General features: G+C 39.4%; 6 protein-coding genes across 12 annotated transcripts in view; 5 read left to right on the top strand and 1 right to left on the bottom strand.

Annotated features, from left to right (window-relative positions):
* The first annotated feature begins 473 nt into the window (after positions 1 to 473).
* On the top strand, positions 474 to 4653 carry LOC306985356 (E3 ubiquitin-protein ligase TRIM58). Its single transcript, XM_079587518.1, has 2 exons — positions 474 to 1324; positions 2344 to 4653. The coding sequence occupies exons 1-2, from the start codon at positions 581 to 583 to the stop codon at positions 3223 to 3225; spliced, it is 1626 nt and encodes a 541-aa protein (XP_079443644.1). The 5' UTR covers positions 474 to 580; the 3' UTR covers positions 3226 to 4653.
* Positions 4654 to 5125: 472 nt separating this feature from the next.
* LOC306985361 (PTB domain-containing engulfment adapter protein 1) lies at positions 5126 to 13823 on the top strand. The gene is made up of 9 exons (XM_079587529.1): positions 5126 to 5275; positions 6551 to 6617; positions 6735 to 6806; positions 6907 to 7002; positions 7094 to 7231; positions 8431 to 8535; positions 11813 to 11872; positions 12291 to 12363; positions 13451 to 13823. The coding sequence occupies exons 2-9, from the start codon at positions 6573 to 6575 to the stop codon at positions 13498 to 13500; spliced, it is 639 nt and encodes a 212-aa protein (XP_079443655.1). The 5' UTR covers positions 5126 to 5275; positions 6551 to 6572; the 3' UTR covers positions 13501 to 13823.
* Positions 13824 to 18880: 5057 nt separating this feature from the next.
* tmem106c (transmembrane protein 106C) lies at positions 18881 to 29107 on the top strand. Of its 2 annotated transcripts, XM_079587527.1 has the most exons (9): positions 18881 to 19147; positions 19276 to 19428; positions 19823 to 20062; positions 20483 to 20546; positions 21638 to 21797; positions 22024 to 22164; positions 23543 to 23592; positions 25916 to 25969; positions 27934 to 29107. In XM_079587527.1, the coding sequence occupies exons 3-9, from the start codon at positions 19849 to 19851 to the stop codon at positions 28079 to 28081; spliced, it is 831 nt and encodes a 276-aa protein (XP_079443653.1). In that variant the 5' UTR covers positions 18881 to 19147; positions 19276 to 19428; positions 19823 to 19848; the 3' UTR covers positions 28082 to 29107. The 2 variants fall into 2 exon arrangements, with proteins under 2 accessions (XP_079443653.1, XP_079443654.1); XM_079587528.1 differs by lacking the exon at positions 18881 to 19147 and having other exon boundaries at positions 19905 to 20062; positions 27934 to 29011.
* Positions 29108 to 29497: 390 nt separating this feature from the next.
* Positions 29498 to 38653, top strand: LOC306985364 (myoD family inhibitor domain-containing protein 2-like). The gene is made up of 4 exons (XM_079587532.1): positions 29498 to 29600; positions 31335 to 31380; positions 31496 to 31692; positions 38094 to 38653. The coding sequence occupies exons 3-4, from the start codon at positions 31497 to 31499 to the stop codon at positions 38351 to 38353; spliced, it is 456 nt and encodes a 151-aa protein (XP_079443658.1). The 5' UTR covers positions 29498 to 29600; positions 31335 to 31380; position 31496; the 3' UTR covers positions 38354 to 38653.
* Positions 38654 to 43648: 4995 nt separating this feature from the next.
* LOC306985359 (2-epi-5-epi-valiolone synthase) lies at positions 43649 to 63410 on the top strand. Of its 3 annotated transcripts, none has more exons than XM_079587525.1 (5): positions 43649 to 43867; positions 45156 to 45789; positions 47402 to 47635; positions 47721 to 47973; positions 63279 to 63410. In XM_079587525.1, exons 1-5 carry the CDS (start codon positions 43728 to 43730, stop codon positions 63347 to 63349), a joined length of 1332 nt encoding a protein of 443 aa, XP_079443651.1. In that variant the 5' UTR covers positions 43649 to 43727; the 3' UTR covers positions 63350 to 63410. The 3 variants fall into 3 exon arrangements, with proteins under 3 accessions (XP_079443651.1, XP_079443650.1, XP_079443652.1); XM_079587524.1 differs by lacking the exon at positions 63279 to 63410 and adding an exon at positions 49350 to 49943; XM_079587526.1 differs by lacking the exon at positions 63279 to 63410 and adding an exon at positions 48166 to 48278.
* Positions 51343 to 64962, bottom strand: part of mitfb (melanocyte inducing transcription factor b) — an 81432-nt gene continuing 67812 nt past the window's right edge. For all 4 annotated transcript variants that reach the window (XM_079587520.1, XM_079587522.1, XM_079587521.1 and 1 more), the window contains 7 exons: positions 64724 to 64822; positions 63538 to 63655; positions 63324 to 63416; positions 59861 to 59917; positions 59612 to 59687; positions 59326 to 59473; positions 51343 to 54017 (listed from right to left, as the gene is read on the bottom strand). In XM_079587520.1, coding sequence (XP_079443646.1) covers positions 53595 to 54017; positions 59326 to 59473; positions 59612 to 59687; positions 59861 to 59917; positions 63324 to 63416; positions 63538 to 63655; positions 64724 to 64822 — 1014 coding nt within the window. In that variant the 3' untranslated portion in view covers positions 51343 to 53594. The remainder of the gene's footprint in view (positions 54018 to 59325; positions 59474 to 59611; positions 59688 to 59860; positions 59918 to 63323; positions 63417 to 63537; positions 63656 to 64723; positions 64823 to 64962) is intronic.

Consider the following 64962-nt stretch of genomic DNA (forward strand, 5'->3'; position numbering starts at 1 on the left):
TCTAATGCAAGACATTTAAGTGGTAAAAGTAAAGCATTATGTCCTAATCTATTTCAGCAATCTATTTCGATTCGCTCTCAAAGGGGCCATAGCGTGACTGTCAGTTTCAGACAGTCAGATCCTTTTCTTGACACAACAACCAAACGTTTCTGGTTTGCGCAACAGGATGAAGCACTCTCAAGGTTTTCAGATGTGGCACAAAAGGAGCCTCACACGGAGGAATTAGTGTTTACCAAAAACATCAAGAAGCATGGCACATGTTCTTTGTAAAAACGTTGCTTTCATTATTATTTTGTTCCTCCGGTTTCCTTGGTTCTAATCAACATGCACGGATACCCACAGCGCTTCATTTATCCATTTTTAATCTTCCATTAGATGTTGTTGTTTCACCCATAAACATATTGTAAGTTGCTATAAAGCATTCTCATGTTGCTGGTAGAACCAATTGCATTTCTCGGCAATGCCGTCCGTACCTGGAATGTTGCAGGACAGGCAGAACGAGCTATACCAGTAACCGCTCTGATATCCCTCAGTTCTCATAGTCAACACACAGAAGTGCCTTCGCTAAGATCCTGTAGACATGTCTCTAAGTAAACCTGAGGAGCGTCTTGCTTTGGAGTTGAGCTGTCCGATCTGTTTGCAGCTGTACCGTGATCCCGTAACCCTTCCTTGTGGACACAATTACTGCCTGGGTTGTATACAAAATGCTGTGCACGCAGAAGATCCCAAGTCCTCGAAACATTGTCCGGAGTGCAGGGAAGAGTACGGCAGCCCGGAGACTCTTCCCAAGAACTTCAAGCTCAGCGGTATCGTGGACGGGTTCCTGGCGGCCACTTCGGGCGGCGGACTGAGAGGAGGCGCGACGGTGGCATGCGACCATTGCCTGGACGAGCCGGTGGCTGCGGTGAAATTCTGCACACGCTGTGAAATGTCATTGTGCCCCAGCCACCTCAAGAGACACGAGGAACGGCACCGATCGCTACACGTCTTAGTGGAGCTGCCCGCAGAACGGGATGGGAAGAGGTGCCCGGTGCACTTGAAGGTCACGGAGTACCTGTGCGTGCAGGAGCGCCTGTTCCTCTGCTCCGAGTGCTTGATGGAGGGCACGCACCAGCACCACGAGGTGCAGACGTTCGAGGTGGCGAAGGGGGAAATGACGAGGATTATTGAGGAACTGGGGAAGTCGGTGTCTGACAAGCTACAGATGACAGAAGCTCTGGTGAAAAGCGCCAACGGAGGACCTCCGAACAAGGCCGAAGATAAGCTGGTGGCCAGGGCAAACATACTGCTGGACAACATGACTTCACTTATAACTACATACAAGGTAAGAATGATAAAAAGCAAGGTAAAATCATGCCACTTTAACTAGTTCAGTTTGATGTGTTTAGACAAAATGGGCTCTATTTTAACGATCTAAGTGCATGGGCTAAAGCGCACGGTGCAAGTGCATTTACGGTGTCTCCGAATCCCCTTTTTGCTAGTTTAACGACGGGACAAAAGGTCTGTGCGATCGGTGTATGTGTTTTGGGCGTAACGTGCAAAAAAAAACAATCAGTCTCATCTCCCATTCCCTTTAAAAGCCAGTTACGCTCGCGCCATGGCGGATTCGCTATTTACATAGCAGGATTTGTAAGCGGAAAGACTAAACGCTTCTCCAGAGCGCAAACGGATCTGCTCGTGCGCAAGGTTAAAGCTGTGTGTGTGTGTGTGTGTCTGTCTGAGAGGTTAAACCTCAAGCAGACCATCTACAGGACTAGCCTGATTTCCCAATATCTTTATGTACACTTTTACATTGTAATCCTTTTGTTTTTAACATTTGGCATGATTGTGTGCTGCTGCGCATGCCTGTGTGTGTGTAATTAGCAGAGTGTACGCGTGTTGTGGACCCGCCTATAGACGCACATTACTAACACGCTCATTCAAACAAAAACAAAAATAGTTGGTCAATGGTGCAGTCTATTTCAGTTTCCTCAAAATAGCAACACGCCAACAATGCGCCTAAACACACACCTCGTTTTTAGACCAGCAGCCCATGGGTGCACAGATGGGTACAAATGCATTCGCTATTTAAACAGTGTGGCGCAGGACGTGAAAATGAAAACTGCGTCAGGCTGAAACTAGCAAAAAACACTTGCGTCGAGCCTGGCGCCGCATTACGCCATGTGTATGATAGGGCCAAATGTGTGTGATGTGGTCTCTTACAAGTCTCTACTATTTTAGTAGTATTGCTAAATAAATGTCAGCCTCACTTATGTAGAGAGCAACAGATCTAGACCAGTGCTGACGACATACAGTCATGTTGAGGTAAAGCACATTAACACTGTTTATATGTGATGTTTTAAGAGTCGTATGAGCACCGAGATGGACGACAAGCTTCACACGCGGGACAAAAGCTGGCAGGCCAATCTATGCGATTTGGAGGGTTGTCTACACCAGCTGCAGGAAGCCCAGCAGTGCACCAGCGAGGTCCTCAATCAATCCTCAGAGTTTCTCTTCATCCAGAACTACCTCACCGTTGAAGCAAGGGTCCGCCAGGCTGCTAACGTCACCATTCCCGGTCTGCATTCCCAAGAGTCCTCCGATGCCAAGCACCTGCGCGCTCTCCTACGTACAGACGCCTTCCACGCCGAGATGAGTCTTCTGTTGGAGTGCCTCCATGGCATAATGAACCCTCTAGACCTGACCTTCAACCCAGTCACGGCCAACCCCAGCCTTCTGCTGTCCACCGATCTCAAAACAGTCAAGCAGTGTGCAGGAGTTAAGAGCAGTTGTGCCGGAGATCACAGCGAGCGCTTCTCCTCGGTCAGTCAGGTCGTGTGCTCGCAGGGTTTCTCCACCGGAGTTCACATGTGGGCGGTGGAGGTCGGCCCGGGGTGCGCGTGGTCTGTGGGACTGTGCTATAAAAGCATCCCACGTAAAGGTGATCACAGCAGGCTGGGGCATAACACCAGCTCTTGGAGGTTGCAGTGGAAGAGCAAGAAGCTGACGGCGTGCCATGACTCGGCTAATGTGGCCGTAGGTGACGGGCTGATCGTGCCGCCGAAGAAGGTCGAAGCGACCCTGGATTACGAAGGAGGAACTATTGCTTTCCACAGCTCAGGTCATGGAGGCCGAAAGCAGCATCTTCATACATTCAGTGCCATGTTCAAGGACGCAGTGTACCCTGCATTTGGACTGCACTCTACCTCAGGAGATTCATGGATAACTCTTCTGAGTGGAGTTTAACTGACACCAACATGCTTTCATTTTGTAACATTCTTGCTTCATTCTCTTTTTCATTCTCTTTGTCCCTTTATCATTGCTTATGCATTAGTATGCCTAAACCTATACCCCTGGAAAGAATAGCCTTGGAACGTCATGCACATTTTATTTACTAAAGATTTTTTTTTTTTTTTACAACTTAGTAGTACTTAGTGTGATGTGTGACATGTTAGTGAGATATTAAAGACTTAATTTACCAATTGAAAATAACATGATAATCAAGCAAGATACACATTTTTCTGGACGTGGCTTGATAATTCGAGAGGGCTCGTGTCCCCTCAGTTTGATTGTGCATGATGCTTCACAAACAACAGCTATAAGCAAACCAGACATTATTGACCCTTTACTGACGGACTTATTTTAAAGTTTGAATACAATGTCTTTACAACAGCTATACAACCCCTGAAAACAGAAGAAACTGAATGGGTTTTGTTTGAATATTACCCAGAAGTCTAGCTTCTTTGGCCAGAAATAGGAGTCTTTGAAGAAAAGAGATTGTAAATAAAGTAACACCAGCATAGACAGTGTGTTTCATCCAGAGCTCAACTCTTTCCCTGTCTGAGGAAAGAAAGAAAAAATCAAATTCAGATGCTCTTAAAGAAACAGAGCATGGGTATTATATTACCAGTGAGTTTGATAACATCTCTGGGGTATTTTTGCTTGTACTTCACTTAAACTAATGGGAATATGTAGTGACACCCAGAATGCGAGCTATGCATGCACACAAGGAAGGAACATTAACACACATGCTACAGAACAGCATTCTCCAGGGCCATATTAGACGATTTCCAGATTATAGATTATGTTTTATTAACATTTTATTTATTAAAATGCCTAGAGCAAAGCTCTTTATGTATGGTCTGTATGCTTTCACATAAAAAGAAATGCACATCACCTTGTTCTGTAAAACAAGAAATACATGTTCACACCTTCCCCGTCACACTACCGAAATAGTTTTGACTGGACATGTCAGTCTGTCACTGACACAATTTCCCATACAAATGATCTCTCTGCATTTATCTATATAAAATTTGACAATAAATCTCAATATATGTAGAAGCACTGATTATAATGTGCTGATTATACTTAAGACTCTCTCTCTATATATATATATATTTACATGCACCAATGCTACATTCTTCTATATGTCATAATAATTTGTTAACAAACAAGTATTCATTATCTCAATGAGCTCATTGTTTCTGCCTTAAATTATTACATTTTTAGCTAACTCTGATTTGCATATGTGCATTTCTGAAATGCATAACTTACAGTCAGCTCTGATAACAGAGATCAATAAACTGTAATGTAGACACTTGCATTTTCTGTAAAGCTGCTTTGAAACGATGTGTATTGTGAAAGGCGCTATACAAATAAATGTGAATTGAATTGAATTTAGACTCATTTCTGGATGATTGCGCCTTTACTGTTAGACGTTCATTGTTATTTAAACTACCAAGCCAGTTTTTTCTCTCTCTCTTTCTTCTTCTTTGTTTTTAGAAACAATTTCACTGGAACCAATCACTCACATTGTGTTTGGTTTTAGTTGAATACGTTTTATATCACTTGAATGGGTTAGTTTATTCTGTAAGATTTCGTTGTTGTTGTTGTTGTTGTTGTTGTTGTTTATTAAATTATAATGCATTGCATTATTTGATCTACAACAGCACCATCTACTGGTTAGAGACAACTTTTTGTTCTTGATACTCTAAATAAAATTGCAATAAATTCAGTTATCCTCACTTGCGCTGGTTGTAGTATAAATTATAAATAGTAAATTGAAGCAAGAATTGGTGTAAAGTGTTTCTTGAACTTGTCCGTATGGCTAAATGTTCATAAACAGCTATGACGTCACAATGTCAATACAACCGATGGTAATAGCTGCCTTGTTATCAGGCCTGATGTGCCATAAAGAAAATAAGTTTTATAGTTAACCATTAACATCACACAACTTCAACCCTGAAAGACCGCAGAAGAGGACATCATCTCAGCGATACAAAGTTCTCCCACAAACGTAAGTGCATTTACAGTTTCTCATGTGTGTGTGATCAAAATGTAAAGTTGTTTTGGATATGTGGTGGTTTCTGTGCCCTATGATTTGCATTACCGTATATACTAATAAAAGGGAAGTTAGTTCTGGGAAAAGCTTGCGCAGTAGCATTTGTTTGCTGATATCTATTGCCTTGATATTATATAATGAAACGCCGGCGGGCCCACAGCCATTACATATTTTAAACAGTAATATCCTGTCTAATCTTGACAAACTATATATCATTTGAAAGCTTACAATCTCCAATTTACGTATTTGGTGACTGATTTTCAAAATAAATTACAGAGGAGCCGTATATTATCAATTTGCAATAAGAATATTTTCATACTCCTAAGGCGTGTTCCGACCTTTATTTTGAAATAGTGATGAACATGAAAAATCATGAAAGAATGGTAGAAACCTCAGTTTGTTTTCATGCCAAGAGTTCAAAAGATAGCATCCATTCAATTCTTTTAGAAAAAAAGGTCTGACATTTTTTTAAATATGAAGAAAATAATAATAGATTCAGCATTAGTGATGTGGCAGTGATCTATAATGCACATACGGGATCTTTCTGTGTTTCTTAGAGGTTGAATTCATTTCAAAATCTGCCAAACTTCCAACACTACTTCTGAATAGGATAACTACTTCATAAATTGTATGAAAATTGTAAAAATAATGGTTCAGATCACTCAAACAACATATGGAAATAGAGGCGCTCTTATATGGGCAGTAATGTCAACTAGTGGAGAAGTTTGTTATTTATCTTGGTTTTAATCTCACAGAAAGCTTATTTTTTGAGATATCAACCTAAAATTTGAAACACAACTTGTTCTGATTTTTGGCTTTGATTTTTTGTGTGCATTTTTAGAGTTCACCATGTTTTGAAAAAAATATATTTTATATAAAATATGAATAATTTAATTTTTAACATTGTACATTTTCATAAACTCAAACTTCTACAACTTTTTTTCCCGTTGAACTTTCTTAATTTATTTCACTTCTAAAAAAATCTGCCAAATATCTTCTTTAAAACAAGACCAATCTTACATCTATATTCCAAAGCATTCTTGAATTACAACCATTTAAGTTCAGAATGTGCATTTTCATGTCTATTAAAAAAAGGGGGGTGCCGCTTAAGGGAAGTGCCAGAAGTGTCCAAATATTTTCAGGCCACTATATATGTCATTGTTTAAATAATGTTTGATAAATATTTCATCTTGTCTCCCTTACTATGTGTGTTTTGTCATTTTTAAACAGACGACAGAGTCCACATTTAAAAATGAGTGACATAGATGACGATAGTGAAATATTCTTCCCAGTTAAAGTGAGTATCAACTTGTCATAGATTTAGTCAATAGTTTTGTTGCATTTATGTACTAAATAATCTGAAATAATAATAATTGTTTTATTGCAACCACTCACGTCTGGGGTTTGCGTGTAGTTTTTGGGCCGTGTCCAGGTGGTCCGTCCAGGTGGGATGCAGATTCTGAGAGATGCCGTGGGAGCCCTGCAGGTGATAACCATACATGTCACTCTACTGTAGCCACTACTGTATTATATAACTCGATCCTGTGTCCCTGCGTCCTATTGTTATGACTCTCCTTCTCGTTTAGGATCCTAACATAGAGATGGCTGAGAAAATGAAGAAAACTAAAGTACATCTGTTTCTGACCAGAACTGCCATTGACATTCTAGAGCATAAAACCAAGGTGTGACTGAGGACTATGCACTCGAGCTCGGACGGTGAAGCGCATGTGTGCGACACCCTCGTTCACTCTCTCTCTCTCTCTCCTTTCTCAGTTCATGCTGTACTCCTGCGCTCTGCCCTCGGTTTCATTCTGTGCAGTTCATCCGTCTCAGCCCAACACACTGGGCTTCATAGCCAAACACCCAGCGGCAGACATGCACCACTGCTACATCTTCCAGAGCAAGAAGTTTGTGAGTTCTGGAAGTCTTAAATGCATGGACACATTATGCATTTACTTCAATATTTACTAGAATAAGCAGCAAAATTGGGATTTTGATGGTGCCTCTTTAATCTTATTTTGAATCAGCCTTACTGTAATATGCTATTTTTTGATTTTAAAGTTTTAACTGGTTTACAGTTGAGTAACTGCTTACACACGTTTTCAAAACTATGTCACCTTTTTTCAAAACTCTACACACAATTCCCAAAACTGCACACACAAAATGCAAAATGCCTCACATTCAAAATGCCATAAACACAAGTCAGAATGAAGCATTTGCATCAAATGGCAAACACTTCTTTCATAATAGTACATTTTTGGATATAGCATGTAAATACTGTTGTTCTAAATCTGAAGCTCTTTGGTCTTTCATACACTCTAAAAAATGCTGGGTTGTTTCAACCCAATTTTGGGTCAAATATGGACAAACCCAGCCATTGGGTTACATTTTTAAATGACATTTTTAACCCAACGTTTGGGTTTGTCCATATTTGACCCAAAATTGGGTTGAAACAACCCAGCATTTTTTAGTGTGTAGGCTTATATCTACATGTCAATACAATGTTTTCCAGTGAAAGTAATCTGCTGAAAGTACACTGTAAACACCAATGCAATGTGTGTGTGGAGTCTCTGTCCATTGTTGGCATCAATTGTTCAAAACAGGTAATCTGACCTTTGACCTATTTATAGGCCTATACTACAGTAAAGCAGTGAATGGTTAGTGATCAGTTACTGTAAGCGATTAATGTTTGCACATGTGAGGAGTGTGTGTGTGGCCTGGTGAATAAGTGTAGCATTTTGATTGGTTGTGTTTAGAAAAGGAAAGCAAGTCACTTCCTGTTAGATTTTTGTGTTTTATGTAGAGAATTGTGTGTAGTGTTTTGAAAAAAGTGTTTTATGCAATTGAAAACTGAGTCAAAGGCTGAGAAATATCTTATGGTTTTGGAGATTTGGTGTGTAGTTTTGCACTTTGAGTGAGATGTTTAAAAAATTGTGTGACATGAGAAGATTTTGTGTGTAAGCAGTTGGAAAAAACTGTAATAAGAATTTACTTTTTAATTTACGGTTATGTATACTAATAAATGTAGGATTAAAGTTTGGAAATTTGCCACTTAATGTTAAATCTTACCAGTAATTATTTTCGAGTTGGTCTGTTTCTCTCTTTCCCAGTCTCATCTGCTGGTGTCCCTCATTGGCGACTCTTTCCGCTCGTATAAGCAGAATGAAGGTCTACAGGGAGACCGAGACCTGGTGGTGGAGGCCCTGAGACACAAGGTACAGTGGCCAGTCAACATGCAGATCACATCAGAGAAACACTGGAGCTCAGCACAGCAGGCCAGTGCTAATATAAACATGGACATTTAACACGGCACTAAAAATAGCGGTTTCCAGAGAAAAATCACACTTTTTTTGTAAGGTGTGATACATTTCATGGCATAATATTCTCTGACAGACAGAGAGGTTGTATTTGCCTCTTTTAAAACAGACCATCTCTGACACACATTGGGTGCTTCTCAATATGAATGCCGCATCCAGGACCTACAATTAACACTCGCCAAGCACCAAATGCGTGTAAAAATCAGTGTTGGTGAGTTTATGAAATAGTGTCGATCGCCAGTTGGCCGGTCAATTTTTTTTATGAATTCTAAGAATGCAATATTGAGAGAACATAAACATGAACAAATATGAACTAAGCACTTAGGACGAGTTCTGCGTCGTCACGCAAGTTTAAAGGAACCGTATGTAAGAAATGTATTTCAATTAATCATAAAATGGCCCTGATATGTCAGTAGACATTAAGAAATCTTGTTCATTTCAAATACTTATATCCCTGACAACAGTAGTCCGACCAGGATATTGTCATTTAAAAGTGAAGTTGCAGCGCTCAACTGATGTTGATGTTGTCATGTTGTGTTTTGGCCTGATCCGCCACCGTCCACCTATCTACCAATCACGAAGTCAGTAGTGTTTCGGCATCACGGTTGCCAGCTCTGCTCTAGTCTTGCCATTGGACGCTCCTTGTAGCAGCCGATGTTCCTGCTGGATATCTGGCAACCGCGAGTCAGGGGGGAGGGGGAGGGGATACACCGCTCTACAGTAATTTGAAAGTGATTGCAGTATCAGTTTTGGCCACAATCTTACATACGGTTCCTTTAAGCCTTGCCAATTTAATAATCAAGCGCAAAAAGACGCGAAAGGGAACTCGATTCGTTACTTAACATCCGAAGCGTGAGTCTCAGACAGCTCTCTTTCACATCTTCTTGTCTTGAGCAGACATATTCAACCAAAACTGTCAAAATAAGTATCCTCGTAAACAGTCGGTTATGTCTTAAGTGAACGTAAACAGTTGAGAAAGTAAACATGTGTATAAGTATCAGTATATTAGATCCGTGCATTCGCTCTTAAAGTGACAGCAGCAATCATTCCTATTTTGCACCCGACTTTTCCCTCCACAGACGCACGCCGGTAAATTAGGGAATGAACTTGCGCTCGCGGGGCGGTTCAGCGAAAAGAGGAGCCGTGTTCCGGCACAAACGTTCCCTGGTGATATTTTGCAGATTCAGAAATCAGTTCCGTTGCACGTGTTATTTATGGTATTTTAAGGGCGCATGCTTGGCCATTATGTAGCGTGCGAACAACGCGCATACACTTTGATTCTCTAATCTACACAGACGCAGCAGTTTTCATTTTTGCAAATCATACATTATTACAAGGAAAAATATTACCACACGAGGGAAATCATTGTTGTGTCCATGAAGATGTGAAAAAATAGGCATAAATCTAGCTTACACATTTACCCAAATTATTATACGCCTGTTTAACCGAAGCTAATTTGTGTGGGTTTCTCCCATCATCCCCAATGTCACTTCTCTGTGTTTTACGGCCCTGACGAGAACGTCGGTCTTCGCGGCTGTGAATCGCTCCTGGCGTGCGCTGGCAAACCCGCCGTTATAATAGCAATCCGCCATGGAGGAACCGCGCCGGCTCTTAAAGGGAATGTTCACTTTAAAATGAAAATTCTGTCATCATATTCTCATCCTCATCATTGGGAGCAGTTATCTGTTTGGTTACTGACTTTCTTCAAAATATCTTTGTGTTCAGCAGAAGAAAGAAATTGATACAGGTTTGAAACAACTTGAGGGTGAGTATATGATGACAGAGTTTTCATTTTAAAGTAAACTATCCCTTAAAGGTTGTGTAGGTAAGAATTGTCTAAAGAACTTTTTTTCGAATTGGCTTAAACTGTCTTTATATACCAATACATAATTAAAATGTAAGTACTTTGAAAAAGAGAGTATAAAAATTGAGTGACTATGTATTTAATCTTCAAAAAACACAGCTCATTAATTCCATTCAGGACGAAACAAGTGATTGGCTTGCGCGACTGTCACTCTCCGTCGCCATGACTACCGCCGCTATTACTGGCTCTGTCCACGTGCGCACCCGTTTTTAGGTGGGAGTGAATGTAATTAATGAGCTGTGTTTATTGAAGATTCAATACACTAGAGTCACTCAGTTTTTTATACTCTCTATTTCAGAGTACTTGCATTTTAATTATGTATTGGTATATAAAGACAGTTTAAACAAATTTGAATACAATTTTTTTTTAGACAATTCTGACCTATACCTTTAAGGGAATGTGAGTTGACGCTCTGATTGGTTTATGCTAAATGAATAAATGTAAATGTAAATGTAGATTTGCGTCGGGTGCAAGAGTCATTTATCCCGCCGGTATAATAGCAACAGCGCCGGGATCCGCCCACAAAGTTATTTGCGTTTCGCGTTTGATACTTGCGTTTCAGATCGTTAAAATAGGGCCCTATTAAGTTTAAAGACTTAAAACAAACGACAAAAAAACTTTTGTATCTTTACAAAAGGATTCATCTATGTTTCATAACTGGTAAAAAAAAATATATATAATTGGTAGGTGTGGCAAAAAGTGAGTTCTAGGCCGTGGCTGCACCCTGCATATCTCTGCTGCCACGCCATCAAGCTCCGTCACAGGGCGTCTCAATTTGAAGGATCCTTGGAAAACAGCCTTCATTTCAGTCCTGCATTCAGCTCATTTTGAAGAAAGCATCTAGTGTATCCTTCGCATCCTTAAATCACCCACAATCCTTTGCACGCGCTCCAACTGAAAACGAGTCGACATTGAGCTTGTCTTGAGCTCATTATGAAATCAGAGACAAAAAGAATAATTTCAGAGATAAAGGTTTTGTTTTGTTGTAAAGTAATTACATAATGCTATTAACTGTGATAATGTAAACCACTGGGAGAACACCGATGGTTGTCATTACCTAAACTGCATTAAAAGAAAGGCAGTTAATCAAAAGTTTTTTAATATAAAGTATTACATTTGAGTATTTAGTACAAGCTTCCAAAGTACTGAGGTACGAAGCACACACCCTCATTGGGACACAGGCTTCTGTTGGAGAAGCACCCATATGTGTCACTGAAAACATGTCAAGTCGTGTGCGGTTGCTCGGTGGTTTTGATTGACTAGTGTCTGTTTGAATGCTTGAACTGTCTGAGATCTCCCTCTGCTGTTCAGAATAAGGTACTGGAGCGAGAAAATGCCGAGCTGAAGAGACGACTGCAAGCCAATGGAGAAGTGGGTTATTATGTGTCACACTATGAGGCTACAGTTACAACATACACAAGCCTGTTTAACCACAGATGCACACACATGTCTCCTCATATAACAGCAGCAAAGCTGAAAGGAATAATTCAGGCAAATATGAAAATGAATGACTCACCCTCATAGCTTTCTGTAAGGCACACAGTTAAATATTAAAAACCGTACAGATTTATATATAGTGACCTTGGGTGTTCAGCTCCACTATTGAACTATTCCTTTAAGAGACTTGTTATCTAGAAAAGAAAGTTATAACCCTTCAAAATAGGATTCGAGAATAGTTTCTTTACACATTCATTTATATATAGGCCTATATGTTTATATTCCACACTGACTTCATCATGGGTAGCACTTACTGTGGTGATCTCTCTGGACACAGATCTTTATTTTACAGGACACTGGTGGAGTCCAGAACCTTTATGAAAACGAGTCGGATATTGATAAGACTTCATCTCGATCAGGACAGGGTATGTGTTGAGAGCTCACAAACACAACACACACACATAAGCTCTATACACATTAAAAAAAAAAGACATACTTATCATAATTATAAAAATAATATAATTAGGTGTTAACTGAATGCGATGTTTTCGGACGCTTGGCTACATGTTACTTACATTTCAATTAAAAAAGGCCTTATACATTATACGTTTACATTTACATTACATGCAATTAGTTGAACTTTAGAGTGATTTTTAATGACTAATGTAGGACTTGCATCTTTATATATCGGTTCAGTTACGGCTGACAAGCATGATAAACTAAAATATACTTTTATTTCATGTATTTAAATATATTTGTAGTTACACGTGTGCAATGATATGATGGGGTTGCAATTTTCTTTTTATATCTAAAATATATTAACTTTTAATAAAAAATGTAATATTAAAAACACTATAATGATCAAGTATACTTTACATGTGCTTTAAAATGTTAGTCAATAAGTGCACTTCTTTAAGGCAGGACTAGATATTAAATGTCCTTAAAAATAAAACTTTTAATTTGACATTATTACAAAGTGTACTTTTTTAAGTACTCAAGTCAAGTGTTTTAAGAAACAGTCATGAAAGTGTCTCAATTTAATACAGCTAGTGGCCTTTCATTTCATTGATATTATATTATATAGTAGTTGTGTTAATGTGTGTGTGTGTGTGTGTGTGTGTGTGTGTGTGTGTGTGTGTGTGTGTGTGTGTGTGTGTGTGTGTGTGTGTGTGTGTGTGTGTGTGTGTGTGTGTGTGTGTGTGTGTGTGTGTGTGTGTGTGTGTGTGTGTGTGTGTGTGTGTGTGTGTGTGTGTGTGTGTGTGTGTTTGTGTGTGCGAGTGTATGTGTGTGTGTGTGTGTGTGTGAGTGTGTGTGTGTGTGTGTGTGTGTGTGTGTGTATTTACACTTTACTAATGTGCCCATCATGTATCCAACTGTACCATTAATGATAAAGGCCTATGGCTGTTCACAATAGCTATAAAATGTTGGGAAAAGTCATGTATTTAATAACTACAAATTGAGTACAATGTCTTGATAAGCAATCTTTTAATATGTCCAATATTTTTATTTCAGTGAGATTCTTTTCAGAAGACGACGAGACTCCTTTGCAGAGGAACTTCTGAGTGGGAACAGAGAAAGTCAGATAATGCTCCAGAAATGACTCGTGAAGAACACATCCAGCAGATGCTGTGACACTGAGCTCCTGAAAACACTTCAACACAAACTAGTATGTATAGGAACATCAAAAAAAAGATTATATTTAAGATTAATCTGTGAACATAATAAATAAACATTTATGAATTGTGTTTTGTTGGTATAAGGCAGTTGTTCCCAACTGAAAAACATCACGTTTTATCCTGCTGACAGCCTTTTGGCCAATGACATGTAACCTATCATATTAATGTCTACATACTTTGTTATGATACTCTTCCATTGCAAAACTATTAAAATAATAAATATTGATAGGCTACAGAGTGCTACTTGTAAACGTTTACCTTAAAGGGGCTCTATATATATATATATATATATTGTAGGGAATTAGTTGAATTGCGAAAGACATTATGAACCTACAAATACACTTCCAGATACATACACACACACACACTTACAAGCGCGGAAGACGGAAAGGACGCATAACGCTCAAAATTATTAACTGGTTTGAGTAGGATGAACTTAAATTAAACTAATTAGTTCAGTCAAATTAACTTTTATGAGTATTTAGCACTTTCTTTTTCTTTCAAGTTCACAGAACTGATATATTTTAAGTAAACTGAACTCTTTCATTGTTTTGAGTTTTATGAAATTATTTCTTTTAATTTAGACGAACTTAAGTTTAACTGAATCTATATCCCAGCATGCTTTGCCGATGGCACTCAAAAGGGAGAGTAAATGCTAAAATTAAGTGTAATATAATTTTTGTTTTTTTGTGTAAGATTAATGTTAAGTGGGAGATTTAGTAGTGATTAATATTTTGTTATGCTAATTTAGAAGAATTTGTGTTAATGTTGGTTTTAGGATAGTTACCATCATGGTGACAAGTGGTGCATGCGCTTGATTTAAATAGCAAATAATACCTTTATATTGGCAAGTATAATACCTCATACAGCAAGTGCTTCTGTATAACATACTATTGCTGATAACACCTTTAGTATGTTAGCAAGCTAACTAAGTTATTACTAATAAAAGTGAAAACATTGAGATTACATGAAAGTTTTAAGTTAATTGTATGAATTAATGTACTCATAGATTTTAATTGTTCTTAACTTGAAATGTTTACAAAATAAAAATCTGCTAGTTCTGCTTACTTTAACTTTGAATTTCAGAACTTAAAAATTTTGAGGCAATTGATTGTCTTAAATGTTTTGAGTTCTGCCAACTCATTGGGGTTTAGAGATGGGAAAGGATGTCGGCACCACAGGCCTCTTTGACTGATGCAATAAAAGGCTAAGAGATTGTCACATGATTTAGTTCCTCTGGAAAAAACAAAAACAAGAAATTGCATATATCCTATAGGAACAATGTAACCCAGTTTTGTATAAATATCACTGCTTTTTGACTGTTGCTGTTGCATTTTTTATTTTGTTGTCGTGTGCATCCCTGGGGAGAAATGAGTTATCTTCCAGTTCAGTTTCTTAACCGAAATAATTGTTGCTCAAACTGCTCTGCTGTATTATCTTAACTTGAATAGCTCAGGACGAGGACAAGTTATTTTTTACATCTATTGTTTGAACTGCTTACAAGGTAAATAGCCGGTGTAATTTTCCACTCATACAGGACTGCCCTGTTGAGATTGGATAAGCTGAAGTATTATAACCTGTAACCTTTTGATATTTTGCTACAAATATAAATCATTGTGTAACCAGTATGTTTATCTTTTGTTCAAATAAACTTTTATTTTATAAAGACAAATACTGTTCAGTTTTACTTCAGCTTACAAAGACAGTTCTATAAATAATAGGAAGAACATTATAATATTTTGCAAGTATCTCGCAAGACCCAGGACAACGAAGGATCAGGAAAGATTCAGCTGGAGGGTAAGCATGAATTTGATCAATGGTTGTCAATGATTGTTATTGTTTCACAATGGTGTCGGGACACACCTAGATTTACTGGTATAGGCTAAACAAGCTAGTGAGGATTTAATCCTATTCTGAACTGACAGCAAAAGACCACCTAAGAACTTGATTGGCCCAAAGAAGACTTCTTACGTCAGCGCATTCAGACCTCGTACACGATCATACCGCTAATCTTCATTCCGGGTTCACACAGAGCACATTACCGGTAATTTTATTTACTGGTAATGTTACAACTTCCCTTGTAAATTGCGGGAACCATATTGGTATTTTTGAAAAGGTCCTGTTCACACATGATCTCTTACTGGTAATTTACCAGTAAAGACTGTATGGGCCCTATTTTAAGGATCTGAAACGCAAGTATCAAACGCCAAACGCAAGTAACTTTGTGGGCGGGTCTTGGGCGCTGTTGCTATTATACCGGTGGGATAAATGACTCTTGCGCCCGACGCAAATCTAAAATGTGTTGGTCTGAAGTAGCTTCATTATTCATAGGTGTGGTTTGGGCGTAACGTGAAATAAAACAATCAGAGCGTCCTCTCACATTCCCTTTAAGAGCCGGCGCGCTTGTTCCATGGCGGATCGCTATTATAACGGCGGATTTGCCAGCGCACGCCAGGAGCGGTTCACAGCCGAGGAAACCGACGTTCTCGTCAGGGCCGTAAAACACAGAGAAGTGACATTGTATGAGGATGATGGGAGAAACCCCCCAAATTAGCTTCGGTTAAACAGGCGTATAATAATTTGGGTAAATGTGTAAACTAGATTTATGCCATTTTTTTCACATCTTCATGGACACAACAATGATTTCCCTCGTGTGTTAATGTTTCTTTGTAATAATGTATGATTTGCAAAAATGAAAACTGCTGCATTTGTGTAGATGAGAGAATCAAAGTGTGGCCGCGTTGTTCGCACGCTACATAATGGCCAAGCATGCGCCCTTAAAATACCATAAATAACATGTGCAATGCGCCACTGTCTTTAGACTGGGTTTTTCCTGGTCAGTGGCGGAATTGTTTTCTCAAACTGCAAAATATCAGCAGGGAACGTTTGCGCCGGACACGCCTCCTCTTTTTCCCTGAGCGCAAGTTCATTCCCTAATTAACCGACGTGCGTCTGTGGAGGGAAAAGTCCGCTGTGCGCGGGTGCAAAATAGAAATGATACATGCGTCGGTGTCCAAAGTCAATTGCGCTGGGTGCAAGATAGGGCCCTGTGTGTGAAAGGGGCTAATGACATTCACGTTAGTTTGACTTTTAAATCTCTGTGTGCCACAAGATGAATGAATGAGGCATTTATACAGCGCTTTCATAAACTACTGTACACCCAAAGCACTTTACAATCATATCAGGGAATCTCTCCTCAACCACCACCAGTGTGCAGCATCCACTTGGATGAAGCGGCGGCAGCCACAGTGCAACGGTGCCAGTACACTCACCACACACCAGTTATAGTGGAGAGGAGAGAGAGTGATAGAGCCAATTCAATGGATGGGGATTATTAGGAGGCCATGATTGGTTAGGGCCAGTGAAGGGAATGTGGCCAGGTTACACCCCTACTCTTTACGAGAAGTGCCATGGGATTTTTTTAATGACTAGAGAGTCAAGACCTCGGTTTAACGTCTCATCCGAAGGACGGTGCTTGTTACTATAGTGTCCCCATCACTATACTGGGGTGTAGGACCCACACAGACCACAGTGTGAGCGCCCCCTGCTGGCCTCAATAACACCTCTTCCAGCAGCAACCTAGAAGCATAGAAGTAGAAGTCTCCCATCCAGGCACTGGCCAGGCTCAACCCTGCTTAGCTTCAGTGGGCAACCAGTCTTGGGCTACAGGGAGATAGGGCTGCTGGCAGATGGATCTATAGGGCAACTCCACCAACGCTCTCATGAAAACTACAATGCAATCATAGAAGAAAAATGGCCAAAGATTGCAATGAGAAAGCAGGAACTAGGGCTGTGCGCGAAAGCTTAAAAATGCGGCCTTTGAAAGATGCAATCCAAGGTAGGAAGGCATCAAGGCGTATCCGAATTCAATGAGATCCCACCCTCCCTTCAGAGCGTCTCCAAAGCCACTCCTCCTCCAAAACACACGAACGCATACAGCGGGGAGCAAAGCGTCGTGAGAGACGGCATTAAACTACCTCATATCTCAAAGCAGTTAACATTACAATAATAATGAACATAAACAACTTAAAGAGCACTGACCTGTATCACCTGACCGCCGCAGATTCATTTCGCCGTTGATAGTGTTGCATTAAAACGCATAAATTCGAGACACGAACCGCTCCGTATATAACATAACAGGTTTCCATCTCTTCCAAATTGCAGCAGTAATGCGTGAATGCAGCATAAGCTCGTTGTTTTGGTTCAGGAGGAACTGTAGAAGGCGCTGGTGTTTGGGTTGCGGCGCTCGATGACTGACGTCTGTCTAAGGCCCGTTCACACATTTTTTAACTATAAAAAATAACAATATTGTGGATTATGTTGTTTATTCTAAGCAGATGCTTAATTGTCTGCCGCTTTAAATGCTCAAGCTCGTTTCAGCAGGATGGATTCTGTTGGATTCGGGCTGTCAATGTTTTTATCGTTCATCAGCTGGATAAAATAGTTCTGAACGTGATTCCAACGATATCGTTTCTCTGTGCCGTTATCGTGATAGCTGTGGTGTGGTGTAAACTCTGCTATTCTTTAATATTGAAAATGATTTTTAGAACTTTATCGTTATCTTTATTGTCATTGGTGTGAACCGGTCTTAACTTGGCATAGAGAGCCTAAGTCCCGCCCCTCCGCTTCCGGCTCATGGGACCTTATTTCGGAAAAAATATGTATGGAAGTCAATGGCGAGAGATAACTTATCTTTTTATTCCGTCTGAACTGTCCCCTGAACTACACATATGATGTTTGTCAATTTAAAAGGTAAATATGAAAGTCAAGAAAGTCGCAGTTTGTCATAAAACAGAAGAGTAACGTTTAGTTGTATGTGAAAATCGCTCGATGAACTACATCTCTCGTCTCGCACTATGTAGCCTACGTCACAAGATCCGTTGCTCGTATGTGTGTATTCTGGCTCAAAACACGAGTCAGGCATGACGGCGTAACGTTAGGATTATAATGTAAGACTATAGAAAAAATGACAGACGTTAGCTTCAGTAAAGTTAGCTTCATTCATTGAGAGAAAAGGTATGACGTCGCATGTGCGCCTTCTGGGTTTGTAGTCTTTGTAATTACGTATTTTCACAGTCTTATACCTCAACAGTTTTACATCAAACTGCGACTTTCTTGACTTTAAAATGTATCTTTTAAATTGACAAACATCATATGTGTAATTCAGGGCACAATTCAAACGAGATCAAAATATTTGTTGTCTCTCGCCATTGACTACCATACAATATTTTTCCGAAATAAGGTCCCATGGTGGTCGACCGGAAGGGGAGGGACTTAGGCTCTCTATAGGCCTAGCATGAAACGCGCTGTAGGCCGTAGAGGACATGGTATTATTGCATTTGGACCGAATGCAATGATTGGACGAACATTTTATGGCCCCATGCCTTCCACAGTAAACAATTAGATTGTGAATAAATTAAATTGTAAAAAAAAAAAAAAAAAAAAAGTCCTAAAAACATGAAAGCTAGGCCTAACGTTCCTCAAATGTTTCAGACTCTCTTACACAGCTCTTTCACTCAGCAAATTTAACTCAGTTACGCTAATAATTAAATTCATAGCTTTGCTACCTTTAGCGATGCTACTCATCATTCATTTTTACTCATTATTTGCTTATTTCGCGCAAATGCCGCGCTGAGTAAATGATTTCTTATTTTGCAGCAGTTGATCTCCAGAGCGACAGATGGCAGGAGAGTCTATGGAGAGCTCAGTGACCGCAGAGCAGAGAGAGAGAAACAAACACAAACAGCGGAATCAACCCGAGGACGCAGTAGAGGAGTGAAAACACTGACATCTGTGCGGCTGTACACCTCCACGGTAAGCTACGCCTTTTCACTCGCATACAGTTTACCTCGAAATCACAACAAATAACTTAATAAAAAATGTAAGTTTCCAAACGTAAACTGATTGTAACTACAGTGTCCTATTACATGACGGTAGTTTGTTAACGTGTAACCATAGGCGTGTAAGGTTACAGTTGTGTAAAGTTGCTACAGTCAGGTGGATATAATAGACTGGATTTAAACAGACAAACTAGTGTTTGTGTGTGTGTGTGTGTGTGTGTGTGTGTGTGTGTGTGTGTGTGTGTGTGTGTGTGTGTGTGTGTGTGTGTGTATATATATATATAAAATATGTGTGTGTGTGTATGTGTATGTGACTGTATGTATCAATGTGTGTGTGTGTGACTGTGTATTCTGACTACTGATCACAGGCTGGAGCTCGTGTGGACTTCTTCTCATGGGTGCATCTGTGTGCCGCTACGGGCGCTCTCTCCTGTCTGTCCCGGGTCACAGCAGGGCCGAGGGCCACAAGGGGGATCTGATGGGTGGGGATGACTCTCTGGACGGGCTGGACAGACAGGAGGACATCGCCCAGTTCCCCTACGTGGAGTTCACAGGCCGAGACAGCATCACCTGCCCCACCTGCCAGGGGTCCGGACGCATCCCATCAGGTATGGACGTGTTAAAGGAGAATCTCGCGTAAACATATTTCAGCTTGAGAACCAGGAGGAATGATCCCTATATTAGAGCCACACTGTGACTTTATTTCAGGACAATTGAACAATATGTTCCCAAAAATTCTGCACATTTTACATTTGAGCTTGTGTTTCCCATTATCGACCATGGTAATTCTCATTGTTGAAGATCTAGGTACCTAACTTCAGTGACGGGATTTCTAAACATTAAAACCTTTTTTTAATCTGTCTTTAAATTCTGAAAGACTTCTACACAGCGATCACATCCATTATAAGTTCTTTTTGAAAGCATAAGTTATTGATCGAGGTCATGAGGTTTGAGAGATGACTGTGTGAACTTTGGTAGGATTCTTCATGTTATCTGACCGTCTGATTGACCCGAGGCTTTTCTTTCAGGGCAGCTGAATGAGTTAGTTGCTCTGATCCCCTACAGCGATCAAAGGTTACAGCCACGCTGGACGTAAGTTATCACACACAGCGCATTCTCTGTGGAAACTGCATGGACGTTCATATTTGATATTTGCATGTATGAGCCAAAAAAAAAATATGTATCTCAATAAAAACAATGCTTATTTTAAAGCATGCTTTAAATTGATAGTTCATCCAAAAATCCTCTCATCATTTACTTACCTTCATGCCATCCCTGATGTATATGACTTTTTTTCTTCAGATAAACGCATATTAAGATTTTTAAGAAAATATGGATCTTTAGTCCATATAATGCCATTGACATGCTGCCGCTCGGTTGACGCTTAAAAAAAACCCAGACACAACGATCACGACGGTAATCCAAACGACCACAGCGCTTCTTCTGAAGAGAAACGATGGGTGTTTGTAAGAAAAATACGAATAATTTAAACTCTTTTGACTATTAACCATCACTTCTTCATGCTAGAATTGGCGGATTATGTCAAGATGAACTTGTGAACGCATCTTGGACTGTTGGCCTGAAGCAATGATTTATAGCTGAAAGAGATTAAAATATAAGTATTTTTCTGACAAACATACATAATTTCACTTCTAAAGACGTTAGCTGTGTTTCTATCAACCTATAAATACGCATTTTGGGATATCGCATAAAAAAAACACTGGATGGAAACGCCAAGGTGTACATAAAAAAAATAACGTATATGCTATCTTTACATCCAAATGCGATGGAAACACATTTACAGAACAAATCCCTCGATGCGCGACAAAAAAATTTACATGACTTTGGCTCAACAGTGAATATGATTGGATATCTGGACTAACCAGTGGACCAATCACATCGCACAGCATCTCAAATGTTGGTTTGGTGTTTCTGAAATGCCTGAGCCAAAGTCTCATCGGAACACAATAGCTTTGTGTGTGTGGTTTTTCAAGCGTCAAACGAGTGGCACTCATTCACTCGCATGATATGGACTTATTTGTGTTCATCTGAAGAAAGTCAGTCACACACATCAGGGATGGCATGAGCTTGAGGAAATGATGTGTAAATGAAAGTTATTTTTGGGTGAACTGTCCCTAAAGGACTGAAACGGATTGATGATTGTGCACTTGTTCTGCTGTCAGGAAGTCGTATGTGGTGCTGTCAGTGATTTTGTGTCTGCTGGCGACTGTCCTGGTGGCCTTCTTCCTGTTTCCACGTCCTGTGCTGGTCGTCGACGACGGCATTCGCTCGGTGACGGTCCACTTTGACCGTAACAACAGCAAAGTGCTCATCAACATGACGGTGATTCAATGTCCTTGGATGAGTTTTACAATGGGTTCAAATAAAAAAATAAAATAATCAGTGTCCCTGTTCAGAAAATAGTATTTATGATCTTTCAGAATCAATACTCTTGTAATATACTGGATACAATCCGTGTTCACAATGCAAATTTAAAGAAACTTTAAACTTGGCTTGTTGTGAATACTGTCTTGTACCGTGTGTGATATTCATTTATGTATTTCAACAGAGCTCCCTGAACTTCACCAACTCTAATTTCTTCACGGTGTGGGTGGACAGTGTGAGCTGTCAGGTGCTCTACATGAAGACCGTCATTGGCTCTCGACCGCTGGACAATGTCATCCACATTCAGCCTCTCAGCCAGAGACAGGTGTGTTGAGTCGGCTTCATTTCATAATGGTCACTACCGTTCAGAAGTCTGGGGTCGGTACCATTTTTCATGTTTGAAAGTCTCTTATGATCACCAAGGTTGCATTTATTTAGTCAAAAATACGGTAAAAACAGTAGAGGAACCCGAGGCTACAGGTGCACCGGGGTAAAAGGAGCCTTTGATTTTTCATTGAATATTTGATGATTTTTAAAATGTAGCAAATGAGAATCGCTTGAATATATTTGAGACAAAGGTCGTCTTAATGATTTTCAGTTTTGTTGAAGCTAATTAAAGCAATAGTTTTTCAATAACAGAAGAATATGTGAAAGTATGGCATTTGGGGTTAAAGGAAGGCACAATAATTAACATGATGATCAATATCTGGCTGACTTTCCAGTTGTTGACATGACTCGATGCAGATTGTAAATATCATATATTGGGTGTCCACCTTATATTTATAATGAAACCATCATATTTAAAATGTGACATTAATCATGACATAATAGAATATCATTTAATGATACTATTGTAAATCTGTATTCAATTATTATGGGATGTCCTTCAATGCTTTCAGAATCTGTACTTTTTAAAATAATTTTGGTAATGTGTTTTTAAGATGTATTTTTATATTAACGACGGTACATTTATTGAACAAAAATTATTTTATTCATCAAAATAAACAGAAAATAGTACAAACGTTGCTAAAGTGGTTGTTTTGAACAAGTATTAACTTAGACATGATTAAAAACACGATTTTAGCTGAAGTATGTGTGTGACTTGCTCCCCGTGCCGGGTTTGTGTTACCCCGTGTGTCTGTGGGGTAAAAGACCCCCTCTCCACCTCATACATTTACACGATTCTTAAACACAATTAGCAACTTTTATGATTTAATTTCCCACAAAATCTGTTGCTCCATCAATGTTCAATACAAACATGTATATTTATTTGCAATCATACACTATAGGGGGAAGTGAACAGGTGTGCCTTTAGCCCCGTTGTACCCTAATATTGTGAAATATGAAACTGTTTTCTATTTGAACATATTGTAAAATGTAATTTATTCCTGTGATCGAAGCTGAATTTTCAGTATCATTACTCCAGTCTTCAGTGTCACATGATCCTTCAGAAATTATTTTAATATGATGATTTGATGCTCAAGAAACATGATTATGATCAATGTTAAAAGATTGTTGTGCTGCTTAATAGTTTTGTGGAAACAGTGATGCGTTTATTTCAGGATACTTTGATGAATAGAATAAAAATAGAATAAAAAGTCTTTAACTTCTGATCTTTAGTGTGACAGATTGTTGAGTATTGGATCGTAGTTGTGCTGCTGTCGAGTATTGACCCTGTTTTTAAACCTCTCATTCAAATGCAGGTCAACTTCACTGTCAGTGTGGAGATCGGAGGAAGCCTCTCTTATGTTTAGTGAGTATCATATCAGTTTTTTTTTAAGGCCTGTTCACACCAAGAACAATTGATATAAAGATACTTATATTAGCGTCATAATAACCACCGCATGATAACATTCTGTTTATTCTAAGCATACGCTGCAGTTTTGCCGCCTGTCGCTTTAAATGCTCGAGCTCTTCAAAGCAGGATGGATTCTGATTGGCTGTCAGTGGTTGTATCATTAACACCACAAGCGGCCATTTTGACCGCTAGATTCCAAACTCTGTATCTTTAATGATAAATACCCAATTGAGAGATTAATGCATTTATTGTATTAGGATATCTTTTAAAAACAAAACAACACCAAACTGTACATTTAAAGGGCACCTATTATGGAATTTTGAAATGTACCTTTCATGTAGTGTGTAACATAGATCTAAGTGAACAAAAACATCCTGCAAAGTTTGAAATATGAAAGTGCACCGTATATAAAGTTATTGTCTTTCAAAAGTAAGAGTCGACTCTGAGTCATTTTTATGAATCGTTAGAAGACCGAAGCTTTTTCTCTGACTAGATGACGTCAACTTGTCAAGTTATTTGAATACGATACGTCCACTAAAAGGCCAGCAGGGAAAATATCATGGCGACGAGACGCTGTGTTCTGAAGTGCGGCTCAAAAGCAAACTTTTTTCATCTGCCCAAGGAGGAGCATTTGAAGTGGCTACAATTCACTATACCACAGAAGTATAGTCAGAGCCTTGTGCTTTGTTCGCGTCATTTTGAAGACGATTGCTTTTTAAATGCAATCAAACTTGGATTATTATACTGATATTGAAGGAAGGTTCAGTTCCAAGTGTATTTGCATCAGCTTCCTCCTCCGTATCACAACCTGTAAGTGTTATTAATAATTTTTGCTTTTATATTTTATGTAGCATGCTTAATAATTATTTTGTTTGTTGTGTAAGCACCGTTTAGCTTCTAGGTCTTCAATGACAATTGTATTGAGATATGTGAAGTGTTTGTCGTTGTTTTCGGAGTTGTCTAAAGAATAGAGTAATACCTCGTAGTAACGTAACTGCATTTTTTTTTTTTTTGTAAAAACGTTATGTTTATGCATCGGGCTAACGCAAACAAAGACTGATTGTGCTTTTACAATATGAACTCTGGGCTATGCTCGCTAACATAACATTAAATTCTTTATCTTATTTTTCGTTTTTTACTACAAACTATAAAGCAGTGGACTATAATCATTATTATAATACAATTTAATTGATAAAAGCATCATTGTACTCTGTGTTAAAAATAAGTATTATCTCTGTAAACACTGCTGGGTCATCTGACCAATCACCGCAGATTAGCGTCGCGGAAAGGAGGGGTTTGAAAAACGAGTCGTTGAACGAATCATTTGGGAGTCGGTGAGCAAATCAGGTAAAAATAAATGCATATTATACGAAAACAAAAGTGTTTTTTGACATTGCATGCATGTAAAACTGTTGTTGGGGACTCCCACAACAACATTAGGAACATTTTAAATGTCATAATAGGTGCCCTTTAAACAAGTTTAATTATACATTTATAAATAATAATATCATTAGTAGCCTACCGTAATTATCGCATATTCACAACAGATAGGCCATATTTCCATATCCGTTCAACATAAATCAGAAGAAGATAATAACAACTAAAAGTATCTTATTTAATTATAAAACATTTTATTTTAATATAATAACAGAGAAAATAGTCTAATAACTCATATATAATAGAGAATGTCTACGTAAATAGATAACGTAGTCAGGTATTATAATTTATTAGCCTATTTCTGATCAACAAATTTAATTTAATATACTTTTTGTTTGTAGAAATGAGCATATATGCAAACACTCAGGACCGCTACTGCCCTTTCTGTTGACAGTGAGAGAGACAAAGGTCAACCGTGGGAAATGTAACAAAAGAATAACGCGAAATTCAGTGCGGTCAATTTGACCGTCTATGTCCGAAATAGGTAAATATGTTCACTTGTTTTTTTGCCTTATGTGTAATTTATATGAAAAACATTTTAAATGAAAATACAGATATACAGGAAAAGTCAGGAACCAGCAGGATTTTATTTATTTTTTCAACAAAGTTATTGCAGATATAAAAATCGAAACGGTCAAAATGACCGCCATGGCCGTTCTAGTGTTAATCAGCTGGATGAAGCGGCACCTATAGTTGAGTGGACTCTATTCTTTTACATTTAGAACAACTTTTATATATTTATAGTTCTCGTCCTTGATGTGAATGGGCCGTCAGGATGAACACCCCATGAATCTGTGCGTCTGCTCTTCTGTTTCTGAACTATTTGTGTCTGTTTTCTCAGTGCCTTTTGCACCATGGCAAGCATCAAGGTCCACAACATTGTGGTGTTCATGCAGTAAGTTTCTCATCACTACATTTTTTTTCTTCTTTTTTCTTTTGCTGTCGTCCTACATTGAACGTTGGAGGTGCAGTGGCGCCTCAGGACATTTTTAATGGGGTTCAATTAAAATTTCAAGAGGTCCGGTCTCTATATTTCCTGCCCAGCGACGCTCCGGACAATACTTTTATCGAACAGTTTCCTTCGGCATAGCCGTAGTACTTTGTGAAAGAAAAAGAAAAAGCCTAAACACTCAAAATAGTCATCGAATCTTGAGCCCCAAGAGCCAAAACAGTGTTTTACCAATATTTACCAAAAAAAGGTCATATTTCTCTAAACTGGATATGAATATAAAAGGTTAGATCAGATGTTTTTTTTTTTCTTTTTTTCTTTACATTTAAACACCAATGTGTATGGCACATAGAAGACCTTGGGACTGAGGTTTATCTCTTTAGTATGGACCATTTTTTAATATTTTGTTCCAAGTAATAAACCACTAAAACAAACAATCTAATAATGAAACTCATTATGAGCACAAAATAAAGTTAGCTAGTAGCCTAATTTTCAACTTTTATTCACGCATCAACTGAAAACAGTCTGATTTGGAGCTGCAGATAATTAAATGCTTTGTTAGAAAGGCTAGAGCTACAAAATAAATGTGTTTTACAAGGAAAAAACATGATGAAACGCATACAAGGTTACTTGTGAGATTTGCCATTTCCAGCTCAAAGCGATCAGTGCAGTGCGATTAAAGCTCACACACACACACGAGTGAGGCGGAGACAGAGTTTGAGAAGGAAATGTTCCTTGCTGTTGAAATTTGATGTAAAATGTTTGATCGTATGCGTAGACCTTATAGTGCTCTGTTATCCATTAACAAGCAACTTGGACTCGGCAAATGGGGGGGGGCAGAGTTTTTTTAGGTCTGGCCCAATTCTTTGTCTTCCCCCTTCCCCTTAGTTTTGCACGTTCACCGTGAGAGTAAGGGCTATCCCAATTCTCGTTCTGATCGAGGGGTTGGGCTAAGGCAGGGGTCACCAAACTCGGTTTAGGGTGACCCCTGCCAGCTTAGGGTGCATCCCATTTATCATTTCATGGGCACCCCTTGGTTTCAAATTGGGATAGCCCGTACTCTCACTTGAACGTGCAAAACTAAGGGGAAGGGGTAAGACAGAGAATTGGGATTCACCCTTATGCTGGGTACACACCAAAAGATGATCGGGCTGATTTCCCCCCTTCCGACAATCCTAGCTATGTCCCGATTATCTTGATGGTTCCACAGATTATCTTATCAGATTTTCCCTTGGTGTGAGGTGTGTAAAGAGTGTCCGAACCTGTTTGGAAGAACGTCGTAATATTTACGATTCCCGATTGCGAATCGTAAATATTCAACATGTTCCTGAAATCCTGATGTGTGGGGGGGAACACAGAGGACTGGAGATTATCACGTGAAACTAAACAATATCCAATCAGAAAGCGAGATGGTGGAAGACACGGTCACACACACACTTGCAGGAAGCTGAGTGTTAAGGGTTCAGTGAGGTTCAAAAGGCATTAAAGAACTCTTTCTAAGGAGAAAATAAAGACAATAAATATTGAATATCTTTCTGTATAAAAGGTTCTATATAATGCTGGGTACAATGTTTATTTTCCCCGGGAATTTTCTGGGAAAATCTTTCCAAACCATCGCAATATCGTCCGCCATGCTTATTCTGAAGTCTCGCGAGATTTCCTGTGTTCACAGTCGAGACTCTGGTTGAAAATCTGTTTGTGTGTGTGGTGTGCTGTCTTTGTCACATCATGGCACACCACACACTAAACGGTGAAATCTAGGATTTTTTGTCCTCATGTTTGTCGTCTATCACATTTTGAAAATCTTATAAGATGTAAAAAATTCTCTTGGTGTGTACCCAGCATTAGTCTTGAGTATATGAAGGGTTTTCCTCTTGATTGCACCTGACGGCTCCTCTTATCCACCCCAGGACCACTGTGAAGACCTCCTACATGGTGCGGACGGCCCAGAACACGCTGGAATCGTACCGCTACATCGACTGCGGCGCCAACTCCACCAACCACCAGCCCTCAGGGATGATGTGGTCCAAACCTCACTTCCCCCAGATGCTCCGCTGAAACTGCGGGACGGCCGACATCTCAACGGCTGCGCGGGTTCATCCATTTCACTCCACATTCTGTGCTTTACTGATACTGAACAGGGCAGCTATGATGAGAAATATTGCTTGAATGAATCCCTCTCCTCAAGGTCAATTCAAGAGCTCCTCACTTGCTATAGTGTTAATCAATGATCTATAAAGCGTGGTATATCATTTTGCAGTGATTGATAAAAATGGAGATTTAATTATTGAAGGGATTGTCAATGCTGATGTGCACTTTAAAGTACTTTTTTGTTCTGTAAAAAATGTTATACTTTGCTTGATTATGTCTATGCCAAAGATTTGACGTGTTTACTGCTGAAGTCGTTTCTCTGATTGATGGTTGTTGCACCGTGTAAATGAACTTTAATCAGTCGCAAACGATCAGAACATGTCGTATAAAGTGCGCATGTTCTCAAAGGATTTGATTTGTGTATTCAGAGGTTTCGTTCTGACCGCTGTGATACTGAAGATGAGGTGACTGTTACAAAACTATTAAGTGTGTCACTTTGCTTCTGTGAAGCCATGAAAACTGAGAGTATGGAAATTAGATTAAATTATAAATCACAATATAAAAAAATAAGAAAAAACTGTGATTATTTTGAATGTTTTGCTCTTACTCATGCATTAGGGGTTTCACCAAGTTGTTATCTAACGAATTCTGTAAGCTTACGTTCATGAATCAATGACAATCATTAGAATCAATTACTGCTTGTTTAGATGTTTTAAGAAGGACGTTTGTGTCTTACCTTAAGTTGAATTATTTCTTTTTATATAAAATATCCTCAATGCGCCTTGAGATTTGATTGTATTTTCATTGTCTAAAATGAGAAAAATAAGCTGATAATAAAAGGTTTTTGTTTTGAAAAGCATTTGGGAAGAAAAATAAAATATTTTTTTGTCATTGTTTTTTTATTATTGTATGAAGCCATTCTTTCTTTTTTCCTCAAATTTCCACATGCCAGATTTTGAACATAAACATTCAGTGAAAACTGTCCAGTTGCACAATGCTTTGCAAACTGTTGACTTTAGTTTTTTGTCGACTTTTATATAATTTAGAAGCATTAAAACTGAAGAACAATCCCTGCTGAATTAATGCAGCAACAGAAATTATCATTATATCCATTTCATGGAGCCTAGTGTAGTCAAGACCACTTAAACCGAGACCAAGACAAGTCACCATCAAATCACTGACATTGTTGCAGAAGTTGCATCTGAATTGGTACAATTACACCTGCATAAATAATGTTCAGATTAATGTTTTAAAAATAACATTTTGAATATAGAAATGTGATGGACGAATCAAATGATAGGCTTAATTTTCAATATGAAACTGAAACCGCCAGTAGGTGGCGACAAAACAATTGAGTGATTCACTGAATCATTATTCAACGGTTTGTTCAAAGCAGCGGATTCGTTTAGTCAGGAAAGTGTGTTGCTCGGAAATGCACAGCAGGTCTGCAATGGATTTGTTTGGAACTATTTTTGTTGAAAAAAATGTAAGTTGCTGTATTAACTTCATGTGTATTAAACGTTTTTGTAAAAGACTCAACCCCGTTACATCTAACAGAGATAGATTTATATTACTTGTGAAAATGATCTTTGTTATTTCAACAACACGATTTCTTAATATCATTCATGCCATGTGCTCTCCTGTTATTCACTACATGTAGAGCAGTGGCCTTTTTTTTTAGCAAAAAACACAACCCCGTCACACTCAACCCCGTTACTTTTTTTTTGCCAGGAAGGCACGCACATGCAAAAAAAAACACAAAAACACATGCTCGCCTCGCACACACAAACACACACATCAAAAAAGGATACAAGTTATATGTTTTATTTTGATGACCTATTTAGTCCATGTTCTAATGTAGGCTATACTATGTTATTGTTGTTTTTCCTGCAGTCGGGTTAATAAAACTGAGTTGCAATTGCAATTTGTATCTGTTGTTTTTCTTGGTTACATTATGAAATACAGTGCTTAGCTTATAGAAAATCTTACAGTGAATTTGAGTAAAAAACAACTAGCTATGTGTTAAGCTGTATTTGTCTCTTCAACCCCGTTACCATCTTCAACCCTGTCTCAACCCCATCACACCTACATTTGTATTAATCATTTTTTTAAGTTTATGAATAAGTAATCTAATGTTTGTTGAACTTAGTCTGAAATGTTCCGAGCAATAATAAGAATACTGATTTTAGTTCAAATTCTGAAGTTAAGCCACATCTTTGATCAAAAATGATGAGGTTGCTGTCACAAAAAGTGCCCATTTCAGGCTTTAGTATAGCATAAGTGTACAATTATATGTACATTTTACATTTACAATTACTGAATTATTGTGAGGGACATCTGATTAATAGGAAAATGTTGATTTCATTACAAATATATTTTATAATCATATTCAGAGAGCTCTCATAGTGTCCATAATGGGGTTGAAGACTAATAGTGCCCATGTCTTAAAATAATTACCAATTATAATATTGATTTCATGCCTGAGGTGGGAACAAATATGTTTTTCTGGAAGTGAAATATGTAATTAATGTTGTGGGGTGTTCAGAAAAGTAATACATATTGGTAAAAGTCCAAATCAAGTAAAAGTACTTTTTTGCAATCATATCTTGAATTTGTGAGCAAATGTATGAATTTTGGGCATTTGACTTTTTTGAGACAACCCAGCATTGATTCCAAACCTGGTAAACAAAAAAAAATCACAATAGAAATAAATGATAAATTATTGACTGAAGTTTTACATTAACGATGTTAACAAATAAATCAGACCATGAACCATCAATTTAGTGATATCCTTGCATTTGTGGTCTTGAGATAAAATCCTGAGTCCTCTTAGTCTGAGACCGAGAAGGCCAAGTACAAAATGCGGTGGAGACCGAGACAAGACCAAGACTTTCACTAAATGTTTTTAAGAGTATCACAACACTAATGGAGCTGCAGCCACGCTGGAAACTATCCAGGGACTATCATTGCATGTGGATGCCGTTTAATAATTTATTCAGTACAGGTTATTGCAAAGATATTCCATTCACATCTTCATTCTCACACTCAAGTCGGTCGCATTATTGCTCCTGGTGCAATTTATCCCTTGCAGATTCTTCAGCATATAGGGATAACATCTTGTTTTGTGGATAGTTGAAGATATCACAGCCAATCTATTGGTTGAATCTGGCACGTGTTAAGCTCAGATCAGACTGAAGTGTGTGGCTCATTGTTTTCTCAGGGATAATAGACTCATATCAGGAGGCAGGGCTACTGAATCACTGAAGGTAGAGTATGCCGTTTCTCCAGCCGAGCGCACCGCATGTCTTGCTTTAGCATGTGCCTTTGCTAAACCTGCCGTAATATTTGCTATGATTGCATTCCCATTGATCCTGTATGCAGAATGAGTGAAGCTGTGGTTAGCGGGGTGAGAAGGTTGAGCACCATCTCAGAGACAGATGTGGACCCTGAAGAGGAGCCCGTGTCCTCAGGGGACGGCGAGTGGGTCGGATCCAGTGCTTCGCTCTGCTCGCGCGGAAAGCCCAGCGCCGAGAGCAGCAGCTTCACCTCCTTTGAGTCCTGTCAGCCTGACACTGCAGGTACAGCGGCAACACTTCTCTCTTTACATGTTTATTTGCGTGTCCAGTATGTAGAAGTTGTCCTGGATGCTTTAACTTTTAACTGTACTCTTCCTAATGCTGATGTAGCCTATGCCTGTGTTAGACAAGTGTGCGACAATTGTGAAAATGATCTAGTAGGGGTGTAACGGTACATTTATTCATCCCAAACCATCACGGTATGGACATCACGGTTCGGTGCATACAGTCAGACGATGAAAACAGTCACAGGTGATTCACACTCCAGTCCAGAAGGGGGCGCTCACGGTGATGCAACACTGTTTGCTAACCGCCACAACCCAAAAAAGAGCAGCAGAAGAAGAGACGATCTACGCACCAACCCAAAGCAAGAGTTCAGATGCACTCAAGAGCTTGCTAGTAGCCGATACGCTGAGTTTAGATTCATATTTTTGACGCGCTCCACAAACTTCACGGAAAGGAAACCAGGATGGCGGAAAGTGGCAAACATAAAGTTTTCTTTATTTTACAAGAGCGCAATGTTCTGTTTTTATTGTGAGTGTACACAAATAAAAATAAGACCCTTTACAGTTGCGAATGTTGTCTGGCTCTTATCTGTATGACCAAAAATGATGGAGTATTTTAAGTATTTTCCGCTGATATAATGAGACTAAATGATTTGGCATTGTGGTGATGTGTGTCGTGGAAGTTCTTGCTCATCTTTCTGTGATTTCTTGAAAAAGCGTAATATTGAACTTTGTGCATCATTGAGTGTTAATGAACTCTCACACGCAAAGAGAATGACATCGCACATCACCATAATCAAACCCATAAGTTGAAAAACAGTTGCGCATTATTGGTCAATCTATTAGAGTAACAAATCAAAAATTTTATTTTATGCAATATCGAACCGTGACCCCGAGACCGAGGTTTACACCGAACCGTGACCCCGAGACCGAGGTTTACACCGAACCGTGACCACGAGACCAAGGTTTACACCGAACCGTGACCACGAGACCGAGGTTTACACCGAACCGTGACCCCGAGACCGAGGTTTACACCGAACCGTGACCACGAGACCGAGGTTTACACCGAACCGTGACCCCGAGACCGAGGTATACACCGAACCGTGACCCCGAGACCGAGGTTTACACCGAACCGTGACCCCGAGACCGAGGTATACACCGAACCGTGACCCCGAGACCGAGGTTTACACCGAACCGTGACCCCGAGACCGAGGTATACACCGAACCGTGACCCAGAGACCGAGGTTTACACCAAACCGTGACCCAGAGACCGAGGTTTACACCGAACCGTGACCCCGAGACCGAGGTATACACCGAACTGTGACCCAGAGACCGAGGTTTACACCAAACCGTGACCCAGAGACCGAGGTTTACACCGAACCGTGACCCAGAGACCGAGGTTTACACCGAACCGTGACCACGAGACCAAGGTTTACACCGAACCGTGACCACGAGACCAAGGTTTACACCGAACCGTGACCACGAGACCAAGGTTTACACCGAACCGTGACCACGAGACCAAGGTTTACACCGAACCGTGACCACGAGACCAAGGTTTACACCGAACCGTGACCACGAGACCGAGGTTTACACCGAACCGTGACCCCGAGACCGAGGTTTACACCGAACCGTGACCACGAGACCGAGGTATACACCGAACCGTGACCACGAGACCGAGGTTTACACTGAACCGTGACCCCGAGACCGAGGTATACACCGAACCGTGACCCCGAGACCGAGGTTTACACCGAACCGTGACCCCGAGACCGAGGTATACACCGAACTGTGACCCAGAGACCGAGGTTTACACCAAACCGTGACCCAGAGACCGAGGTTTACACCGAACCGTGACCCCGAGACCGAGGTATACACCGAACTGTGACCCAGAGACCGAGGTTTACACCAAACCGTGACCCAGAGACCGAGGTTTACACCGAACCGTGACCCAGAGACCGAGGTTTACACCGAACCGTGACCCCGAGACCGAGGTATACACCGAACTGTGACCCAGAGACCGAGGTTTACACTGAACCGTGACCCCGAGACCGAGGTTTACACCGAACCGTGACCCTGAGACCGAGGTTTACACCGAACCGTGACCCAGAGACCGAGGTTTACACCGAACCGTGACCCCGAGACCGAGGTTTACACCGAACCGTGACCCCGAGACCGAGGTTTACACCGAACCGTGACCCCAAGACAGAGGTTTACACCGAACCGTGACACCGAGACTGAGGTTTACACCGAACCGTGACCCAGAGACCGAGGTATACACCGAACCGTGACCCCGAGGCCGAGGTTTACACCGAACCGTGACCCCGAGACCGAGGTTTACACCGAACCGTGACCCCAAGGCCGAGGTATACACCGAACCGTGACCCCGAGACCGAGGTTTACACCGAACCGTGACCCAGAGACCGAGGTTTACACCGAACCGTGACCCCGAGACCGAGGTTTACACCGAACCGTGACCCCGAGACCGAGGTTTACACCGAACCGTGACCCCAAGGCCGAGGTATACACCGAACCGTGACCCCGAGACCGAGGTTTACACCGAACCGTGACCCAGAGACCGAGGTTTACACCGAACCGTGACCCAGAGACCGAGGTATACACCGAACCGTGACCCCGAGGCCGAGGTTTACACCGAACCGTGACCCCGAGACCGAGGTTTACACCGAACCGTGACTGTGTACCGTTACACCCCTGTGATCTAGACTGCTTTTCGGAGGACAATGTGTGTCGCTTAATAGTAATTTGAGAAATTAATACTGTAAATCAATGAAGTAACTAAAATCAATTAAACTAAATGTCTAATTGAAGATAAGTAGTTTTTTTTATATATACTTAATCAGGAAAACGTAATAAAATATAGATTTAAACAAATTGATCATATAAAAAAGATTTTAATGAATAGCAGTTACTTCTATTAAGTCTTACAAATGGCCAATTATAATTTTAACATATTTATAGTAAATAATACCACACCGGCCACTTTATTAGGTACACCTGGTTTGACCATCAAATCATATCAGAATGATTTCTGAAGGATCATGTGACACTGAAGACTGGAGTAACCATGCTGACAAATCTGTTTTAATCACAGGAATAAATTACATTTTAATTTTAAAATAGAACATTTTAAGTTATACATAAATAACAATATTTCAGAAAATTACTGTATTTTTGACCGAATAGTTTTTTTTGTAAATGTAAAGTGTTTCTTAAAATAATGGTCCATTGATGTTTTACTGTAAAAAAAAAAAGGTTTTACATATTATTATAAAGCCTGAAACATTGGTCTATTTAGTTTGTTTCAGAAGCATTGCTCTTCAGAAACGACATGGCCATAGTCAGTTTTGGTTGCTGTTACTTTCCTGTAAATCCTGTAGTTTCAACACCCGTATAGGTATCACTCGGTCCCAAACACACTTGTAAACATGTTAATTTGATGCGCTTGCAGCTCTCATGCAGAGCCAAGTGCACTTTTATGAGCACTTACACCGACACTCAGATGCTAACACACTCCCCCAGTGACAGAGCCTTATGCACGATACATGACCAGAAACCTGTACTTTGAGATATATTAAACAATTATTCTCTCTCTATCGTATGCTCATCCTATGTAGTGAAACTCTATTCGGGTCGCTCTGTTTCCCCAACTCCCCGGGGAATGCACACGGTTACATTAATGTCTGCGGGTGACCACTTATTCCTCCCAGCTGTGCATTATGTGCTCCATTTCTGCTCAAACAGCCCTTAATATAATTACCTAGAGAGAGCTCTGTCTATACGGTTTTGCAGTGTGGCATTATTCTGATTCTGTGCAAAGTGGCTAGCATGGCCACACGTGCCATAATCATAATTATGAGGAATTATGTGCTGATGAAAGGCTGAAAAATTTATGTTTTTGGGCTTCTCTCATTTCAGCTTCCATCTAACATCCCCAAATGGCTGATTTTCATGCCGGTTTCAGTGAAATTAGAGCATAGTTTTACAGTTTATGGCAGTCTGCACTTAACTTGATGTATGGATGTCTAAAAAAATAAATAATGCATAGAAGAAGTGTTCAGGTAATGATAACTGAGTGATGTGCACAAATGCCAGCACACTGAAAATGAATATGCTAGAGAATATTTATTAAAGCTAAGTGATATTTTACAAATATTCATGCAACTGTTAATGATGAAAAGCACTGTCCCAGAAAGCAACATAGTGCCGGCCCAGATCCGGCCCACTTCTGTGGATTCCACCGGTGCCAGATGTGGCCCGGATCTGTGGCCTGTCCGCACTAACACGTTTTCTTTTGAAAATGCATCTTTTTCTTTCCGTTTTGGCCGTCCGTCCGTCCACACTGAGATTGCGTTTTTATTAATGAAAATTAAGCTTTTTGAAAATGCTCTCCAAAGTGGACAAATTAGATAACGCCGGTTTTCGCGTTGTAGTGTGGACTGTCAAAGCGGTATTTAAAGGAACCGTATGTAAGAATTTTTTTTCAATTAATCATAAAATGGCCCTGATATATCAGTAGACATTAAGAAATCATGTTCATTTCAAATACTTATATCCCTGACAACAGTAGTCCGGCCAGGATATTGTCATTTAAAAGTGAAGTTGCAGCCCTCAACTGATGTTGATGTTGTCATGTTGTGTTTTGGCCTGATCCGCCACCGTCCACCTATCTACCAATCACGAAGTCAGTAGTGTTTCGGCATCACGGTTGCCAGCTCTGCTCTAGTCTTGCCATTGGACGCTCCTTGTAGCAGCCGACGTTCCTGCTGGATCCTGCAGCCTATCTGGCAACCTCGAGTCAGGGGGGAGGGGGAGGGGATACACCGCTCTACAGTAATTTGAAAGTGATTGCAGTACCAGTTTTGGCCACAATCTTACATACGTTTCCTTTAAAAAGGTATTTCAAAACGATGACGTAAGTTTAGTCATGTGACGCATGTTGTACCAATAGATATTCATGTTTGTACCGGTATTGCGCCTGTTCACTTTCTATTTACTTTCACACAGTTGCTCAAATACGTTACTTTGCGCACTCTTCATATCACAGACCTGCAAAGATGACAGAAAACATACTCACATTTGCTGTCCTGCGGCAAAACATGAGAGCAGTCGCGACCTGTTCGCATCAGTGAATGCTGAGATATTTTGCTAAATAAAATCATCAATTATATGTTGGCTTTAATTAACTTTTTAATGTCAACAGGTTCCACATAACTGGATTACGTTAAATAAACATAATTTGTTCATGTAACTTAAACATCATGGAATTAAGTCATTTTAAGTGACCCAATTTAAGTAGTCTCAAAGTGAATTTTTTAATGTTTCCTGACATGATTTAGATGTTTTTTTATTTTCATTCATCCATTAATATTTAATTTATATTAGTGACACATGATTAAAATGATAGACTATAGCTAGCTATTTGCTAGCAGAAGCACATATTAGCATCTCAAATGCTAAGATTTACATGCTGTTTTAACCAAAGCTGTTGTAACTGAATGAATCGGTCCACAGACAAACACAATGCTCCACTCTTCTCCACAATGGTAACCCACTGTAATTTAAATTGTTCTAATAATTCCAATGTAATCGAACATTAAACACAATTACTCACTATCAAGTCTTCCCCTTTTCTCACTTTCTCAAAAAAACCCATAAAATAACAATTAATTTTAACATTTATTCTCTCTAAATTCAACCATATGCAAAGCATGCAGGGAACTAACAAGCACCGCCCAGCTTCAGTTAATGCAACACAAATCATTCATGTAATCCAACACAAACGGATTAAGTAAATTTAAATTGTACATATATTTAAGCAGATTGAACACAATCAAATTAAGTTAGGGCAGTTGGCGTCGCACTATACCTCCACCCTCTGGATGTAAAAAAATTTTACTTAACATAAATGGTTTGTGTTTAGACAACGCGTTAGGATTTTGTACTGTTAAGTTGAGGCATAATTATGTTGACCTTATAGAAGAAGAAAAAACATTTTAAGTCAACAAACACAATTATTATAAGTAATATAAATATATTATGTAAAGTGCACAACCTTTCTAGTTAATTTTTTTGAGTGCTGTCAGAAGAATTGCGCTATAACTTTATTTATTTTTCTGTCTATCATCTCAGTGAGCTTTTACGCATGCGCAGTAAGGTGAATTTAGCGTTTTGTGGACGGAGAGCGTTTTTAAACGAAAGCGCCGTTTTCAAATATATCCGGACTAATGTAGACGTAGCCTAAGCTGCTGTCTGGGGTACTATGGACATGTCAAGTAATGTCACATTTATTTGTATAGCGCTTTAGAATACAATACAGAGCTCTAAACAAAATATTTCTAACTATTATTGTGTGTCTGTGGGCCTGGGTTACTCTCTTCTATCCAGATGACTGCGCCACCATCCTGCTGGCTTGCCTCTACTGCCGCTTCTGTGACATCTTCAGCATGATGCCTGATGTGTGTGAGCGGGCGTTTATCCGCTGCTTCCCCTCCTACAAGTATTACAGCACCTCCGATGAGCAGTCCAAGGGGAAAGACTGGTGCGGCTGTAACATCGAGTTTGACTGTAATTTCATGAACTCCTGTCAAGAGGCCAGTGAGTTAATGGAGCTGGCGATGGAGATATCCGAGGTGTGCTACCGCTAATGGATCCGGGACGGAGATTCTCCATCACTATTCTGCTCAGACAGGGAGCGTTTCTAAACGACTCGGAATTATTTGTCGTCACAAAGGACGTTTGTGGTTTCATTGGTAAAGCAGGGTAGAATGAGTCACCCTTTGTTTTAGGCCGGCATGCACAAAATAAAGCATGTTACAGCATTTTCAGGAACAGATCGTCATTTCATTCTGACAGAATATGGGGAATATGTTTGCGAGGTTTCAGTTGCCAAGTACATTTCATTTATGACCAAAGTTATAACGATTTAATAAAAACATATGTTTCACTAAAGTAGGATCATTTTCACATCCATAAACAAAACAAAACAAAACAAAACACACACACACACACACACACACACACACACAAACACACACACACACACACACACACACACACACACACACAAACACACACACAAACACACACACACACACGAATGTTTGATGCATGAAGCATGAAAAATTGTGGGTGTGGGTACCAACCCAGCTTCATCAAGTTGGTGTTCATCTGCTTTTAGGTAGGTCAAGATGGTCTCCTAGCCTGGCCAAGCTGGTATTTATCTGGTTTTAGCTTGTCAAGATGGTTTTATAGCCTGGCCAAGCTGGTGTTTATCTGCTTTTAGCTGGTCAAGATGGTCTCCTAGCCTGGCCAAGCTGCCGTTTATCTGGTTTTAGCTGGTCAAGATGGTTTTATAGCCTGGCCAAGCTGGTATTTATCTGGTTTTAGCTGGTCAAGATGGTCTCATAGCCTTGCCAAGCTGGTGTTCATCTGGTTTTAGCTGGTCTTCAAGCCTGGCCAAGCTGGTGTTTATCAGGTTTTAGCTGGTCAAGATGGTCTCATAGCCTGGCCAAGCTGGTGTTTATCAGGTTTTAGCTGGTCAGGATGGTCTCATAGCCTGGCCAAGCTGGTGTTCATCTGGTTTTAGCCGGTCAATCTAGTCTCTTAGCCTGGCCAAGCTGGTGTTTATCTGGTTTTAGCTGGTCAAAATGGTCTCATAGCCTGGCCAAACTGGTGTTCATCTGGTTTTAGCTGGTCAAGATAGTCTCCTAGCCTGGCCAAGCTGGTGTTTATCAGGTTTTAGCTGGTCAAGATGGTCTCCTAGCCTGGCCAAGCTGGTGTTTATCAGGTTTTAGCTGGTCAAGATGGTCTCCTAGCCTGGCCAAGCTGGTGTTTATCTGCTTTTAGCTGGTCAAGATGGTCTCCTAGCCTGGCCAAGCTGGCGTTTATCTGGTTTTAGCTGGTCAAGATAGTCTCCTATTCTGGCCAAGCTGGTGTTTATCAGGTTTTAGCTGGTCAAGATAGTCTCCTAGCCTGGCCAAGCTGGCGTTTATCTGGTTTTAGCTGGTCAAGCTAGTCTCCTAGCCTGGCCAAGCTGGTATTTATCTGTATTTAGCTGGTCAAGATGGTCTCCTAGTCTGGCCAAGTTAGCGTTTATCTGGTATTAGCTGGTCAAGCTAGTCTCATAGCCTGGCCAAGCTGGTGTTTATCAGGTTTTAGCTGGTCAAGATAGTCTCATAGCCTGGCCAAGCTGGTATTTATCTGGTTTTAGCTGGTCAAGATGGTCTCCTAGTCTGGCCAAGCTGGCGTTTATCTGGTATTAGCTGGTCAAGATGGTCTCCTAGCCTGGCCAAGCTGGCGTTTATCTGGTTTTAGCTGGTCAAGATAGTCTCCTATTCTGGCCAAGCTGGTGTTTATCAGGTTTTAGCTGGTCAAGATAGTCTCCTAGCCTGGCCAAGCTGGCGTTTATCTGGTTTTAGCTGGTCAAGCTAGTCTCCTAGCCTGGCCAAGCTGGTATTTATCTGTATTTAGCTGGTCAAGATGGTCTCCTAGTCTGGCCAAGTTAGCGTTTATCTGGTATTAGCTGGTCAAGCTAGTCTCATAGCCTGGCCAAGCTGGTGTTTATCAGGTTTTAGCTGGTCAAGATAGTCTCATAGCCTGGCCAAGCTGGTATTTATCTGGTTTTAGCTGGTCAAGATGGTCTCCTAGTCTGGCCAAGCTGGCGTTTATCTGGTATTAGCTGGTCAAGCTAGTCTCATAGCCTGGCCAAGCTGGTGTTTATCAGGTTTTAGCTGGTCAATATAGTCTCCTAGCCTGGCCAAGCTGGTGTTTATCTGGTTTTAGCTGGTCAAGATAGTCTCATAGCCTGGCCAAGCTAGTGTTTATCAGGTTTTAGCTGGTCAAGATGGTCTCCTAGCCTGGCCAAGCTGGTGTTTATCTGGTTTTAGCTGGTCAAGCTAGTCTCATAGCCTGGCCAAGCTGGTGTTTATCAGGTTTTAGCTGGTCAAGATGGTCTCATAGCCTGGCCAAGCTGGTGTTTATCAGGTTTTAGCTGGTCAGGATGGTCTCATAGCCTCGCCAAGCTGGTGTTCATCTGGTTTTAGCCGGTCAATCTAGTCTCTTAGCCTGGCCAAGCTGGTGTTTATCTGGTTTTAGCTGGTCAAAATGGTCTCATAGCCTGGCCAAGCCGGTGTTTATCAGGTTTTAGCTGGTCAAGATGGTCTCCTAGCCTGGCCAAGCTGGTGTTTATCAGGTTTTAGCTGGTCAAGATGGTCTCCTAGCCTGGCCAAGCTGGTGTTTATCAGGTTTTAGCTGGTCAAGATGGTCTCCTAGCCTGGCCAAGCTGGTGTTTATCTGCTTTTAGCTGGTCAAGATGGTCTCCTAGCCTGGCCAAGCTGGCGTTTATCTGGTTTTAGCTGGTCAAGATGGTCTCCTAGCCTGGCCAAGCTGGTGTTTATCTGGTTTTAGCTGGTCAAGATGGTCTTCAAGCCTGGCCAAGCTGGTGTTTATCAGGTTTTAGCTGGTCAAGATGGTCTCATAGCCTGGCCAAGCTGGTGTTTATCAGGTTTTAGCTGGTCAGGATGGTCTCATAGCCTGGCCAAGCTGGTGTTCATCTGGTTTTAGCCGGTCAATCTAGTCTCTTAGCCTGGCCAAGCTGGTGTTTATCTGGTTTTAGCTGGTCAAAATGGTCTCATAGCCTGGCCAAGCCGGTGTTTATCAGGTTTTAGCTGGTCAAGATGGTCTCCTAGCCTGGCCAAGCTGGTGTTTATCAGGTTTTAGCTGGTCAAGATGGTCTCCTAGCCTGGCCAAGCTGGTGTTTATCAGGTTTTAGCTGGTCAAGATGGTCTCCTAGCCTGGCCAAGCTGGTGTTTATCTGCTTTTAGCTGGTCAAGATGGTCTCCTAGCCTGGCCAAGCTGGCGTTTATCTGGTTTTAGCTGGTCAAGATAGTCTCCTATTCTGGCCAAGTTGGTGTTTATCAGGTTTTAGCTGGTCAAGATAGTCTCATAGCCTGGCCAAGCTGGCGTTTATCTGGTTTTAGCTGGTCAAGCTAGTCTCCTAGCCTGGCCAAGCTGGTATTTATCTGTATTTAGCTGGTCAAGATGGTCTCCTAGTCTGGCCAAGCTAGCGTTTATCTGGTATTAGCTGGTCAAGCTAGTCTCATAGCCTGGCCAAGCTGGTGTTTATCAGGTTTTAGCTGGTCAAGATAGTCTCATAGCCTGGCCAAGCTGGTATTTATCTGGTTTTAGCTGGTCAAGATGGTATCCTAGCCTGGCCAAGCTGGTGTTTATCTGGTTTTAGCTGGTCAAGATGGTCTCCTAGTCTGGCCTAGCTGGCGTTTATCTGGTTTTAGCTGGTCTCCTAGCCTGGCCAAGCTGGCGTTTCTCTGGTTTTAGCTGGTCAATCTAGTCTCATAGTCTGGCCAAGCTGGTGTTTATCTGGTTTTAGCTGGTCAAGTTAGTCTCCTAGTCTGGCCAAGCTGGTGTTTATCTGGTTTTAGCTGGTCAAGATGGTCTCCTAGCATGGCTAAGCTGGTGTTTATCTGGTTTTAGCTGGTCAAGATGGTCTCCTAGCCTGGCCAAGCTGGTTTTTATCTGCTTTTAGCTGGTCAAGATGGTCTCCTAGCCTGGCCAAGCTGGTATTTATCTGGTTTTAGCTTGTCAAGATGGTTTTATAGCCTGGCCAAGCTGGTTTTTATCTGCTTTTAGCTGGTCAAGATGGTCTCCTAGACTGGCCAAGCTGGTATTTATCTGGTTTTAGCTTGTCAAGATGGTTTTATAGCCTGGCCAAGCTGGTGTTTATCTGCTTTTAGCTGGTCAAGATGGTCTCCTAGCCTGGCCAAGCTGCCGTTTATCTGGTTTTAGCTGGTCAAGATGGTTTTATAGCCTGGCCAAGCTGGTATTTATCTGGTTTTAGCTGGTCAAGATGGTCTCCTAGCCTGGCCAAGCCGCCGTTTATCTGGTTTTAGCTGGTCAAGATGGTCTCATAGCCTTGCCAAGCTGGTGTTCATCTGGTTTTAGCTGGTCTTCAAGCCTGGCCAAGCTGGTATTAATCTGGTTTTAGCTGGTCATTTAAATGGGACTACAAATGTTGTCAGGAACATTAGGCATCATCAAGAGGTAAACTCATTTTTACACTAATCTATAAGAGTGGTGTAGTCCGTTTCCTACTTTTAGCTCTTTACCTCTTTCGGTTGGATTTAGGCTTCAAAATTATCTTGGACAAAATGGGTAAGAATCAAACTTTTGCTGTCACATATTTTATTTTCTGCAATAATCTAAAATCTAATGACAAAATACTATTGTTTTTTCCCCAGGTTAACCAGGGTGATACTAATTTACAGGTTTGGCCCTCAAAATGTGATCTTTGCAGCACTTATGAAATTTTTTAAAAAGTCAACTTTGATGCCCTCTGGAGGGCAATATGGGCAGCACTTCATAAACCTCAAATGTTACTGATCCAGCAGACTCGGCCTGTGTAGTCAGTGAACTGTAAACCATTAATGTCTGTCAAATGGAACTAATTATCCTGCATGAATAAAAAAAAAAACTAAAAAAAAAAACTCTTTGTAGTCTGTAATGTGTGCCAATTACATCAGTAATACAGAAAGACATCTGTTGGTATTCATATTCAATGGCTGTGGCTCAGCTATAGTTGATGTACATACATATATATATGATGGTTTAATCAAACTTGTAGGCTCATAAAAAAACAAATATCCCCTCCAGACATCTATTCTGGCCACTACTCTATGCACTACTTGTTGCAGGGGTGTACCAATACTTTTACAGAATTTTCTGTAAAAATGACAGGATTCTTTTTTTTTTTTTACAATGTTGAGAACATACAAAACTTCAGCCAGAAAAGGCCTCCTGTCTCAGCCAGGACTCAAACCGGAGACTTCTTGCTGCGAGGCGACAGTGCTGCCAACAATGTCACCCTCCATACAGATCCTTTAATGTGAATCTATTTATAGTGTGCCTCCAGTTCCACCCTCTCCGTCACCTCAGCAGTGGCTTTAGTTACTGTTGTACACTTGGCACGAGTCGGCAAGAGGCCAACTTTCACTTTTCACCTTCAATATGTCTTATACTTCAAAAATCAGTGACAGTGTCTGTGATGATGATGTGGCTGAATTCAGATTGGTGTGTGTGGACTCTACATGGAGCAGACAGACTGCAGACTGTGAGTGTGTCGAGGGACGGCCGTCAGACGCCAAGATGTGAGTACACACACCGATTAATTACCACTCTCTCAGCCTGGACCTACTGCAATATAAGCGTCTGAAGCATTTTAATTTTTTCAAATATACAAATATAGTAAATAAAGTACGAAAGAATAAGAAACATGTTTCATCCCTTATTCCTCAGGTTTATAATGATGTCTTTAATCAGTTAACGTTAAAGTCTGTAGTGAGCGGCTTACTTCATGTTTGAATGCTTTTCTATTTTAAGAGCTAACCTTACAGTTGGAAAGTATGAGGTCAAATTTACAGTGTGTGTGTGTGTGTGTTACCGTCTGTAGTCTTTTCTCAACAGTTGTCTAATACATATTTTGTATCTTACAAAAGTGGTGCTGGTACCATGCTTTAATATAGGCCATGATTATCATATTCACATGCCATATTTACATGGTATTCCAAAGAATGACATGGCACCACCTATGTCCAAAATCATGGGTTTACCATAATATTATGTGAAAAACAAAACCCTTTAAAACAGAGGTATGTGTTCAAATAACATGGTATTACCATGTAAATAAATATGTTATCCCCCAACAAACATGGTAAGACAGCAGCACATAGTACAAAAAGTAGTTAACGATATGAGCAAAAAACACGGTGTTATAATATACAACAATCAATCCCTTGTGAAAAATAAGTGCACTCAATTGTATTGAATTTGTACTTGTAATATAGCTACTTCATAATATATATGATATTATATTTTTAAAAACTGAACTTGCATGTAATATAATATTAAAAGAGAGCACACTTTCATGATTATGTTTCTTACTTCTAATTATTTATATATGTTTTAATATTCTTTTGTCATGCTTTAAAGTTCACTTATTTTAATATGTTGATTAATGTATTAAAGCACATACTTGTTTATATATTTTTAACTGTACTGTTATTCAACATTATTACAAGTTAATATACGTTGAAATGTATTCATTACAAATGTTTAATTACAAATAACCTACACTAAAAACACAAGTTTCAATAGAATTAACAATAACGTTTATTTTAGTAAACCATAAATGCGTGTCAGTACATTCAGCAGTAACTTGAACCAGTCCTTCAAAAGTCCCACTTATAGGTTAAAAAAGCCCTCTAAACTAACAGCATTTATCATTTTAAAATATAATCTATTCTCATTTAACTGCAATTGACATGCAATTAAATGAATGTAAACTATACATTTCACAAGTATCGTTTTAAGTGTACTTGTTTTTGTTAGTGATATGCAGCTTATACTGAATAAATGATGGATAACCTGCCTCCACAGTTATGAGTCTTCCACAGAAGATGGAGTCACATGGACAGTGGTCAGTCCAATCGTCTTCACCTATCGAGTCATTCAAAGTGAGAGGCTTCTGGATGCAAGCAATGACACCTTAATGTTCGGCCATATCTCCAACCCTACGGAGATTCAAGCCCTCAAGAACAACAGCAAAGTGATGAAGCGATTCATTGTGATTGACGAGACCGTTAATGATCTTTACGGCTCTCGGGTTGCAGCGTATTTCGAAGCGAGAGGGGTGACGTACAAGATCCTTCACTTACCCACAACCGAGGAGAACAAGTCTATGGCACTCGTGACCAGTATCTTGGAGGAGGTCCATAAATTTGGAATTGACCGCCGGACGGAGCCCATTATCGCTATTGGTGGCGGCGTGTGCCTGGATATCGCGGGTCTCGCCGCATCTCTGTATCGCAGACGCACTCCGTATATTCGTGTCCCTACAACTCTGTTGGCTTACATAGATGCCAGTGTAGGGGCAAAGACGGGGGTCAATTTTGCCAACTGTAAAAATAAGCTAGGGTCCTACATACCCCCCGTGGCAACGTTCCTGGACAGGACTTTCCTGTGCACTCTTCCACGCCGCCATATTTCTAATGGAATGGCAGAGATGTTGAAGGTGCACATTTGTAAATTAATGTATTTATAATTATAATGTATTTATACAGTTGTCTAAAACACCGACTTCGGTACCAAGTCTGTACTGAAATTGTAAAAATGTGACGGTACCAGCATTTCACTCTAGCATTTTGAGCACTTTTAAACGGATTCTTAAACACCTCTGATCATATATGTCTCTGATTGGCCATTGTGTTGACGCACTCAACATATACGTCTCTGATTGGCCATTGTGTTGATGAGCTCAACATACAGTATATGTCTCTGATTGGCCATTGTATTGATGAGCTCAACATACAGTATATGTCTCTGATTAACCATTGTGTTGATGCGCTCAGCATATACGTCTCTGATTGGCCATTGTGTTGATGCGCTCAGCATATACGTCTCTGATTGGCCATTGTGTTGACGCGCTCAACATATATACAGTATGTCTATGATTGGCCATTGTGTTGACGCGCTCAACATATACGTCTTTGATTGGCCATTGTGTTGACACGCTCAACATATATACAGTATGTCTATGATTGGCCATTGTGTTGATGCGCTCAGCATATACGTCTCTGATTGGCCATTGTGTTGACGCGCTCAACATATATACAGTATGTCTATGATTGGCCATTGTGTTTATGCGCTCAGCATATATGTCTATGATTGGCCATTGTGTTGACGCGCTCACCATATATGTCTCTGATTGGCCATTGTGTTGATGCGCTCAGCATATATGTCTCTGATTGGCCATTGTGTTGACGCGCTCACCATATATGTCTCTTATTGGCCATTGTGTTGTGCTCAACATATACATCTCTGATTGGCCATTTGATCAACGCTTCAAAAACATGTTTCACGCTTACACAGATACAAACAGGAGCGTTTAAAAGTAGCGTCTATCATCATATATATAGGGATCCGCTGATAGACTTCTGCTTTTAGATGCTCCCGTGTGTATCTGTAAAAGCGCTCGGTAAAGAGTGTCAAAGCTGTCATTGTAGCCAATCACAGATATACTGTATGTTGAGCGCATCAACACAATGGCCAATCAGAGATATATATGTTGAGCGCGTGAACACAATGGCCAATCAGAGACATATCAAGTCAAGTCTTTATTTGTCATTGCATAAATACAGTGTATTAACACAACGAAATTACAAGTGCTACTCCAGATCAGTGCTTTTTTAAACAAACACACACAAACACACACACACACACACACACACATATGTGTAAAATATATGTAGATCGTGTCAACACAATGGCCAATCAGAAACATATATGTTGAGCGCGTCAACACAATGGCCAATCAGAGACATATATGTAGATCGTGACAACACAATGGCCAATCACTGACATATATGTTGAGCACAATGGCCAATCACAGACATATATGTAGATCGCGTCAACACAATGGCCAATCAGAGGTGTTTAAGAATCCGTTCAACAACAGCGCTCAAAATGCTAGAGGGAAATGCTGGTATCGTCACATTTTTTAAATTTCAGTACCGAAGTCGGTACTTTTTGACAATTCTAACCCAGACTTTTGAATGGTAGTTTATTCTGACATTATTGAAGTCTAATTGAGGTCTTGTTTCACCAATACTAGTGATCCTCTACAGATGGCGCTGATGAAACACAAAGGACTCTTTGAACTTTTGCAGAAGGAGGGCAGAAGTTTGTTGGACTCAAGGTTCCAACCGAGAATCCATGAAAATGTGCATTTGGATGCAGCGTGTGTGTCCACTAGACTGGCCATTGAAACCATGCTGGAGGAGCTTGCCCCAAACCTGTGGGAGGATGACCTGGACAGGCTGGTGGACTTTGGCCATATCATCAGTCCAGAGCTTGAAATGGTTCTACATATTAAGACTTAAAACTAAAGTTGCACATTGTGTATCACAGTCTAGAATTAATCTAACTGGAGTTTCTTTGATACAGAAAGTACTTCCTGCGCTTTTGCATGGAGAAGCGGTGAACATTGACATGGCCTTCATGGTCTATGTGGCTCATGAAAGGGGCTTTCTGACAGAAGAGGAGAAAAGACGTATCATTGTGTGTATGCAGAGTCTAGAGCTTCCAGTGTGGCATTCAGACTGCACTCTGGATCTAGTACAGAAGTCTCTTACTGAGCGACTCAAGCACTCCGGTGGACTTCTGAGAATGCCTCTGCCGACAGCACTGGGAAGAGCAAGTATGTCAAATATAAATAGAACAGCTTTTTCCCCCTCAAACATTAAAGGTGCATTCCGTAGTTTGGAGCTAATTGTTAAAGTTTTACACATTTAAGAAATAAATTTTGTTTTTGTAAAGAGTCATGTGAATGGTAAGCAAGCTCGTTTTGAGCATGTGGTAAGAAAAGGGACATTTTCGTGAACAGCTTTAGCCAGGACAGAACACAAAAAACCGGGACAACATATGTCTGTTCAACCTGACAGAAAAAAATAAAAATCAGTACGCTTTCACAAGGTGGGAAGATTAGCTGACAGATAAAATCCTGAGTAGTGATGCCCAAGATTCTTCTTATTTGTTGAACAGGTAAGATGATTCATTATTGTAAAAACCGCTCTCTAAAACTCACTGCAATCAGTGTAATTTATACATAAAATTATCCTGCTGAAATAGATGGCAGTGCAGTGTCTAACACCGCTGTGGTATCATACACAAATATCATGCTAACGCTAGCTAAAAAACTTCTGAAGACACCTTGAATGTAGACTGAAGATGATGAAAAGATTAGTGTATTATTGAAAGTCATATGTTCGGCTTAGCTGTTTTACTCTACACATCCTAGCTGCCATGTTGAGATCGCAAGGCCAGCTGAATACACTTTAGCTCCATTACCTCCATTATCAGACACTTTTAGGTGTGGAAGAAAACTAATCATGGTAAAATAGGCCTGTATATGAGAGGTTCCGGGTTCAAATCCCGGACGAGCCCCCACTTGTTACAAATTGTTATCTTTTTAAAAAAGTCCCGCTCTCACTCACAATACACCCAAACACTTTTATAGTGCAAGAAATAAATTTTTATATATATATATATATATATAAAAATAAATAAAAATAAGGAGCAACGTAAATTTAGGGGCAAGGCCAAAATAAATAACAAAACAGTAACACAGAATTCAGGTAATAAACAAAATGACAAACGCTTCCATCCCTAACTTTCAAAACCAGGAGAAAAAGGCTCCCACCTCCCTATAAAAACCTTTCATGCGTTTTGGCCATTAATTTACATGACAACGTGAACCGCAGAATTCAAAAGGGTGTACTTTCTTTTTCACAAGACTATGTACTCGCATCAAAAAATAAGTACAATGTACTTTTTGGGTCCATGTTGTATTTCAAAACACTTTAGATGCTGTTGAGGCGGACACGGTTAAGGTTTGGTGGTATGGGCATGTTTAAGAGCGGGTTAAGAGGTAAAGGGAAGGGTAATTATAGCAAAATTATGACATATGCAGGTATTTTATAAGTACAATGTAAAAACATGTATGTACACAATAAGTGCATTATATCAAATGATTAGTTAAAAGACAATTAATATAACGTTTTTTATACCCTACAGGAATCTTCAATGACCTAGAAGACAGCATTGTGTGTCGAGCATTTAAGAGATGGTGCGATGAACACTGCGAAACTGCCATGAAACCACAATCACACAATGGAAACGCCTGATTGCATTCTTAAACCAAGATGCACAATGAAATACACCATATCATGAATTAAAAACTCCGGAAATTGTGAAAACCACTCAGTTTTATTTTAATGTCTGTAACATTTTCATTCCCAATACACTTGCCAAGCTTGAATTCCAACAATGAAATGGTCACACAAGTGACCAGCTACTTTCCTCATAAAGCTTCCCGGTAGAAGTCTCACGTTTCAAAACAACAGTTTGAGTGAAAGGTGACTTTCCCAACAGGTGGGCCGTCTTCCAGTGTTGAATTCATAAGAAATAAATGCTTCATAAATTCAACCAAAAATCTACATCTCAAGCTATTGTAAGTCCTTTCTTAAATAATGTTTGGTTAAGCTTAAACAAATATCATACAAAAGTATATTAACAAAACAAAAACCGTCTTTAACTATAGCCAAGACACTTTTATAAAACTGTAAGACCAATCTGTATTTGTTATTAAAAGATGTTTGGTTGAAGTTCAATGGAAGCCTGTTTTAAAGGCACCTTTCATTGACGTCATTGATACATATGCATTCATACAGGAGCCTTGTGCTTTACCTGTCACCTGATTGTCTGAATTATTGCTCAGAAAAAAAATTGCAACAGCCAGTTTTGCTATAAATCCACAATGAGATACGTAACAGTTTCACTGCATATTTAGACTTCACTTGGAATTTGGCAACGTTTTAGTAGTCAACACTGTGTAACATTACATTCAGAGGACAACTTTCAGTAGTTTGTCTAGTAGGCAAAGGAGTTTATATTATACACTATTCTTGAAAGTTGTGTAGTGCTTCAAGACACCACAGGTTTAAGCCAGAATACAAAACCGATCAAGTCTCGAGTCGAACCCAAGTTTAAATGAACCCTACTAAGAGACTGCTGGGTTCCACAGTTTAAGACTAAGTCTAAAATCACATAAATAGAAGAGAACGCTTCATTTAAAGGGATAGTTCACACACAAATGAAAATGATCATTTCCTTACTCTCTTGTTGCTCCAAACCAAGTGTTCCACACATCTCTAGAAAAGTGAAGCCAAAGCATTTAGATCGCCCCCTGGTGGCTCGCTGCAGGATAGGTCATAAATCCCGCCCTCTCCATGAAAACGAATGGGACGTGTGACAATAACACTTAAAAAAAAATAAGTAATTTTAGGAAGTTTTTATCACGCTGACGTATGCCCAAGTGTTACGAATGGCGTACTCGGCACGTCAACGGCCAGTTCTGGGATATTTTGGCTTCATTGTTCTCCAGTGGGAGGAAGTGGAGACACGTCATCCATCTTTTTTTTACCGTCTGTGCTCCAAAGCCACTTAAATACATTTAGGTTTAACTGTCCTTTTTGGAAACTAAAAATCCCAGTCCCCATTGACTTTCACTGTGTGGAAAAGAGCAGCGTGAACTCTCTGCTAAACATCTCTTTTTTTTTTACAGGTCACACAGGTTTGGATTGACACGAGGATGTGTAAATGATTGGTGTGAACTATTGCTTTAAGTTGCAGGTTTGTAATATAAGGCACTTTACAGTGATCTGACTATGTTACCTACACTAAACTCTTACAACATCTTTCCATGAAACGGGTTGATTTCTCAACTGAAAGTTATCTTTGCATAGTTCTATGAAACAACACGTTATAGTTTCATCTACATGATCATTATAGTGGCACAAATTGGATGCTACTCAAAGGCAAACATCAGTACATCTGAGTTGAGCACTTTCAAACAGTAGAAATATACAGTAACAGTACAGCTTATTATTACAAACATAGTCAGTCATTTACACCGTGTAAGAATTAAAAAACCCAAACAAAATACGTTTTGGTATTTTACAAATACCAAATGTTAGAACAAAATATAAAATGTTTTTTTTTTTTTTTTAAGGTATGATCTTTCTTCCAGTGTTTTTGCCAATACAAAACATAAAAAATCCCAGATCTTTCTCCATAATTTTATATACATAAAAAAAAAAAAAAAAATACAACAGAAAACCTGGAGCATTTTATTTACAATGTATGGCATATTCAAACAGAATTTAATAATTAAAATGTTAGATCAAAATGATAAAGTTTTTAAGGGTAATATAATCTGAAGTTTGAAATATTACTTGATTATTCCTTTAGGCATCAAATGTGTGTTAATAGATTTCTTCACATTCTTATGGATTATTTCATGCGATGCATTGCGTTAAAATGCATCCTCTGGGTATCTTAAGAAATGCATGAGGTGAACACCGTTTGCATAATTATATAGGCACTGCATATGATGACAAGAACAGTTCTGAAAACTGCAGGGTTAAATCTGAATATTGCTTATTGCTTGGCACATTTCACAGGACATTTGAAAGTCAGTTGGAAACGCTGTGTGAAAACCGTCTCTCCACGCATGCATGACAATTCTCTGAAGAGTTTAGCATGGCAATGGATATGACAATGTTAATGTATTTGGTCTCGGTGGAATAGATCTGCTACGCAAGTCCAAAGACTTGCTACTGTCAATACATACACAGGCAAAGCAGATCTATACAGGTGGAGCTGGGGAAGGTGGAGGGTTTCAGAGGAACTATTTAAATGTTGAGCAGCAAGCTCATTGGCTGCATTGCGACATGAACCAATCAGCTTGTGCCGTGTAGTTAACAACGTTATTGTCAGCAGGTTGCCTTAAGGACTCATTCGCCTGCATCAACTTGGTATTTCTTCAGATCGATTGGTATTATTTAAAGATTATTCCACAAATCTATGAAAGATTAAATGTAACAAATCTAAGTGAAATTCTCAAAAACGTGAATAAATTAATACTGAGAGAATATTGGCATTGATTAATAATTGAGTGAAATAAGTCAGCTGTTTCGGGTCATCCTGATAGCAAACACACTTTGTCTAGACATCTAGTGGTTAAGTGCGTTTTCATTGTCATGGCGACGGAGAGTGACAGTCGCGCAAGCCAATCACTTGTTTCGTCCCGGTAGGAATTAATGAGCTGTGTTTTTTGAAGATTAAATACACTATAGTCACTCAATTTTTATACTCTCTTTTTCAAAGTACTTACATTTTAATTATGTATTGGTATATAAAGACAGTTTAAGCCAATTTGAAAAAAAGTTCTTTAGACAATTCTGACCTACACAACCTTTAACATAATTTTCAATTATTCTTTTTAATCTTTTCAAGTGCATCTCGTGGGAGGTTGTGTTTACTGGGCAACTGTTGCCTATTATCTACATATGATAAAAGGGAAGCATTATGCTTAAATTATTCCTTTAAAAGGATATACATATATATATATATAAAAGAGAAATATTTTTCTAAACTGTGCGCAAACATGCTAATGTACAACCCCCCCACCCAAATTGAATCAACATTCGAGTGCACTTTTATATTGAGTGCAGGTAAGACGTCAGAATCCGGAAAACTAATTTGCCGCTGGTTCCCTTGATATTTTCCTATGGGGTTTGTCAATTTATGAGTAAAATAAGGTCTGAGGTAACCATAACTTGACGATACTTGCAAATTTTGCTCAAAAACGTGCACTGCACTCACTCACACCCCAAACTGTCTTATCTAGTTACTTGTCAAAAACTTACATTTTCAAAAAATAACCATAACTGCTTCAAATTTAGCTTTTTCGGTATGGGTGTTTGTAATTCACATGTAGAACAATGCCTTAAGTGGTATCCTAAGTAAAGCATTTTTAAGTAAAGTATCTTCAAGTTATGTTTTCCTTATTTTATACATTGAAAAACCCTATCATAAAAACCTATAGGAAAATCTCGAGGGAACTAGAAATGAGTCTTCTGGGTTCGACGTCATCCCTGCACCGCTCTATTATCCCAACGTTGATTCAATTATATTCTAAATACACCTATGCCAAGTTACAAAAATCAATCATTTTATGATACTGACCTTGATTATTGTGATATTAAGCATAATCTGAATTATTATACCACAATGAATTTTGGGTAGACAAAATGGGATACGGGTAAAATACAATAAAATAAAGTGTAAACATAAAAAAATAATATTACTTTGCACTTGACAAAACGGGCCGTGCTTCCTCTTCAGCAATCCCAAGCATCAGTTGCGTTATTGGAAAAACGCAACGACCAGCGGCCCTAAACGAAGGTTTTCGCTGTACTAACAAACATGCTCGTTTTCCTCCATGTTCACGCTGTCCTTACGGCTTCTGTCATTCGAGGCTCCGGACGAGACGGAGGTGAGAAGTGGGTCGCTTGTTGCTACAGACGACAATGTGTCGTCCATCAGGATGTCGTCAAGTTTAGCGGCATTTGCCTTAGAAATGAGACCATAAGCCCCCGTGTCAGCAGAAGCGCTAGAGCCTGTACCGTGGCAGTCGTTAAAGGTGATTGTACCGTCGTTAAGGTCTAGGGTGCTGGAGCGGCCCATGCCAGGGCAAGAGGGGTGCGTGTGCGGGTACATGTCCTGGCTGCAGTCCCCCAGGCCCGTCTCCTGCTTTATGCCCCGGGCTGCTAGATCTGATGGACAGAGTGTAGACGAGGCGACGGCCAGACCATGAGCACGAGCCTGCATTTCCAACTCCTGGATTAACATTGAGCAATGGACAGACAACAAAACATTAACTGTAACATAAACTGTAATTAACTTTACAGCCACATTGAAATCAAAACTGACTATTCTTATATTTTATAGAATATCTACGGTGGCCAAGAGAGCTCAACGAGCTGCAACTTAAGAAAACACATGCAAATAGATAACACACCAGCAAATTAAGAAAACATCATCAGTTTAACGACACATGTGCTACGCAACCAAATACAGAAATGCACTGCACATACTCACAACTCACAATTTTGTTTATTTTAACATCATGATTCCTGATTGTATATGCGTTGAGTATTTCCAGTTCGCTTCTGTATTTGGTTGCGTTGTGAGTATTAGCAGCGCGTTTTTCTATTTGGTTGTGTTGTGAGTTTCTGTCAGGACCACTATCATCAAATACGGATGACCATTAGCATATAGTTTGGATTGGCGGTTTGGTTCTGTTCTGGGCGAGAACTCCCTGCGCATCCATGCAGCCGAGCATAGATAAGGGCAGGGAGAGCAGCAGGGAGAACAGCAACATGAATGTATTGCAGATATCATTAAAGTCAATATTTGAATGTGCAACATAATTCAAGAATTTAGTCTGATTCAAAGGGGAATCAGAACGACAAATCCTGACTGGATGAGAGGTGGAGCTGGGGAGGGAGGAGGGTAATGAGCTCCCGAGAAACACGATAGCAGCTGATAATACTGAAGGAGCTTATATATGTATGCAGTGATAGGCGTCGTATTCCTTTAGGTAGACGTGGATCAGCTGAGAGTCAGCTGATGCAAGCTTGATTAACGTGACCTGCCAGAACTAACGCTACGCTTGATATTAGCAGTGCGTTTCTGTATTTGTTTGTGTTGTGATTATTTGCAGCGTGTTTCTGTATTTGTTTGCGTAGTGAGTATTAGCAGCGTTTTTTTGTATTTGGTTGCATCGTGAGTATTAGCAGTGCGTTTCTGTATTTGGTTGCATTGTGAGAATTAGCTTCGCGTTTCTGTATTTGCTTGCATTGTGAGAATTAGCTTCGCGTTTCTGTATTTGGTTGCATTGTGAGAATTAGCTTCGCGTTTCTGTATTTGGTTGCATTGTGAGTATTTGCAGTGTGTTTCTTTATTTGGTTGCATTGTGAGAATTAGCTTCGCGTTTCTGTATTTGGTTGCATCGTGATTATTAGCAGTGCGTTTCTGTATTTGGTTGCATCGTGAGTATTTGCAGCGCGTTTCTGTATTTGGTTGCATTGAGTAAGCTATTAGATATTAGAATTTCATATAAATAAAAGATGTACGACTTGTGTTTCTAAATGGCATGCAATTCATTTTTAAATATATTGTATGGTTGGAGAAAATGTTGTATTACTGTTACTAGAAATAAAGCTTGTTCTGATTACGCTATGTTAGCCACTTGACAAAATAGTGTTGTCTCTGAGGCACAAACATGTTACTCGCAGTAAATCAAGAGATTCAAACAATAAGAATTTCCACGTTGAGCGAGTATATATCGATGATTCGTTTTTCTGGCGATAAATGTATCCAAACAGTTGTTGACCTGTCTAGTAAAACATAATATATTCAAGCATTTTTTGGGTTTTAATGGTTTCTACAAAAGTAAAACGGAAATCAAGGGTAACGCGGACGCATTGCGGCACAATGACACTGACCGTTACACTGGTTAAAATAGCTGATTTCTCTGGATTTAAACATTTGAAACATTTGTGAAAATGTAAGTAGTACACACATCAACAAAATATATAATATTGTTCTAGTGGTTTTTGGATATTTTAATCCAAAAACTTTACATATTGTGCCTTTAAAATAATTGTTTTAATAATATTTTTTCATGAGAAGTGCGCTTATTTTGATGTGTTGACTAACATAGTAAAGCACATGTAAAGTACTTGATTATAATTTAAACTGTAGTGTGTTATTCCATATTTAAAGTTAATATATTTTAAATGTACTAAATTGCAACTTCATTCATACAAATGTTTAATTACTAGGGCCGTCAAGTGATTACATTTTTTTATCTAATTAATTACATGATGTGCCGAATAATTAATCTAACTAATCGCAAAAAATTATCTCAAGTCATTATTGTGTTAAATGAGAAAAGCATCAAATAGACATTACAAAATGTAGCTTTAGAAAGAAATATTTTATTTGGTTCAACAGAATTTATTACACAAACTTTTAGGCTACAACGGCCATGATTTTTTTAAATCTGAATTGATATTTAGATATATTTACAGACAAAAACAGTTTTGGTTACCAACATTCTTCATAATATCTTCTATGTTCTGCAAAAGAAAGAAAGTCATACAGGTATAAGACGACACGAGAGTGAGGAAATGTAAATAAACATAATCATAATTTTTGGGCAAACTATCCCCAAAATATGAAATCACTTTTTTAATGAAATGATACTTAAGATAAGTAACTAAACAGGCGGTAACATTTACAGGCGGTAAATGTCTAAATGAGTAAGTCATTGAATCATTCATCCCTTCGATTTGTTCAAATGGCTGATTCATTCAGGAATGAAGTCATTAGGTGTGTTCGGCTTGAAGCGGCGCTGCACAGACAGATCAGTCAACAGGTGAAACTCCAAAAATTTGAATACTGTGCAAAAGTTCATTAATTTCAGTAATGTAACTTAAAAGGTGGAACTAATATATTATATAGACTCATTACATGCAAAGTGAAATATTTCAAGCCTTTATTTGTTATAATTTTGATGATTATGGCTTACAGCTTATGAAAACCTTCTCACAATATTCTAATTTTGAATTTGGGGTTTTCATAAACTGTTAGCCATAATCATCACAATTACCGTACATATTATCGGAGTATAAGTCGCATCAGTCAAAAAATGCGTCATAAAGAGGAAATAAACATATATAAGTCCCACTGGGCTATACGTCGCATTTATTTAGAAATTTATTTCACAAAATCCAAGACCAAGAACAAACATTTAATCTGGAAAGGCAAGTTATTCAGCTCCACAACAGCACACAGAACAACAGGCTGAATAGGTGTCCGGCATGTTAGTGTAACACATTAACAGTTATTCAGCTACACAACAGCATAAAGAACATATACCTGGGATGCTGAATAGGCTAAATTAACATTAGCCAGCGAGTCCAACAAGTTACCGGTAAGCAAGTTCACCAAGCTCCCGATCTCACTCGTCATCACTGAATACATTGAGTTCCTCCTCGGTGTCGCTTCTGAACAACTCCGCTAGCTAGAGCGCCCTCTCGCGGCTGTAGACGGTAATGTTTTCTCTCGGTTCATCTCAGTCTGAATTAATTTTGATATATAAGTCGCACCTGACTATAAGTCGCAGGACCAGTCAAACAATGAAAAAAAGTGTGACTTATAGTCCGGAAAATACGGTATAACAAATAAAGGCTTGAAATATCTCACTTTGCATGTAATGAGTCTATATAATATATTAGTTTCACCTTTTAAGTTGATTTACTGACATAAATTAACTTTTGCACGATATTCAAATTTTTCGAGAATCGATTCACCTGTATGACATTAAAGTACCGTGAGAGCGATTAAAGAGGCTCTGTATGCATTCGATTCGCTCTCTCGCGGTACTTTGATGTCACATACCGTTCGCTCTGCGCAGCACCATTTCAAGTTGAACACACCTAATGGCTCTCTTTATGAACGGGCCATTGAATCATTGGTTCACCCGACTGATTCGCTCAAACCGCGGATTAATTCAGAAACGAAACGCCGCTGTGTGTAGCTCAGAGACGCACGACAGTTCAACTCTGGCTTTATACTGTAGGTAATATTTTTGTTGGAAAAAACGGACAGTATTGTGTCTAAAATATAACATAATATTAACTTCTTATTTATTGAAGTGTTGTGTAAAATCAGGGAAGAACGGTGGCTCAGTGTTAGCGCTGATGCCTCACAACAAGAAGATCCCCGGTGTGTGTGTGTGTGTGTGTGTGTGTGTGTGTGTGTGTGTGTTTCCCTGTGATGGACTGTCCATCTGTCCAGGGTGCTTTCCCCTGCCTTTGGACTAAGAAACTGGGATAGGCTCCAGCCCTATGACCCAAGAAGGTCATATAAGGATTATTGAATGAATGAAATGTATAGAATTAGCATTCGTGCTAATCGGAATAAAAACAGCACTCGTGTGACATTGCTTAACTATGTCAGATGATATTCAGTAAATATGAGACAAAAACCCATACAGGGGAATCGTTGCACTGACATCCTGAATTCTAGAGTGATTCTTGCCTGAGTTGTTGCCTGAATGAAATGTAAATGATTAGCTACATAGATCTGGGGCAGGACAGGTGCTCTAAATTATTTGAACGTGTTATTTTTCCATAACTAATTAATTAAATGAACGCATTAAATTGACAGCCCATGAAATTACAAATATACATGATTATAATACATGTCATACAAGTTTCAATAGAAATTACATTTAAGTATATTTTAGTTTACATTAATGCTTGTCAGTACATGCGGCAGTACACTTTAACCATATATTAATAATAAAAAAATAGAATTATGAAATAAAGATGTACTTAATTGTGTTAAAAAGCTAGTACTAGCTTTTTTAATTTAATAAAAAAGTACAGCTAATTTAATTTAATATAATTTTAAACTATAATACATTTTCATTTTATTAACTTGCATTTAGGAACACTTAACCCTTGAGTTACTTTAAGAATTTTTTTTTCTTTTTCAGTTTAGATTTTTTTATGATTTTGCCTGTGTTAATGCCAACTTCATAAATTTTGGCACAGGTGTGTATTTTTTATTGGAATTTTACTATTTCACCTCCATTTCATTTACAAAATAAATAAGTAATAATTGCACTAGGTACACAAAATAGTTCCACTCAGGACCTAAAGGACCAAAATATCCCCATTGAAACCTATTAAAACTGCAATTTTTAATTCCAGGGCCATTTAACTATAAAATGACGCAATCTTTGTTGACCGGCTTTCATTCTGTTGGCAAGGCTTTCTCAAATTTGGAACACGACTTGTTTAGATTTATGACTTTGATTTTCTAGCAGTTTTAGAGTTCAACATGTTTTATAAAATATATATTTTCTCTCTCTCTCTCTCTCTCTCTCTCTCTCTCTCTCTCTCTCTCTCTCTCTCTAACTTTTTAAAATTGAAGCACAAGGGTGGAGTATATTCTTTTAAAGTATATAATAAGTACTCTTTTCCACAAGGGTGATTCTGGTCAAAGTGCTGTTTCTCTAGATGGTGTACCGGCCGCGGTGTTGTCCAGGCTGGGGTCTGTCTGAACTGACCTGTATCCGCAGGATCAGGTGACGGTTGGCGTGCTCCAGCTTCTTCTGACGGTTCTCCAGCTCTTTGCTGCGCTGCTGCTCTCTCTGAAGTTTCCTGATGTAATCCACAGAGGCCTTAAGAATAGTGCCCTTGTTCCAACGCATGTCCCTGAGGAACACAAGCACGTCCTCAGCTGACAACAGCACATCTGATAGTACTCTCTATGAACAGCATCGGCAGCAATAATAGCATGTATTCATCTGGTTTATGTGTAACTGCGTATCCACTGAGCATCAGTGTCCTTACGGGTCATTTGATCTCGGAATCATGGTCCCCAGCTCTTTGATTCGATCGTTGATGTTGAATCTCCGTCGCCTCTCAACTGAAACGGACGAAACATGCATGTTATACTACACAAAACACATTTAGGGTTCACTTACAGAGTGTGTGGGACACAGACAAAAAACGTTGCAATTTTTTCTTATTTTTGCAAACTGAGGGACGAGTCAAAATGACTGTCTTTGGTAATTGCTTCCGTCTTGTTTTGAAACTCACTTAAGTTATGGTTGTCCTTTTTTTGCCTTTCCTTCGCGAGAGCGCGAACTTCTGCCCCTAAAAAAGACAAAGGGAGGTGAGAGGAGAAACTGAAAGCAGGACTTTATTTATTTCACAGATGTGAAATTGGCACCCTTGAAATGTCACTGCAGTCGACTTATTTTCTCCAACCCAAATCTCTTTTCCACAAAATCTAGATCACTTCCTCTACAGAATATGACCAACGATTTTCTTTTTGGCTGCACTTGGAATAAAATACCATGCTCTGCATACCCAAGCCATTTCTAGGCTCACTAATTAATAATAACATTATAAATTGCGATAAATTGAGGTGTACCATAAAGCTTACATGATAAAAATGTTGGTATTACGAATGCATCTGTCCGTCATTAATTTAACAATTTGACAAATGACAGTAATTTTCTTCAAATCTGCCAGTTACAGTGTTTTGGGAAGCGGATCCACAGCAGCTTTAGCGCCTACGCTCTTATGTATCGTCATCATTGTCCCGCGTTCTCAGTGCCCACCTGCCATGGTGTTTCTTATTTGTGCAAATGTGACATTGATTTAATACAACAGCTCAATAAATAAGAAGTCGATATTGTGATATATTTTACGGCTCGTTTCCAGCGAGTGTAACGGTACAGTACAGTACACAATCATTTCTGTTTCGGTGCTCAGAAGTTGGGAATGGTACCAAAATACCAAACCGCACCACTCTTTTGGGACCCTCCGTTGTGGTGCCTAGCACAGTAGTCCAGTCCCTGAAGGGTGGAGCTAGACTCACTGCAGATCGTTGATTGGTTGACAGAAAATCGCCACTTGCACGTGCTACAAGGGAATGACAACACAATGTTTTTTTGTCTTGCGACAAAGCAAGAACAAGATCTGCGGTATGTCCTCCATTGTTTACTGTGTCGCTTTCTTCTTCGCGCGAGAATGACGTCGGTCGCTACTTTCCGGCATACACCACGTCTATCAAGTAATGGCACCATTGGCGGTGGAAACGCAAGCCGGATCAGGGTTTACCGTCACGAATCGCACTGTACCGTACCGCTTGGTGGAAACGAGCCATAAGTCACAATATTGCCTATTTTTGCTAATTTTTTCCAACAAAAATACCACCTGTAAAGCCAGAGCTTTATGAATGAATCAGTGTTCTGACCAAATCAATCGAGTGAACCACTGGTTCAATGACCCATTCATAAAGAGAGCCGTTTACTTCATTCCTGAACAGTGTTGTGTGTAACGCATTACGCGTCCCTAACTACAAAGTAACGCGTTACAGTAACGTAACTACTTTTTCCAGGTAAAAAGTAGTGTAACGCGCTACTACTGAAAATTTGTAATTTTCAAAGTGTAACTAAAAAACGTACCCGTATTTTCCGGACTATAAGTCACTTTTTTTCATAGTTTGGCTGGTCCTGCGACTTATAGTCAGGTGCGACTTATACATAAAAATTAATTCAGACTGAGATGAACAGAGAGAAAACATTACCGTCTACAGCCGCGAGAGGGCGCTCTAGTTAGCGGAGTTGTTCAGAAGCGACACCGAGGAAGAACTCAATGGATTCAGTGTTGTGGAATGAGATCGGGAGCTTGGTGAACTTGCTTACCGGTAACTTGTTGGACTCGCTGGCTAATGTTAATTTAGCCTATTCAGCCTCTTTATGTTCTTTATGCTGTTGTGTCGCTGAATAACAGTTAATGTGTTACGATAACACACCGGACACCTATTCAGCCTGTTGTTCTGTGTGCTATTGTGGAGCTGAATAACTTGCCTTTCCAGATTAAATGTCTGTTCTTAGTCTTGGATTTTGTGAAATAAATTTCTAAATAAATGTGACTTATAGTCCAGTGCGACTTATATATGTTTATTTCCTCTTCATGACGCATTTTTTGACTGATGCGACTTATACTCCGGAGCGACTTATAGTCCGGAAAATACGGTAGTTCCTTTTTCAATTCACCGCAATGTTACTTTTCCCAGGGACAGATTTGACAGCGACACTGCCTTCTCCGCTGCGAGCTTGCGCAATAGTCCAAGATCCACACGGTATGTGACAGAGCAATCAAGGCAAGCGAGAAGCAGCCAACGGTAACTTTTGAGGGATGGAGGTATTCCCACTACCATTCAGATGCGAAAGAGAGCTCAGTTCAGTATAGCGGTCTGTGTGCGCACAGAAAACCGTACTACCGCGTCGCCACTCTTATTCAGATCTATCCATATGTCTGCTCTTCTCTTTCTCACAGACGTTTACATTTTTGATACAGTTTTTCATAGTTTTATGAGACATGCATCAAGCGCATGCCAACTCTAGTCACGCCGGGTAGAGCAGCACGTTACGACTCAAATGTGCGCATCCACCATGAAATCAGCCGGACATCAGTTCTGACTGATCTCTTCCCAAATCGTCCCTAACAAAAATGTCAATAGATTTTAGTTTTTCGTCTGGTTTTTATTTAGTTATCATCTCGGTTTCGTCTGTGAAAAAATGTCATTGACAAAAATAATGACGAAAATTATTCGTCAACTAAATTAACACTGCTAGGCATATGCCTAGCCATTTCTTCATAAATATAATTTTTTTTGATAAATGCATTATGCCTCCCTTGATAGAGTGAGTCGTGTGTCCGGAAAACTAAGCTTATCTTCTATATCATTTTGTCCTAGGCTATCAAGACGCGATCGGCGATGTGTGACACGCGATGTGTCGCACATTTAGGAACAGATATTGGGTTCTGCCCAGTCAAGCAACATAAAAGTAACGAGTAATGTAAAAAGTTACTTTCCACAGGGGGTAACTAAGTAAAGTAACGGATTACTTTTTTTAAGAGTTACGAGCTACACTACTTTACACTAAAGTAGTGTACTACAAGAGTACACTACTTTTAAAAGTAACTCCCCCAACACTGTTCCTGAATGAATCAGCCGTTAGAACGAATCTAATGAATTATTCAATGACTTACTCATTTACCGTCGTCACCTAATGGCAGTTTTAGTTTCTTATTTAGAGTATCACTTCATAAAAAAAAGAGTCATATTTTGGGGATAGTTTGTCCAAAAATGAACGATATTATGAATGTTGGTAACCAAAACTGTTTTTGTCTGTAAATATATCTAAATACCAATTCAAAATCATGACCGTTGTTGCCTAAAAGTGATGTGTGTAATAAATTAATTGATGAATCAAATGTTTGATGCTTTTCTCATTTAAATGACTTTTCTTTTTGGGGGTAATTTCTCAGCCAAATTTGATGTGCGATTATTTAATTGGCACATCACGTAATTAATTAGATTAGATCATGAAATTAAATATATACGCACATACACACATTTAACTTTACACATCTTATGTACTTAAAATGAGCATGTTCATGTGTAAATCAAATCCATTAAACTGTTATTATGTTCCAGAGATGGCCCAGTCATGCAGGAAAGGAGAGGAGCCGTTGAACGCACCCACAGGAAACCCTTCAGGCCTCTGATAGTTCTCGAAGTTGCTACAGGAGCTGGGCTTGTCCATCATGTGCATCATCGCTGGAGATGGAGTAACTGTGTGTAGCATATGAGAATAAGTCATATCACCATTCACATGACATTTCAGCAAAGTTCATCACATTCCAGCACATCCTCAAAATATCGACTCATCCGTTGTTAAATAAACGACACTTACCAGAGAATTCCCTTTTAATGTTGGGCAGGTTAGCAGGGCACGAGTTACTAATGGAGAGTCCGGGAGGAGGCATCCCTGGGTTACTGTACAGGTCCAAGAGGTTCCCCGACACGGGAATCTAGAAACACAAGACCATATACATATCATAGTCTCATTTTACTGAAGTGTGTCATATTGTGAAGCGCATTATGGCTTCACAAGACTCTTCCTGTCCTTTTTTAAGCTTGACATTCTCAATCCCTATTAACTGTCTGTGGAAAACAGCAGCTCGATAAAAAAAGTCACTGCTAATTTGAATACATACTTCTATATATACATACATAGAGTCACTTTTGGAGCGAGAGATCAGGGTTTGGCTGGTTAGCATTGTTAGCCCCTACTGGTAGATGCCGTAACTTTTTTTTTTTTTTTTTAGAAGCAAAATAAAATTAGACATACAATTACAAATATTTCATTATATTAACTGTTTTTTGCGAGCAAACATTTTTTGGAGGCAAAATAATATACAATGACATTTTTTTATTATTATTATATTAACGGTTTACTTTTTTTTCCAAGCAAAATAGTTAAAAGTATAATAAAACAAAATAAAATTATAAATATTTAATTATATTAACTGTTTCTTTGCCAGCAAAATGTAACAAATACATAATTATTGCTATTATATTACTGCAACTTTTTTAGGCTAAATACAATTGAAGTAAGATACAATTAATTCAATATTTCAAGTGGTTTTTTTTGCAGGCAAAATTAAAACATGCATTACTATTATATTAATACTATTTTAGGAAAAAATTAAAAAAATAAATAAAAATAATCAGGTCACACTTTAATTTAGGTTCCAATTCTCACTATTAACAAATCAAAAAAATAAAATACATATTTGTGAAATGTGTGAAAATGATTATCCCTATGGGACAATAAAGACTATCTATCTATCTATATTTCATTGTATTATTACTGTTTTTGCAAGTAAAAAAATTAATTACTTAAAATTAACACTTAAAAACTCCTTCAGTCACTACTGAATGGTTTGGCACAACCCATGTGTTTGTGCCAATCAGCACTATTATTACACAAAATCTGGATGTGTACATGTCCTTCCACATACTCGCGTTAGTATTTACAAGAGCTGAAGATGTAAAAAACGAATAAGGTTATAGAAACAAGTCAAACGTGTGTCTACCGTGTTGGCCATCTGCAGTCCGGGGTCCAAGGACAGTCCCATGATGTCATCATTGTAACTGGATTCCAAACTTATTATGTCATCAATGACATCATCCATCTGAGAGAAATCAAAAGGTCAACAGCTGTCAGAGGTCATCCGCTGAGGTACAGTGCAACATTGTGAAGTGAAGTATCTAGTGTGCTGGAAATAACACAACAGTTCAAATCCATCCCTTTCCTACGCTGAAAATCACTCGG

This window comes from Phoxinus phoxinus (assembly GCF_949152265.1).
Source record: "Phoxinus phoxinus genome assembly, chromosome: 18".
Lineage (NCBI taxonomy): Eukaryota > Metazoa > Chordata > Actinopteri > Cypriniformes > Leuciscidae > Phoxinus > Phoxinus phoxinus.

Coding starts and splice junctions, on each gene's coding strand:
- LOC306985356 (XM_079587518.1), top strand. CDS start 581: ATGTCTCTAAGTAAACCTGAGGAGCGTCTTGCTTTGGAGTTGAGCTGT. Junction 1,325..2,343: donor CACTTATAACTACATACAAG/GTAAGAATGATA, acceptor TGATGTTTTAAG/AGTCGTATGAGCACCGAGAT.
- LOC306985361 (XM_079587529.1), top strand. CDS start 6,573: ATGAGTGACATAGATGACGATAGTGAAATATTCTTCCCAGTTAAA. Junction 7,232..8,430: donor TCTTCCAGAGCAAGAAGTTT/GTGAGTTCTGGA, acceptor TCTCTTTCCCAG/TCTCATCTGCTGGTGTCCCT. Junction 12,364..13,450: donor TTCATCTCGATCAGGACAGG/GTATGTGTTGAG, acceptor TTTTTATTTCAG/TGAGATTCTTTTCAGAAGAC.
- tmem106c (XM_079587527.1), top strand. CDS start 19,849: ATGGGTGCATCTGTGTGCCGCTACGGGCGCTCTCTCCTGTCTGTCCCG. Junction 20,063..20,482: donor GTCCGGACGCATCCCATCAG/GTATGGACGTGT, acceptor CTTTTCTTTCAG/GGCAGCTGAATGAGTTAGTT. Junction 22,165..23,542: donor AGCCTCTCAGCCAGAGACAG/GTGTGTTGAGTC, acceptor ATTCAAATGCAG/GTCAACTTCACTGTCAGTGT.
- LOC306985364 (XM_079587532.1), top strand. CDS start 31,497: ATGAGTGAAGCTGTGGTTAGCGGGGTGAGAAGGTTGAGCACCATCTCA. Junction 31,693..38,093: donor CTGTCAGCCTGACACTGCAG/GTACAGCGGCAA, acceptor TCTTCTATCCAG/ATGACTGCGCCACCATCCTG.
- LOC306985359 (XM_079587524.1), top strand. CDS start 43,728: ATGTCTTATACTTCAAAAATCAGTGACAGTGTCTGTGATGATGATGTG. Junction 43,868..45,155: donor CGGCCGTCAGACGCCAAGAT/GTGAGTACACAC, acceptor CTGCCTCCACAG/TTATGAGTCTTCCACAGAAG. Junction 47,974..49,349: donor GACAGCACTGGGAAGAGCAA/GTATGTCAAATA, acceptor TATACCCTACAG/GAATCTTCAATGACCTAGAA.